At 38.1% G+C, this 72,089-nt stretch overlaps 1 protein-coding gene across 2 annotated transcripts; it reads right to left on the bottom strand.

The window, feature by feature from the left end:
• Nucleotides 1-30,190: 30,190 nt before the first annotated feature.
• On the bottom strand, nucleotides 30,191-71,048 carry mfap3l (microfibril associated protein 3 like). 2 transcript variants are annotated; one of them, XM_039751251.1, is made up of 3 exons: nucleotides 70,944-71,048; nucleotides 69,506-69,890; nucleotides 30,191-31,619 (listed from the first exon to the last, which is right to left on the bottom strand). In XM_039751251.1, the coding sequence occupies exons 2-3, from the start codon at nucleotides 69,780-69,782 to the stop codon at nucleotides 30,769-30,771; spliced, it is 1,128 nt and encodes a 375-aa protein (XP_039607185.1). In that variant the 5' UTR covers nucleotides 69,783-69,890; nucleotides 70,944-71,048; the 3' UTR covers nucleotides 30,191-30,768. The 2 variants fall into 2 exon arrangements, with proteins under 2 accessions (XP_039607185.1, XP_039607187.1); XM_039751253.1 differs by lacking the exon at nucleotides 70,944-71,048 and adding an exon at nucleotides 70,293-70,905.
• Nucleotides 71,049-72,089: the final 1,041 nt, after the last annotated feature.

The raw sequence follows: 72,089 nt of genomic DNA, 5'->3' as shown, positions 1-72,089 counted from the left end.
TGATGCTGCAGGGATTGGCTACTCCTATTTTGTAGGGCTTCCATCTGACCCAGAAGTGCTTCCTCCGTGCAGAGGACTGACATTGGAAGTACTTCCAGGTCCTGTATAAAAAGAGCCAGCTCACATTCATTGAGGGAGTTAAGAGGCTTGCCAAAGGAGGGGGAAGACTATTGGAATTGCTTGTAGAGGAGTGAGAACCTGGAGAAGTTGCTTTCTACAATAAAAAAAAAAAAACATTTTATTTGAACCCTTGGCTGTGTTTGTGCATTTGTGTCTGGTGGGTGCCCCCCTTGTGGTCACTCTATATGCATAACACACACAGACACATATAGCATACGCATATTCATTTTGTCATTTTGGGTTATTGAATGTAGATGGATTGGCAAAAATTGCAAATTTTATCCATTTAAAATTTTATCTACAACACAATAAAGTGTGCAGAACTTGAAGGGGTCTGAATACTTTCAGAATCCTTTGTACATAAATACATACATATCACTTGAAGGGGTTCCTGGGGTTGTCCGAGATGGGAACATTAAGTTCTTCCCCTTTACAAATGGGGAATTTGTGCAAATTTTGATTGGGTATGTTCAATAGTGTGGGTTTTTCTTCCTGCACAAACACACATTAGTTTTAAATATTCGATTATAAATGATCTTTTATAGGGCCCTGTAGTAATGGCAAACAGGCTAAATGCATCAAAATGGTGTGCGCATGATAAATAAAGCACAGAATGAATGAACAATGCAACACAATGTGTGTATGTAATGAAGCAGCAGTAGAATCAAAGTGCTCTTACAAAAACATCCCACTAGTGTCATCACAATTCCCACTCACTTCTTGTAGGGTGAAGGAAGGGCCAATGGCTCACCTGAACCCACAGGTCTGCTAGCACTATGACTACTGCTGTGAAGTCCTGTAGGTAATACCAATCTTGCTCTCATTCTATGCCTACAACATATTTATCCGTAATGTTAGGTAACCGTGCTAAATCACTACTTCCTCCTCAGTTGACCGCTGCCAACACTAAAATGACTTTAAATGAAGAAGTACAAAGCAGGGTCAGATCATTACAGAAGGTAAGCACTTCTTTATTTGTCTCATTCCCCTTGCCACATATTACAGGCCTGTAACTCTCAATCACACAAACAGACTTGGAGTGTATTATCTGTACCTATGTCTGACAGATTGCCTGCTCCTTTTTGCATATTCCTTCATTTTCATCAGGTGCCCTCAGAGAATTCCCTTGCAGGACACTCTGCACATTCAGAAAGATTACCATTCACTGTCAGTTTCCATCTACCCATAATGCCTTACAGAGAGCCATCATTAAAATAGCAGTGTGTTTCCCGTCTTTTCCTATGGCTCTTCACAGTATATGCCATTCACTTATATTGTGCCATTGCCATGCACAACCTACTCTTGGCAAATCCTTGCCAATAGCGTGGTCTCCGATACCGTATACAGTACCCTTCTATGGAACAAGCAAGCTTTAGTTTCTATGTGGTGTTAGAATATGGAGTTTGGCATTCTCAAACCCCAGAAGACAGCACTGTGAAATACCTAAATGTAGAAGTGCCGACTCCCAACAGAATAAAACAAACAGCCAAGCAAAGTTCGCCCCTTACACAATAATGAACAGATTTCTTTTTTTTTCCAATTTACATTATAGTTTAACATTTTAGATGCAGACAAATAGATATAATTATCATGCTTTAAGATACAGTTCAGCTACATGATAAACAGGCAATGAAAAAGAAAATGGATAAATCATGCTGCCCTCTCACCAACAGGTAAATTATTTCAGGGTCATTCCTGCAGGAACGAAAAGTGTCTGTTAATACAATTGCTATGTAAATCATTTAGCTTTTTGTGAGTCCATTATCTCCCCAACAGTAAATGGTTCTGCAATTTACATGCATTATTTCAGTCACGGCTTTACAAATAAAATTGCACTTGGCTGATGGTGAAAGTGATTTTGTATATTCTGAAGACTAGGGGCTTCAAAAACCTTCTGAAACATTTCTTGAAAATATGAATCTTGAGCAGGTTAACAGTGAACAACAGCAAAATGAAAAGGCTGCCACAAAGTTCAAATGAAAAGAGATACGGGCAAAGTGTTCTCATAGGATGCTGATGGATGTTAAAGGCAGCTAATCATTTATAATCAGGTTTATTTTGCAGTCAATTTGGCATAACAGCTGGGAATTAGAAATGAAAGTATTTTTGAGCTGAATTAATTGTGGAAAAAAAGTAATGTAAGGAATAGAGCACTATATAAAGTATTTGTCCATCCATCCATTATCCTACCCACTATATCCTAACTACAGAGTCAAGGGGGGCTGCTGGAGCCAATCCCAGCCAACACAAGAAACAAACCCCGGGCAGGGCACCAGCCCACCACAGGGCACACACACACACACACTAGGGACAATTTTAGAATCACCAATACACCTCACCTGCGTGTCTTTGGACTGTGGGAGGAAACCCACGCAGACACGGGAAGAACATGCAAACTTCATGCAGGGAGGACTCAGGAAGCAAACCCAGGTCTCCTAACTGCTAGGCACCTCCATGCCACCCATTTTAAAGTATATGTCTATATCCAAATTTAAGATAGTTCAATTTGTAAACAACCACTTATTCAGACAGGAAGAATATGTACCCGAATATTTCAGTTGAGGATGTTAACCACAGTTACCCAAATCTTTCATTTTTTTTCAAGCCACATGAATTATTTTGACACTGACAAAGACAGCAGATGCTGTGCATGATGGGAAAGAAACATTTAACCTCAAAGTGGTGTCTTTTTTGCACGCTTTATTTTGTCATATAATGTTTTTCTAAAGAAGGTATATAATATGGTCCAAAAAATTAATACCACACAAATAATATAATTCAGAGTCGTCCATCAACTCCCATTCTTCCTTTTCACTAATGTTGCTTTCCATACGCTCCCCCTCCTCTCACTGCCATTCATCTTCAAGCTAAGGTCACCTTCTAGCAAATGAAATGTTTAACTTAATTCATTCAATTCTTGAATGTTGTTGCTTACATCATGGTACCCTAGGTCAGTGGTCTCAAACTCCAGGCTTGGAGGACCACCGTGACTGCAAGTTTTCATTCTAACCGTTTTTTTTTTTAATTAGAAACCCTTTTTGTGCTGCTAATTAACTTCTTGTGAATTCACTCAAACTGAATTGCTTTTTAAAGATTTCTTCATTGTTCCTCTGAATTGCTTCAATTCTTTCCTTAAATGGCACCCAAACAGAAATGAAATGTAAAGTGAGGTAGCCAACAGGGGGGTATTTTCTGTACGTCGCTTAAATCATCTGAGATCAGATGCCTCATCTTGGATGAGTTAATACCGGTGAAATTCATCCGGGGTAAGTCGGTTTTTCAAACACAGCCGTGTAGTAGATTAGTCTAGCTGGATCTAATAATCCGAGATGATTGTGTGCGCCCGCACTGATTGAAAAGCCCATATATATTGAGTCTAGAAAACATGATCAGCAAGTCTTTGACAGGCTGCAACAAAATGACAAAATAACGGGCGCATTTTTTCACACAAGCGGAGTAGGACCTTTTACTCGAAGGATATGAAGAATTTCAAGATTTAATATGCACAAGGGGTAACACAAAAGCAGCTTAAATCATGAGACGGCTGGCAAAAAGTGGCCGTCAAATTAAACGCTAAGTAGTGTGCATTGTGCTTATTGAATGCAGCGTATCATTTCCTATGTGTCAGATTAGTTATTACTTAATATGTCATAATTCCAGATCAAACGTGAGCACAAGGAGAACATAGGAACAGGTTAAAGTGAAGAACAAGAATATACTTCAAACTGGTATCATATATAATATAAAAAAACATTAATTTTAAAGCTAATAAGAAGAAGGTAGACCAAGCAAAAAACAGGTGGAGGTCCACGCGGTCCAGACCTAACCCCTGCAGAAGAGTTGGCTGTCCAGCAAAATGCCCATCGCCCGGTTTCTGAGGGCATTCCAGGGGGAAGCTCCTCCTCAGAACCAGTGGCAGGATGCAGTGGTCACTTCATTTCAGGTAAAGGATGGTCATTGCATATATTTGTCCTCAATGTGTGCCATAGGTATGTTCCCTATAGCCCTCTTTTTTATTTTGTTTTTTTGTTGGGTCAGTTGCAGGGAATGTCATATCCCTAGAACTTGTGTCTGACCAACGAGATATTGATGAAGGTCAAATATTTGATGAAGACACTGTGCCTGATTATTCATCAGGAGGAGAGGTACATTTTCCAAATAATGTTTGATCAAACTCCACTCTGATCAGTCCCATGTGCCCCAATCACATTTGGAAATCCTGGGTAATGAGAATGTTAGGCTGATTGTGAGATTCTTTATGGAACTGTGGCTGTTTTTGCCTGTGCATTACCTACCTGCAATGGCATGAAACGCCTCTTTGATGGTCTGCACACGCAGGTGTCCAGGAAACACTATGAAAACCAGAAGGAAATGTTTCAGAGCCAAACAGACTTTACGAATTGCCTGACAAACTGCACTTTTAGATAGACTTTCCGCATCGCCCATAGTATATAAAAAAAGTGCCGCTTGCAATAAACCTCAAAGCAATGCATACTGTCTGTGTGGTTGTGAGAGCCGACTTCGCCTAGTTTGACTTTGAATATAAGGTGCTTATAAATCATTGAGGTACAATATTCCCCCTCGGCTAAAGCGGTATCTTTCGAAAAGAATTTCCTCCAAGAGCAATAAAGGATCTTGCTGATTGCGCAAAACCCTCTCTATATGAAATTCTCTTCTTATAATTTGCGCATCGATAACAATTGGTCACTCATTCATGAACGACAAAGCTATGACTGAATGAATTTCATGCACGGACACTGATTAAGTGTGAGAGCTAATCCTTGTTTACACAGAGAGGATTTGGATGTGCTGCTATGACAACACATCCTGCAAGAGTTTCGAAAAACCGACAGATCCAGGATCATGCCAAATCGTCAAAAATTACATCCAGCTAAATGAGTGCACGTATGAAAAATACCCCCCCAGGACCTCAAACTCCAACCAGTTTCACTCCAAGCAACTGCTTAATAAAGTGCCGGTTCTTGTCGTTAATTAAACCAGTTCTTTCATTTCATGGCTTGTTGCTGCTGTCGTGGTGCATTAGCAGACATTTCTGAAATTGTTGAGTTTCTCTTTCTAAGAGCACTGTTCAAATGTTTTGGGGCTATTGTATGATAGACACCAGTTGTGTCTCATGATTGTTTGGCTGCTAATTACAGAAAAAGAAACAATTAAGGGGTCTGAGTCTTCAAGAGCTAGTCAATTAAAATTAGTTCAAAAGAAGTTAATTAGCACGAAAAACAGATCACTCATTAAGAAAAGGTTTAGAATGAAAACCTGCAGCCACGGTGGTCCTCCAGGACCGGAGTTGGCGTCCCCCTGCCCTAGCTGATCATTTAAACCTGTGCAACACTACACAACATTTCAGTTGATTGTTAATCTAATCGCATACTTAATTTACATAATCTTAAAAAGGTCACAGGGAGGTTTAGATAGCCACACTCCTGTTACCTTCAGTTGTGTATTGGGACATCTCAAATGACCAATCATAACGCTGTGTCACTTGTTGTGAGAGTTAGCAGCCAATGAGTGCTCAACCATTCTATGCAATGCCTACAAATAGTAAAGGAATATTTAGATATGCAAGGAAGATGTTTTGGATCAAATGGAGGACAGGCCTGTCACTGCACAGATGCTTGATTAGTGTTTCATGTCTGTCATTCCATAACATACTGAATGTGAATTGGTTGACATCACAGTAATTTGAGGCACAACATGATATTTGGAACTGTAATGAGTCATTGTGAGGGAATCGTAATTGGTCACACCATACGATTCCATTTGAGACCCCTACAGGCACCAAGATTTACCATCTGTAATTGGACATGCTCTCCTACTAGAAGTTGTGCCAGGTCCTTTAGCATAATGCTGGTCTTACATAGCCTGTTTCATAAGCACATAGCTGGTGAAGAGAGACATTGGAATGGTCAAAAGTCAACCACTTACTAAGCAGTAAATCGGACTGAAACGGCAAAAAATGTTGAAAATTCATCAACAATTTAATGTGTGTATATATAGTGTATGTGTTTATATTATATAATGTATATATATACAGTACTTCATGACCACTAGAGGTTGCTTAGAAGACATGACTTATTAGAAAATATCTGAGTTGAGATATTCTGGCCCAATTAGTTAAGTAATAAAGTTGAGTCTTTTGAACTCTTGATATATCCTGTCATACTGAAGTTGGTTTTGCTCTGCCCTGAATACCTGGCCAAATTCTTTATTGAATTGAGAAGATAGGTAAACTACCCATTTCCTACATTCTGCCTGTTTTACTGTATACTCTTGGAAGAAGGTATAACCAGAAAGGATCGCCCTCATTATTCTTTTTTGTCCTTCTTCCATTGTGTTAAGGATCCTCAATTTTTTATTTTATTGCTTCCTACAATGAGAACAAGGTTCTTTCTCCCACCCTTAGTGGTTTCTTCTGCACCCATGGGGTATTCAGTTTTAGGAGACGTAGGGAACTGTGGTGTTATACTGTATATGTTCTACACAGTAACAGGGTGTCTGACCCCAAGGAGTTCCCAGAGGCAGCACCTCTTCTGTAGTAGTTATAATAGTATTAGTAATGTCACAAGAAATGTGAAATTCTTATCTTCACATATAACCAACATGCAACATATCATCACTGTCTAGCACCATGATAAACAAAACTGTATTAAAACATTAACAAGTTAAAACTGTATTAAAACATGCAACTGTATTTTGATTAGTATGAAACACAAATTACCTTACCTGATGTTCTCCTTTCTCCAGTTTCTGTGTTCCCATTATATGGAGAAATCACGAAAAATATTCCAAGATGGTTAGTATATAAACATAAGCATTAGGCACACTAGAAATGGGTTGAAAGGGGATGTAAGGTTAGCATGGGTTAATGCTTCTAGAACATAAACATTTATTTGCTGTCCACTGTCAAGAATGACTCAAAGGCTGGTCACAGACAGTGACAGGATTATTGTCAGGTACCAATACTTTAATGAGAAAATGTTTGCTTAGTAAAAGAAAAACTTTCAAGAATTGTTCTGAAATACTATAAGAAACAGTTACAATATAAAGTCCAACACCAAACACAAACCTTTGCATGCTATCTCAGGAGGGATCTCTTAAAGAACTGGATTCTAATATATCAGATGTGCACAATGGTATAAGGTTATGGTGTAAAACTCCCTGCTTATCTCCTCCTTCTGCCATCTATGTTCTGTGGACTCGCCGTAGATCCTCTGTACATCTGTGCCAGGCCCTTTTCTCTTTTTCACCCCTAGCTGCTCAAACAAATCTATCACTTTCAGTCACAGCCTCTGGATGAATGAATATTACATTAAACTTAACCTTTCCAAGTCCAGTGCCTTGCACATACCTTCAGCTTCTCCACCTCAATATCCTTCTCTAATCATTGCCTTCAATAACATCACCTTCTCGACACTGGCCGCTGTCAGTTTATTGGTTTAACCTTTGATGATCATTGGGGGTAAAAGGAGACAAACACTAACCCTTTTTGTAAGGTGGATTTACAAGATCTGAATCATCCTTACTACAAATGCCTCTCAAAGCTTCATTCAAACTTGTATCTTCTCTCCGTTGGACTGCACCAACTCTTTCATGCTGATGTATTCTGTTCCTTGCTTCATCTACAGTACTACTTTGCCTCACTTTCTTCACATATTCTTATGTGCTTCCAGGATTTAGCTCAAAGCTTTTATCTTGACCTATGGATCTTGGCACAGCCCCACTCCTTACTGTCAAAAACAGGCCTGGAACACAAAATAGTTATAAGAACATAAGGTAGGCCTCAAAACTTAAAAGAAGGCATAGCCCTAAAACTCAAGGCAGATCTGGGCCAGCACCTTCAAAACGACCAAGCTCATAAATTTCTAAATTGGGAGAAAGCAACTGTAAAAACTCATGGCTAAGATGGCTAATCTTCATTATAAAAATTTTTTAATTAAAAAAATAGTCTAAGGTACAGAACAAAAGATGAAAAACAAAATCAATAACCAAAAACCAAGCTAAATTCCAAAAGCCAGAAAGAGCAAAATGAAAAGTTCAAAAGACCACAAGACTTCAAATTCCAAGAACAAAGGGGAGCCATACGGCACAACCAGGATAACTAATGCCTCAGCACCAACCTGAAACCAGCATGTGGTTTACATAGACCTTTGAAGGCCCAATTACATTAATAGTGTGGGAAAAGACTGGGGTAGAATTACAAACATTACAAATAGTGTAGTATGAGGAGAAACATGGGTAAATTAGCAGATCTCCAAAAATGAAAAACAACAAAACTAAGGCAAACACTTATCATTCACTACTTCCAGTCTTGGTTCTGCTTCAAGTCTGCATATTAACTGCACCTTCTCTTGCATGATCATCTAAAAATGATCAATGTTTCTCAGTTCATGCACCCAAGCAACAACTTGAACTTTATTGTAAGCCACATATAGTTGCAAGGAATTTCTCTCGGTGCTACATCCTTACACATAACAAGGTCAATATCATTAAACAACATCATTTACAATACAAGACACCATCACAATATTATATACAGTAGAAATAAAAAACATATTGAAAAAAAAACACAAATATATAAAGCAATATAGTAAAGTATAATATAGTAAGTCAGTTGTTCTATATAAACAGAAAACAAACAGTATTAAAACCATAATTTAGACTGGATGGAGAACTTTAGAAATCAGGAAAAGACAGAGATGTATCAGAGAGTAACTGCAGTAGGAAAGAAACTGTTTTTATGTCTAGCAATTCTTGACTTTAGTAACATTTCCTTGATGGTAATAACTGAAAGAGATAACTGCCTGGGTTGAGTGTAGTTTTGATTATGTTTTAGGCAGATTTCCTACCCCGTGATGTAGACAGGGCCTCAATGGAATCCAGCTTCAGTCCTACAATCTTTTCTGCTGTCCTTAATAATATGCTGCAGTTTATCCTTTGATTGAGCAGATGCATTGCCATTCCAAACTGTTATGGAGGAAGTGAGGATGCTTTTAATGATAGCTCAACAATACTGTACCAGAATTGATTGGGAAAGATTGAACTTTTCAAGCTGATGGGGAAAAAGAACATCTGCTTCTGTGCTTTTCTAAACAGTTATGTTTTTTACCAGTTCGGATTGTGACAGTTGTACCAATAATTGTAAATGATTCCACCATGTTCACAGTAATATGATTTATGAAAAGAGGTCAGGTGAGGGTGAGGGATGTCTCTTAAAATCCACAACCATGTTTTCAGTGAATTCTATTTTAGACTGTTGAGGGTGAACCAACTGGCCAATCAATCCCCCTCTCTCCAATATGGCACCTTGTCCCCATCTGTGATGAGGCCAATCAAGGTGATGTCATCAGGAAACTTAAGCAGTTTAACAGAAGGTTCAGTAGAGGTGCAGTCATTGGTGCAGAGAGAGAAAAGTAGAGGAGACAGAACACAGCCCACTCTGCACTGTGGGTCAAAGGCCCTGACTGATGTTTGCCCATCTTCACTGTCCGAAATCCAGAGACATCTGGCATAATCCACATTCAAACTAAGAATGCTTTCCATGACTATTAAAAACTACTTCCAGTCCAATGATGTTCAGGCTACCAATAAAGACACACCTCTTCATACAGCATTTTGGGAAATCTCATCAGCCGTAGTAACCCCATCAACCTTTAACTAACCATTGTCATATATGGGTGTCTGAAGATCAGTTTCTAGGATCTGATAAGTTATTAAGTAACCTGTTAGGACAAGAGGGTGGCTGGCAACATTAACCATATCACCTCTTTTCTCCTCCTTAGCCCTAAGAAGCCACCCAAGGAGGACACCCCAGCCACGCCCCTATTCAATTAAGCCATGCCCCTTCCAGTCTGGAAGGTATAAATCTAAGGGCTCCCATAAGATGGTGTCTCAGTTGGAAGAACTATGTCCTACATGAATGATCTTCCAGACCCAGACCTGCTCAACAGAGGTGAGTATTTTGAGAAGCTGTTGAGGCTTAAAAGGCAGCTTTAATGCCTGTTTTCTGTTGTACCACCGTGCGCTCATTTTCTAGCTGTAAATGGGGTGACGCAGTTGGCATCCCAACTTCTCCGTTTCCTTATTTGCCTTCCACACCATGTTTTTTTTTTTCTTTTTGACTCTTCTTTTTTATCTAGCCTTGGGACTAACAGAAATAATAAGCTACCTGTGTTCTATTTTATATTTCGTCCTTGGTTGCTTGGTAACTTTACAATTTTTTTTTCTAATGACTCGAATGTATTTTATGTATATTGATTTATTTGTTAGTCCCCTTGGAGAAGATTGCCTGTTGCCTGTTACATTAACAACAACAATAACAGTAATTATTATTAGTAGTAGTTTAGTTACCAGTAGAATTACCTCTGATTGGAAACTTTGCCAAGTCACTTGCTGCTTCCAGTCACAAGTGTGTTTATTTGCTTAGAACCGCATTCATTGTACCAATCATGTGATTCACAAGAAATTGCTAATTTCGTTGTTATTTTTACTTAAGAACTGTCACAAATTTAGATGTTGAAGACCATCTACTTGATTACTATTAGAAATCATGCAGATGTCTTCCTTTATGAACAAATCTCTATAAATGTACATGTGGGTGTGTTTACTAAGCAAACACTGAATTACAGGTTACAGTTTGTGGTAGCACAGAAGAATGCTCTTCAAAAGAAAGCCCAGCTGCACTGTGTCATGCATGCTGCTATACCGTATTCATAATTCCTTCTTAAATTTGGAAGAACATCTGACAATCATTTTGCATTTTCTCACAATCACTGGAAACACAGAACTATATCAATTTGCTGCACTTTGAATTACATGTTTCAATTATATAATTTTTTTTAATAATGCCTAACAATATATTTTAAAATGTTTAAACAGACAGGAAAGTTAATGCACCCCTTATTTTAAAATGCATGGAAATTGTATAAGCCAGTCTTTGCTCTGGGGTATTTCAGATTCAGGAGATGAAATAAGACCTTTGTTAAGTGCTGTACTGGGGGATTTAGGGCTTTACATCTATCTGGTTGTAACTCACTGGCCAGTTGTCTCCTGGAGGCATACAGATGGTAGAGATGAAAGGGAGATCTGGCTGGGGATGGAATGGGGCCAAGTTGTGATGAAACAGGACTGGAAATTAAGTAGGGAGTTGCCTTGTACACTATGATATTCCGTTGGTTTGGGAGGTACATCAAGGAAGCTGAGCTAACATAAAGATAGGAGTAACAGAGAAGCTTAGCCTCTCTGACTTTAGGCTACCATATTTAAACAAGCCATGCTGCCAGTTTGTGCCACACCATCCAAAGGAACATATTAGACCAGAAACCAATCAATAGGGAGCCACCTGGTAGCCTATTACCAGTCTGTAGGTGTCCTTTAAAATGAAACATTTAGGAGCCAAATGACTTTAGTAGCCAAATTACAGAAACAATATTGTCCATGTTAACATAAAAAGACTTGCCGTGTCTTTTGTTCTGTGCCTGTAGGTCTGTTCACCACTTTTATTCCCTTATTCTTGCATTTCTTCATTTTGGCTAACCCCTGACTGCTGATGAATCTTTTGCTCAAACTTTAAAATTATATACAGGAAAACATATGAACATAAGCAATCTGACAAATGAGAGGAAACCATTCAATTCATCAATCCCATTGATTTAGCTAATAGCTAAATTATTCCAATATCTCATCCAGGCACTTCTTTAAGGTTTTCAAGGTTTCTCCTTCAACTACATGTCTCGGTAGTTTGTTCCAGAGTCCCACAACTCTTTGTGTAAAGAAGTTCTTCTTGGCTTCTGTTTTAAATGCATTTTCCCTTAATTTCCACTGATGTCCTCGAGTATGTGATTTGCCCATAAATTAAACGAATGTTGCTGGATCTACTTTATCAATGTCTTGGAGGGCTATAAACACCTGGATTAGGTCCCCACTGATTGAGACTAAATAGGTTTAATTCTTGGAGTCTGTCAGAGTAGGACACATCCTTAAGTCCTGGGATGCACTTGGTTGCTCTCTTCTGCACAGCTTCAAGTACTGCTATGTCTTTCCTGTACCATGGTGACCAGAACTACACACAATACTCTAGATGCGGTCCTACGAGTACATTATATAGTTTGAGCATAACGTCCTTTGACTTAAATTCAATAATTTTTATTCAACATATTTTTATTTGCCTTTTTATTTACTTATATGTATTGCTTAGTCAATGAAAATGTTGCATCAACATATACCCATAAATCCTTTTCAAAGGTTGCTTCCTGTATGACAGTGTTGCCCATTTTGTGTTTATAATTGATGTTCCTTTTGCCCACATGTAGCGTTTTGCACTTTTCTACATTAAACTGCATTTTCCAGGTGTTTGCCCGGTTCTGAAGATTGTCTGGATCATTTAAATTCTTTTTTGTTACCTCCTCAGTGTCTGCCATCCCTCCATCATCTGCGAATTTGACAAGTTTACTAACTATACTAGAATCAATGCCATTAATATAAATTAGAAAAAGTAAGGGTCCAAGGACAGACCCCTGAGAGACTCCACTGATGACTTGCTCCATGTGGACCATTCTCCTCTTATCTGTACCCTTTGTCTCCTGCCGGTTAGCCAACTAGAGATGACAATGCCTATAGCTTCTAGTTTCAGAATTAATCTTTGGTGTGGGACTGTATCAAATGCTTTTTGAACATCTAGGCAAATTATGTCATATGCTTTGTTTTTAATCAACGATGCTGGTTGCTTCCTCAAAAAAATCTGAAAAATTGGTTTGGCAGGACCTTACCTTCATTAACCCATGTTTGTTGCTGTTTAGAATATTATTTTCATTTAGGTAATTTTCTAATTTATTTTTTACTAGCTGAGTGTGGTCTTTGGGACAAAAAACAACCTGAAGACTCCCAAGCAGTCTTACTATATTGGTGAATTTGCAGAAGCGTCAGCTAAGTGGACAAGGACAGGTTGTATGTTGTCCAAGATGGACACGTAGTCGAGTGCAGCTGTGGCACAAATTGAGCAGGACAGGCTGGAACTTGTCTCAAGCAAATGTATGGTAGCTCGTTGTGTGAACATATAACATGTATGTACCATAAAGTTGAGTTTGTCTGCTTGGGTTGAATGACAAGTGAGGTGCATGCAAGCACTGAAAAAATGTAAAAATGCATGCATAAGCCATCTCACCTGGTGCAAGTCACACTTGTATAAGTTTCTACATCTTCCGTAGAAGTCACACCAACTCCCGTGGCTGTGGTTGAGTGTGAGCAGAACCGACTGCTCCATGCACACCCACACACATTCATCTTTCGTAGTGGGAACTGAGTTGCATATAAGCACCGAAAAAATTTAAAAGTGCATGAATGTATCATCTAGTGGCTGTGGTTGAGCATGAGCAGAGCAAACTGTTCCACACACACACAGGTCTTTCGCTTATATGCGCCCATCGCCCTGTTTCTGAGGGCATTCCAGGGGGAAGCTCCTTCTCAGAAGAGGATGGCAGGATGCAGTGGTCACTTCATTTCAGGTAAAGGATGGTCATTGCATATATTTGTCCTCAATGAGTACCATAAGTATGTTCTATATAGCCCTCTTTTTTGTTGGGTCAGTTGCAGGAAATGTCATATCTCTAGAACCTGTTGTCTGACCAGCGAGATATTGATGAAGGTCAAATATTTGATGAAGACACTGATTATACATCAGGAGGAGAGGTACATTTTCCAAATAATGTTTGATCAAACTCCACTCTGATAAGTCCCATGTGCCCCAATCACATTTGGAAATTCTGGGTAATGAGAATGTTGCTGATTGTGAGATTCTTTATGGAACTGTGGGTGTTTTTACCTGTGTATTACCTACCTGCAATGGCATGAAACACCTCTTTTATTGTCTGCACACGCAGGTGTCCAGGAAACACTATGAAAACCCGAAGGAAATATTTCAGAGCCAAACAGACTTTACGAATTGCCTGGCAAACTGCACTTTTACAGTAGATAGATTTTCCGCATCGCCTACAGTATATATAAATTGCCGCTTGCAAAAAATCTCAAAGCAATGCATACTGCCTGTGTGGTTGTGAGAGCCCGACTTTGCCTAGTTTGACTTCGAATATAATGTGCTAATAAATCTTTGAGGTACAATATTCCCCCCAGCTAAAGTGGTATCTTTTGAAAATAATTTCATCCGGGAGCAATATAGGATATTGCCCAAAACCCTCTCTATATGAAATTCTCTTCTTATAATTTGTGCACCGATATTAATTGGTCTCTCAATCATGAGCGGCGAAGCTATGACTGAATGAATTCCATGCACGGACACTGATTAAGTGAGTGAGCTAATCCTTGTTTACATAGAACAAACCTGCTCCAAGCAGGTTTGAGGATTTGGATATGCTACTATGACAAAACATCCAGCAAGAGTTTCGAAAAACCGGCAGATCCAGGATCATGCCAAATCGTCAACAATTACATCTGGTTAAACGAGTAATCCACGTACGAAAAATACCCCCCAGGACTCCTACAGGTAGGAATATTGAATTGTAGCAGTGTTGTGATGTGAGATTTTGCATATAACTTGATAAATATTTAGTATGCCTTTATTTGTAATTTAGGATAAGCAATGTAATTTAGTGTTACATTATGTGAGAAGCATCCATGTTTAAAACACCCTCCCCCCCACCAGGAATGGGTCTCTTTGAATTTTATGACAGAGTTGGGGGAGGAAGTGCCTTAAACCAGTTTGAAATGCGTTTCTCTGCTAAAGTCTTTCAACCCCATAGGAAAGCCAGACTGCCTAACTGCCAAGCTTTTTCTTAACATATGGTCTTGGGGGGTGGCAGGTGTTAAGATATTCTATTCCCCCATTGGTCTGAAGTATGGCTGTTTGGAATTGGCTTGGATCAGAACCTTTTAAGTACCATGACGTCCTATTGGTTCTAGGGGTTGGACAGAACATCTATAAATTTACATGCTCAACCTCACTCTCTCTCTCTTACCAAACTGATGAACTGAAAAGACAACACAATGGAGAGCACAGCATGGCAGCTATATTGAACAGACATGTGGCTGAAAGCTGACCACAAATGAACTAGAAACATTTTTAAGTAACAAACAAGTCTGTCTGCCGCCTGAAACTACGCATCACCATTTAATCAGGTTTTATGGTTGCCAATATTCAAATGTATTTTGCATATTGCTATTATTTATGAATATTATCAATAATACATTATTTTATGTGTAACTTAACTCCTGCATGTCTTTTACTACACCTAATTGCCTGACGTTATAGATATAGAAGGAAAGGTGGGAAGAATAGTTATAATACAAAACGAAATCTGCGACGTGAGGGCAACAATTGAAGCACTTTGGAAATAGAGGATGGCTTATGTATGAAAGAACGGTGTTGGCGATTAAGCTCAATGCTAGAGATTTTTTTTTATAGTTTTGTACATTTAATATATAGAAAATATGAAACATGGTGAGAATCAACCTGATATGATACAGTAGTTTATTACAAGGCACATATGCTATCTACTTTGGGATGTAAAAGGAAATCAGAGCACCCAAACACAGGGAGCTCATGCAAACTGAAAACTCAAGAGGCCAAACTTTATGAAAACTGGTAATGGTGGGCAGTTTTGATTGGATCACTGTTTCATACAAACCAAGGTGAAGTTTTAATGATCACAAGGGGAAAAAAGAGAAAACCCATCAAACTATGTTTAGGGCTGTAGGTGAACAAAGTCGGTCCTGGTATATGGAGGAATATTTCGGACAAAATGAAATAAATAAATAAATGCGTAAATAAATAAAAGTACTGTGAAATGTGAGCATAAATAAATAAATGTGTCATGAAATGAGAGCCTTAATAAATAAATATGTCATGAAATGAGAGCCTAAATAAATAAATGTGTCACGAAATATGTTTTTCGTTGCTTATTTATTTATTTCATTTTGTCCGTAACATACCTGCAAACCGTCATGAAATACGACTTGAAATAAAACTGTCAGTTTCACTCGTCAAAGTTGAGAGGGTGGGCTCTAACACGCCCTCTAGTTAATGATTGGTGAATCGATAGCACAAGAATTAATTAGAAAAATGCTTACTACTGCCGATTAAATGGATTCTGCCGAATATATTACGTATTTCAGAGAGAGAATTGAAGATTTATCGGAAGAAATTACAATGTTGGCGGCCCTTTTAAAACTGAGTATTTGACCCTTGTTTTACGAGTAGAAAGTCAGTTGCATATTCGCAGCTACTTTTTCAAACAACTGTACAGCTCTGATCAGTGGTAAAGTTGTTCAGTTCAAAATATTAGGTGGAGCTGCTTTGGGCATTCCATGTCAAAGTACCTAAACTAATACAGCCGTTGCAGCTTACCGTATATCAAACTGGCTCATTCGTCTTGTGATCGTCTTCTCTGATACATCATACAGATCTGCAATCTGTTGTACTTTTAAACCGCATAACAGAAGGTGTTCTATTGACTCAGCTGGAATGTCAAAGGATGGACATCCAGAGCAGGGTACTGCATCACCTGAACTGCAGTGTAGTAGAGTCTGTTCCACCTGTTCTTCGATAATTTCAAAAACAGTTTCATCTATATCGGAGTCTAAAAGGGCCGCCAACATTGTAATTTCTTCCGATAAATCTTCAGTTCTCTCTCTGAAATACGTAATATCTTCGGCAGAATCCATTTCATCGGCAGTAGTAAGCATTTTTCTAATTAATTCTTGTGCTATCGATTCACCAATCAGTAACTAGAGGGCGTGTTAGAGCCCACCCTCTCAACTTTGACGAGTGAAAGTGACAGTTTTATTTCAAGCCGTATTTCATGACGGTTTGCAGGAATGTTACGGACAAAATGAAATAAATAAATAAGCAACGAAAAACATATTTCGTGACACATTTATTTATTTAGGCTCTCATTTCATGACATATTTATTTATTAAGGCTCTCATTTCATGACACATTTATTTATTTATGCTCACATTTCACAGTACTTTTATTTATTTACGCATTTATTTATTTATTTCATTTTGTCCGAAATATTCCTCCTTACTGGTAGGCTGCAGGATTTTGTTCAAACCCTGTTGCTTAATTAGAAAACAACCCTTGCCAATTAGAGATCTTATTTAATCTGGCTTGTTAGCATTTTAACTCTTTTTAGTCAGGCCATTCTTATATTGCATATTTTCTAATGATTTTAAGCCTAAACCAGATGTGTAATTCTCATTTCTGCACTTTTTTCTGTTCAGTTTCCTTCTAAATATTTTATTAAACCAAGATAGTTCATTATGAATCCATACAAGTGTAAATGGAAACAAGTTAGATGGAGAACTGCTGGCTCCTTTGTCATTTGCATCTTATTGCTGATAAGGAGCCATTAAAAACACTGAATGCAGACGTTTCAGACTGAAATAAGCAATTAAGGATGGAGAACCTTAACAAGCGAGAGAACACTAAAATGAAACAGCAAACTGTCACTTGAGCCATGATTTACTTCTCATTAAGAAACTGGGTTGGATCAAAAACATGCAGTCACTGTGGACCTCCAGGATCGACGTTGCTCACCCCTGATCTAGACTATAACAAAGTGAACAACAGACAATAATAAATGTAAAACAAACTAACTTAAATAATGTAATTATTTTTGTGGTAACAATTGGAAATGTCAAATCTAAACTCAAGGGGGGTATTTTCCGTACATCGCTTAAATCATCCGAGATCAGATGCCTCATCTTGGATGAGTTAATGTTGGTGAAGCTCATCCAGGATAAGTCAGTTTTTCAATCGCAGCCGTGTAGTAGATTAGTCTAGTTGGATCTAATCATTCCAGATGAATGCGTGCGCCCGCGCTGATTGAAAAGCCCATATATATTGAGTCTAGAAAACATGATTAGCAAGTCTTTGATAGGCTGTAACAAAATGATGAAAGAACGGGCGCATTTTTTTCACACAAGTGAAGTAGGACCTTTTAATTCGAAGGATATGAAGAATTTCAAGATTTAATATGCACAAGGGGTAACACTGCAAAAGCAGCCCAAACCAGAAAAGATGGCTGGCAAAAAGTGGCTGACAAATTAAATGCTAAGTAGTGTGTACTGTACTTACTGAATGCAGTGTTTCATTTCCTATGTGTCAGATTAATTATTATTTAATATGTCATAATTCCAGATCAAACGTAAGCACAAGGAGAACATAGGAACAGGTTAAAGTGAAGTATAAGAATATACTTCAAACTGGTAAATATTGGTATATAACTATTTAAAGAATTGTTGACATAAAGAATCCTATATAATATAAAAAAACATTAATTTTAAAGCTAATAAGAAGGCAGACAAGCAAAAAAAAATGTGGAGGTCCACGCGGTCCAGACCTAACCACTGCAGAAGAGTTGGCTCTCCAACAAAATGCCCATCGCCCTGTTTCTGAGGGCATTTTCTTTGTTGGGTCAGTTGCAGGGAATGTCATATCCCTAAAACTTGTGTCTGACCAATGAGATATTGACGAAGGTCAAATATTTGATGAAGACACTGTGCCTGATTATTCATCAGGAGGAGAGGTACATTTTCCAAATAATGTTTGATCAAACTCCACTCTGATCAGTCCCATGTGCCCCAATCACATTTGGAAATCCTGGGTAATGAGAATGTTAGGCTGATCGTGATATTCTTTATGGAACTGTGGGTGTTTTTGCCTGTGTATTACCTACTTGCAATGGCATGAAACGCCTCTTTTATTGTCTACACACACAGGTGTCCAGGAAACACTATGAAAACCCGAAGGAAACAACCAGGCACTGCTCATCACTTGTCCAATACAGTCCCCACAGTGAAGCATGGCAATGGCAGCATCATGCTGTGGGGGTGTTTTTCAGCTGCAGGGACAGGACGACTGGTTGCAATTGAGGGAAAGATAAATGCGGCCAAGTACAGGGATATCCTGGACAAAAACCTTCTCCAGAGTGCTAAGGACCTCAGACTGGGCCGAAGGTTTACCTTCCAACAAGACAATGACCCTAAGCACACAGCTAAAATAACGAAGGAGTGGCTTCACAACAACTCTGTGACTGTTCTTGAATGGCCCAGCCAGAGCCCTGACTGAAACCCAATTGAGCATCTCTGGAGAGACCTAAAAATGGCTGTCCACCAACGTTTACCATCCAACCTGGCAGAACTGGAGAGGATCTGCAAGGAGGAATGGCAGAGGATCCCCAAAGCCAGGTGTGAAAAACTTGTTGCATCCTTCCCAAGAAGACTCATGGCTGTATTAGTTTAAAAGGGTGCTTCTACTAAATACTGAGCAAAGTGTCTGAATACTTAGGACCATGTGATATTTCAGTTTTTCTTTTTTAATAAATCTGCAACAATTTCACAAATTCTTTTTTTTGTCTGTCAATATGGGGTGCTATTTGTACATTAATGAGGAAAAAAATTAATTTAAATGATTTTAGTAAATGGCTGCAATATAACAAAGAGTGAAAAATTGAAGGGGGTCTGAATACTTTCCGTACCCACTGTAAATGAAACTAGCTGATTAAAGGAAGCTTTCTGTTAGAATACTTCTGTCTGCCATGCTGCACTAACAAAAGCACATGAGATACTTTTTTGATTTGCATATTATGACCTATCATCTATGGGGAAGGAGCGAAAAGCTTCAGATTTGTCAAAACTTTCCATATCCGGTTTTTGATGGATCTCAATATTTTAGGGTTCCCAGATACCAAAAACACTGATATCGCGACGCTGGGTGTGTGTCCATGTGTGTATCTGTGCGTCTCAGTTTCTTGAGGACGGTCTAGAGTTAAATTGGCTGGAAGGAAAAATACTAAACTCAAAACATAAGCATGTTATGAGATGACGATGTGCTTAGTTTTTGAGCAAAATCGTGCAAGAGAAAGAGGCACTCTAGAGGGACCTTCAAATGAATTTTTGATAATATTTTGTAGATTTTCCTCATCAGTACACTGGGTCACCAAGGGAAGCACTCTCTAGCTAATCCTGACTCTGTTAGCTGGCAGGGACTTTCATCCTGGATGGGAGTGATGGAGGTTGATTTGGACAGCAACTAAGACAGAAACGGTAGGTAGGTAGGTAGGTAGGTAGGTAGATACTTTATTAATCCCAAGGGGAAATTCACATACTCCAGCAGCAGCATACTGATCAAGAACAATATTAAATTAAAGAGTGATAACAATGAAGGTATAACAGACAGACATTAATTTTGTATAATATTAATGTTTACATCCCCCCCCCACCCCACCCCCCCGGGTGGAACTGAAGAGTCGCATAGTGTGTGGGAGAAACGATCTCCTCAGTCTGTCAGTGGAGCAGGACAGTGACAGCAGTCTGTCGATGAAGCTGCTCCTCTCTCTGGAGATGATACTGTTTAGTGGATGCAGTGGATGCTCCATTATTGACAGAAGCCTGCTCAGCGCCCGTCACTCAGCCACAGATGTCAAACTGTCCAGCTCCGTGCCTACAATAGAGCCTGCCTTCCACACCAGTTTGTCCAGGTGTGAGGTGTCCCTCTTCTTTATGCTGCCTCCCCAGAACACCACTGCGTAGAAGAGGGCGCTCGCCACAACTGTCTTATAGAACATCTGCAGTATCTTATTGCAGATGTTGAAGAATGACAGCCTTCTAAGGAAGTATAGTCAGCTCTGTCCTCTCTTGCACAGAGCATCAGTATTGACAGTCCTTTCCAATTTATCATCCAGCTGCACTCTCAGGTATTTATAGGTCTGCACCCTCTGCACACAGTCACCACTGATGATCACGGGGTCCATGAAGGGCCTGGGCCTCCTAAAATCCAACCCCAGCTCCTTGGTTTTGCTGGTGTTCAGTTGTAGGTGGTTTGAGTCGCACCATTTAACAAAGTCCTTGATTAGTTTCCTGTACTCCTCCTCCTGCCCACTCCTGATGCAGCCCATGATAGCAGTGTCATCTGCAAACTTTTGCACATGGCAGGACTCCAAGTTGTATTAGAAGTCCGATGTATATAGGCTGAACAGGACCGGAGAAAGCACAGTCCCACAATGTCAGACATGAGGTTCCCGAGATGCACATACTGAGGTCTGTCTGTAAGAGAGTCCACGATCCATGCCACCAGGTATGAATCTACTCCCATCTCTGTCAGCTTGTCCTTAAGGAGCAGAGGTTGGATGGTGTTGAAGGCACTAGAGTAGTCCAGAAACATAATTCGTACAGCACCACTGCCTCTGTCCAAGTGGGAGAGGGATCGGTGTAGCATGTAGATGATGGCATCCTCCACTCCCACCTTCTATTGGTATGCGAACTGCAGAGGGTCAAGGGCGTGGCGGATCTGTGGCCTCAGGTGGTGAAGCAGCAGCTGCTCCATTCACAGCTGCAGTTCATTATAACGGATAAGAGTTGAGAGAGGAAGCTACATTGGGGCTGAAGTCACCAACGTCATCCCCCAGGCTAAGGGGAAAAGTCCCTACTTCATTATGGTTAACATACTCAAAATCTATGTGAAACTTCCTGTCTGCCTAAATCAAAGCTTATGTTGCCTCAGGGAGTCACTAAGACAGATCGAATGATTTATGCCATTGAGTATGAATAGTGCCAGGTGACTCTTTGTGGCGTCTGGCTTGTGGAATTGGCGCAGAGTGTTACTGCAATTTACATACCCAAGATTCATGGCCACGGCTGTTCCAGACCTGTATCCAAGCACGGTGTGAGCACAGCACTTTCAGATTAGTAACCATGAATACATCTGGCAGAGGTGGTTTTCAGAGAGACTGCTGTTACTGAAGGCAAGGACTCGCTGGCTAGCAGGCACTGTTGTCTAGGGGTTTGAACTTGCCAGTGGAAATGGTGGCTTGTAAGGAAGTGAGCATTCTAGATCTGTTTTCACGTTTAAAGATAAATGGTCTCAGTACTAGCAAATGGAAGATGTTCAACCTCTGAAAATAACCAGTGTACAATTTGAATACTCATAAAAGACAAAAAAAAAATTAAATGGGGGTGAACTTTCAGTATTCAAATCCATGATTGACTCTCCAACAAAGGAAAAAAAGAAAGTTGGAACTTCCAACTGTGTGGAGCCTAACTGTTTTAGCTTTGAATTTATCCTCTAATATTAATTTGGAATTTTCCAGTCCAGACTGTGGCTTTCTTCCTTGACTTCTGCTTACTTTGCTAAAAGAGAAATATTCTCAGGAGGACACTGGTGATACATTGCCTTGTATGCAATGAGTACTCCTCATTTTCAAAGGGTACAATGAGCACAGAAACAAAAAAAATGTGTACTCTGGATTGAAATTGTATTAATTCCTACAGGAACCCCCATAGAACATGACTTTTAGTAATAACCTCCAGATCATTCTAACTTCTCTTTTCTTTTGACTTTTCCTTCCAACCTTAAATGTATCAGTTATCTCTAGGAGACTTAAAACATTTGACTCCTATCAGTTGTTACATTAGTGGGACCAGTTTCAGGGATTTCCCCAGCTTGGTATGCACTGAAACCCCATTCCCGCCAATAAGATATAGCAAGCTTGACACAGATATGAAAAATGGTTGACATTGTGTTATAGTAAATGAACTTTATGTTACTAAGTTACTTTCATAGCAGTTAAGATTATGTGGCAATAGTTTGAATATTGGGGGACCAGCTAAATGCCACTTGCCTAAATACAGGGTGTCCCAAAAAGAACAATGGAGTTTTAAAGAGCTGTAGCTTGGCGCCCATTCATCGGAGACTGCAGAGCAACCTAGTGGCGTCTTGAGGAATTAATCTAGTTTCATTTTGTACATAAAAAAAGAATATCGGAGTTTCAAAGAGCTATATTTATTGAATTATACAAGCATATACAAAAACTGTTATAGTCACGTGTTTCCAACATGGTCTATAAATGTTCTATGTGCCCCCCACGAGTAACTGTAACAACATCGAGGAGGTATTCAAATTCCTGCCAAGCTCTCTCTAACATATCGGGATTGACGCTCTGAATGGCAGCCGTTATCTTCAACTTTATTTCGTCCAAAGTTGTAGGCATTGGTGGTTGGAATACTAATCCTTTGACGTATCGCGCAAAAAATGTTAGTCTCGTTCATGTTCGATAACTACATGAAGGTTTTCTTCACCCCAAATTCGTACATTATGACAATTTACCTTCCCACTAATGTGAAACGTGGCCTCATCACTGAAGATATTCAAGGAACAAAAATCTTCATTGGCCTTCAAATTTTGTTGGATGAAAGTTGAAAACTCAACTCGACGCGTCTTATCCCCTCGTCTAAGGGCCTTAACCAACTGCAGACAATACGGTTTCATAACCAACCGGCATCAGAGAATTCGCCATACGCTTGACTTTGGTATCTGTAACTCATGACTTGGTCGTGGAAGTGATTTCAATGGGCTCCGAGTGATCGCAGTTTGCACTCGGGCGACATTCTCAGCAGAGGAGGAAGTTCGAGGTCGCCCGGTGCTTTTACCTTTGCAGATACACCCAGTATCCCGAAATTGCCGGTACCATCGACAGATGTTATTGTCATTTGGAGGGTAAGTCCCATATTTTTGCCCGCTGCACAGTAACAACCGATTGAGTTCTGACGAATTCACAAACGCAAAAAGCTTTTTGTTGTGGCACAGCCATAACTGCAAACGTAGCTAATCGAAACAACACACTGTTAGCTTTTTGATAAGCACTAGCACCATCTACTGGCAACGAAATAAAACTAGATTAATTCCTCAAGACGCCACTAGGTTGCTCTGCAGTCGATGATGAATGGGCGCCAAGCTACACATCTTTAAAACTAAGATATTCTTTTTAGGACATCCGGTATTTATTCAGATTGACTTTATTTAATATGCTTGTTTACTTGTGTTGGATAAGCTTTTCAATGAAGTAGAGGACACTACAACAGTCAAAGCAGATACTACTCTAGTATTTAAGTTTTCATTGAAAGATCTATATTGAAGATTATAAATAAAGTAGAAGACAAGATTAAAGGAAAAATGTGCATGTACATTGTGCTTACCACTTGCAGAATACTATTTGACAGTTAAAAGAAAAACAAATTAGCCAAGATACAAGTACAAACTGGATTAAAATTAATAATTGGTTTAGCACTAGCGTTAATGCTAATAAGGGTACCCCCAAAGAAACAGGCCTAACACCTCATGATACATTAATATGAAGACCAGTACAACTCCTTGCATTCTCTTCTCCTTTATGGGTTCCATAAGTAGATTTCAGCATTTACAGATTGTAGCGGCCAGAAACCGCTAAGATTCACACCGTCGTGCGTGACAGTGATTTATTTATTTTACTGGAGGATTACCAGGGACAACCCCAGCCTTGGCACGACACACACACACACTACAGAGACAAAGAAAACATGCAGTAAAGTCCATGTATGAAATGATCAGCGGTGAAGTTATGTCCAGTGATTTGTATGAAGCGAGGGAAATGGAAAAAACAGTCCTACCGGTAATTGCTGAAGTATGATGACAGATGAATGCTTCAGGAGCGCTCCTTCTTCCGTGAAAGCCAATGAATCCAGACAACGTCCTCAGTAACAGTAAACAGGTAGACAAATGATTCCAGACCCCAACAACAATACAATCCAGGACACGAAGATGTATAGCAGAAAAACGGCAGGCAGTTCAACAGATATTACAAGCACCAAACAAACAAGAACAAACTTTTTTTTCTCTTCGACCCCTGCCCTCCTTTTAAACCCCTCTGGCCACCTTTGACCCCAACAGCCCCTGCAAGGACTGCTGGGAGATGCAGATCTAACTAATGGTAGCACTGCTACAAGATGACTGCAATACTGACTAATAAAAAGAAAAATCTTGCCTGCACTGGTGCTTTACATTGGAGGCAATGGGGCATAAATCACCACCAGAAAATAAGTCCCTAAACCTTATCGAATATGTCTCCTTTGAGTCTCAATAAAAAGGAAAAATGTCTTTCGCATTTCCCACATTATGTTTAAGACAATAAAATTGTCATGAAATAATCATTTTATCACATATTCCTGGTATTATTTTTCCTCAAGGTAAGGAAATGTTTTCTATTCTCTTGTGCGAGTTCTCACATAAATATGGAAGCAAATCAAAACAAAACCAACCACATGGCACAAAAAGTTTGCCGTGATTTTATGAGAGAAAAATCACTCCCTGGGTGGGGATGTAACGTTACTACTGAAGACAACAAGTTCTCGGGTATCACACACAGCTGGTCTTCTTTTAAAATGGCTGAATCTAATAATACTGGTGTTTTTTGTTCAAAATTTTTGTCCAAAAATGACACGTAAATAAGCTGTTTTACAATGTGTACATACTTGCAAGACGCAGATCAATACTTTACAACTGCCTTGGCTTGAAAAATGGTCGTTTTCAGTAAAGCTTTAAGGATTTTTGCTGTTATCCATGTTCCAGTAATTCTATTGCAAAATGCCAGTGAAGGCAAAATATTTTTTTTTGAATTTTTGGAAAATTCAGGATTTTGGAACGCAATTTCTCATTATAAATGCATAAACAGTATACCATGTTTGTGAAGAAATAACTTTGATTTGAAAGATACCAAACTTAAAGGATGATTTTGGTACTGGAAGTAAATATTTGTTTACAAGCAGCTTGCAGCTTGAGGGTTAGGGAACACTCTTCGATTGTTAAATTGAATAGGCATATTACATCTAATTCAAATCAAATATCAAAGTAATCTGTTAATTCATTAGATCTGTTGGAAAAAGCTGCTCCTCCTAGCTCATTGGTGATAGCAGCGCATGTTTGAACCCGGAGACTGAGCTATAGTAAAGGTCTGCAAAGAAAGGAATTGCCTAACTTCAAGAAGAAACGAGCCATACCAAGTACTTCAAACACCTCACAAAAACTTAGAGAGAGTCCAAACTGGGTCCAAGTATCTCAGTGCTGAAAAATTTTGCCTCCAGAAAGGGATCAAGCAAAGGATCAGGCCATTGACCAACTAACTAATGAATCTCTATTTGTTGCAATGTACTCAAGATCAAGTTAAAGCAACCACAGGTCCCAAATGAGAACAAGCCAACTAAAAATGTATCTTGTTATGTCGTGGTGACCTCTGACGCCAAAAAGGAAAACGTATCTCCATCTCCATCCAGCCACATCAGGTCAAGAGTTTTAGATATTAATAATCATTTGTTTTGGGGTATTGGACCCCGAAGGCCTGACTATCATATTATTTTTCTGCAAAGTCTTTCAAAGAGGATTTGAACCATGGAGTGAAAGGCGATTTAAGAAGAAACCTTTATTATCTGCAAACATAACAAGGCAATTGAAGTCTTCACATGAGTAACATTTACTTACTGAATATTTGTAATTTTTGTTTTTATTCATGGAAATAGTAAGAGATTAAATTGTTTAACTTGTACACCAATGAGAATAATAATAGCAGTATTATAACAGCAATAACAGTTTAGAAAGTATTAGAAAAACATGGTCAGCAGCTAGTGCAAAACAATATGTAAGAGTAAATATTTTTAGAATTACCTTAGTCTACAGGCTAGCTGTCACTTGGTATGAGAGGATGACAACATTACTTTGAAGGATTAATGGCTGCATGTTATCTGGACTCTGCTCAAGCCCAATACCCACCTCCTGTAGTTCATCAGAATCTACCATATAACAACTATTACATCTAATACTACATTTGTGACTATCACCACTTTAGCAGTGACAACATTACCAGGTAAAGTCAGTCCAATTTAAGCGTTATTGGTTGTTGATTTTTAAAATTCCAATGTATAGTAAAATTAAGTAAACATTGTTAACCAAGAAGAATGATAATAAACTTATGGAATGGTATATAACAACTGTTTTGGTAGAGGGAACAAAATGTCTCATTCTATTAATATAAGATACAGTATATAGTTTAAACTAGTAGTTGTTGATGGCAATACAGAATAAATCATTAATAACGTGGCTTATTGGGCCAAAGTAATATAAGAAATTTCCAAACACAGTAATAATTAGGCACAATAGAGATGGACTGTCTTATGCAAAGAGTGACTGTGTGTGCAGTTTGTGAACTGGAAAGCCCAGATACAGTACTAGATCTCGGCTGGTGGCAGAACACTTTAAACATCGGTAAGAAGCTTGGGTGCGATCCATGCAATTCAAATGCGACCTTGAAAATGGGTCAGTGTCTTGTATTATTGACAGTAGTGATGAAGTAGTTACCTACTAGTAGCACAGATTGTGCCTGACTAGTAGAAAATGGTATTGGGAACCTAGCATAGACCATAGCTAGAAATAAATTCGGATAACTTTGTGAATGCTAGCATGGTTGGTTGCATAAGGCATCTGTCTCTGGTCATTGGTTTACACGTCATAGGCAACATAAACTAGAAACTTTTAAAGTTTTTGAAGTAAAAGCTTGCATTGTCTGTGTCACTAACAACAGTAATACTAAATGGTCTGATTGTAGATGAAATACAGGACAAAAAGGACTGGGTTAACGTAATAATGTTTTTCATGTCAGTCAATATCTATATATCATGATGTAACTCAAATCCCTATGTCTGTCAAGCTTGGTTCCTTTTTTACTCCTAAGTGAGATGTGAAGAGGTTAATTTTGGTTTAAATATTATTTAAGTCAGAAGTTAAACAAGACAAAATGTACTGTAGAATGTTTACACTACTGTATTTCAAATAAATAAAATAGGTATTTATAACAAACTAAAATCTTAATTCTGACCAATCAAAAGCTTCAAGCGTTACAGGAGAACACAAACGAAATTCTTTGGTAAATTCTAAATAAATAAAATAGGTAATGCAAAATAAAAAAGTCTCAATTCTGACCAGTCAAAAACATTTCAGTTTTACAGGAGACCACACTAAATTTGTTGGTCAACTCCAAATCAATAAAATAAAATCTTAATTCTAAAATCTTAAATCTAAAACTGAAATCTTAAGGCTTTCAAGGTTTACAAGAGAACAAAATTCTTTGGTTAGTTCCAAATAAATAAAGTAGCTATTAACACAAAATAAAATCTCAAAAACACTACTTCTATACCGTATCCTTTTCTTTGTATAGATTCAAGCTGTTTTAAATGGTTGGGAAACAAACCCACAAATAAATAGACAAAAACATTCTGTGCATACCCTTATTACAAATTCAAGCAGCTTTCAAATGTAACCAAAGGAGAATATAAACAAAATGAACATATTCACTCATTTGTGGCCAGCGTATGCTCCAAGACAAAAAAGAAAGGTACAAGAAATCTCCATTAGTGCAGTACTTGCTTGGGTCTGGGACTGTAAAGTCATGTATTGTGTGTGCTCTAAAGGATGGCACTGCTTCAGATGGTACAAAAGATTAGTGGTATTACCTGTCTTTGTGGGAACATGCTTTTGAGTCAGTTTGCAGTGCACGCTATTCTGCTTCTTGTCAGACTTTAATTAGTCAATTTTATCTCCACACTACCAAAATTCCTCAGACCCTTTTTTTCAACAATGTCCTCGTCTTTTAATCCTTTGGTTCTGTCCGCTGGGGTGTCATCTTCGGTAAGGCTGATTTTTTTGTAGATTTCATTAACATTTTCTGTCATCATTTTCTAATTTATCTTGCTCCCATTCCAGACGTACTGGTGTGTGCGGCTGCTGCAACCCAAACATCAGCACGTGCTGCTGCCAGCTCCATGCTGTGTGCGTTAACCTAACCTGATGTGGCTGTAACTCTACTCCAGCCAAATGATTGGTTTAACGTGGCACTATTCTCATTATCATTGGCTTTCCGTGTTGTCTGTCAAATCTTGAGTTCTGTCAACTTTCTGTCGACCATGTCTCATACAGTATTTCTATTGAGGAAAAGATATTTTGTGATAATTATGTTTATCTTATCTTTGCCCAGCCCTGAGGACAAGGTACATTTTTGTAAACTAACATACGTAAAGTTTATTGCACAAGAAGAATTCAAAAGGTTACCCTAACGCAGGAAAAAATATTCAGGTAGATGTTGTCAAATGTTTAATCATCATATTTACAACTTAAGTTATGGGATACATTTCCAAGTTTCACAGAAGGGAAAAATATAATTAGCACCATTGTCACACACATGCATATCCAATTAGAACCAGAAAGTAGAAAATTAGGTCAACATAAGTCATGGTTAAGGTGACTAGTGTCAATCAATCTTACTTTAACTGGGACAAAGTACTTAAATAAATACATACACACACATACATACATACATACATACATACATATACATATACATAAACATAAACATAAACAGGCTCTCCCAGAACTGTCCAAGTTCCAAGCATAACCCCAGGTGCTCTTTAATGGTACTTACATTGTCTGTTATTCAGGTTGGCCCAAAGGATGGTACGAGATTTACTATTTCGGCATGTGTTAACTGTTCGCTCCAAACAGCCATAGCCTCCTCATTACAGAAGGGAAAGGGCATCAAGGATCTCAGCTCCAAATATAAAGCCGATTCCAGACTAAGGTATGACCTTTGATATCATACCACAGTTCAATTACTAGTAACCACAAATACACTTGTAGATGGTAGCAGGACTTCCCACATAACAGCAAATGGTATTATTGTTATATTTCTCTTTATATTAAGAAGATTGAACTATATTTCATGAAATCTCTTTTTAAACTAAGACAGGATAAATCTGTATGTATGTTTTATGATGATGCTGAAAACTTAGTTAAGTTTGATAAGTCAGTTGTTCTGAGAGAAGAAGAAGGAGGAACTGTAAGAGAAAATGTACTTGAAACTACATGCCGGTTTAAGAAGAACATGCTGATATTTGTACCCTTATATTTAAACTAGAAATTGAGATCATATGTACTGTATATCATTTATTTATATGCTGACTGGTATGTTTGAAATGCTTCGCAGTCATATGTAAATTAATCTAGCTGATTAATTTATGATTTAGACTCTTTTTTAATTTACCAAGTATTTTTCACAACTAAAGGAAAAAAGGAAAACTCTAAGCAAATTTTCCTGAGCATAGTTGGCCTTCTTGTATCATATGCATGAAAACAAGTACCTAAAACATAAGAAAAGGAAGCTTTACAAACAAATGACACCACACCTCAAGACTACAGATTGGTTTATTTCTGTAAAAATGAGCAATGACCGAGAAAAAGCCTCAGTTATGGTTACAAGAAACTCTCACTACATATACACCAGATATTGTGTCACTTGGCTCTTTTTGTGGCCACCAGGGCATTATTTACCAAAGTAAAGCCAAATACTGTCACGTTACTACAGAAAACATGCCATCCCCAAGTAATTCTATGAAAAAAAAATAAGGTTGGTATGACAATAAAAAGCGAAACAAAGTTAAACCAAATTCCAATATACAGTATGCCTTCATAACTTCTATGAAACTATGGTTAAGAAATACTGAAATAAATAAAGAAACAAAAATGAACAACTTCAAAGATTAAGAAGTATACCAGTCAGAGTTTAAAGAAAAAGTAAACTATCATTTATAGGCAGCCTTCAATAAATAGATATAAATGCACAGATTGGTTATTAATCTAAACTGAATTTTCTGATAAGGCCATGGAGCAAATTACTCATAGCAAAATGTTTAATGTCTTTGTTTGCTGTAATTTTACTTTAGAGAGTGCATAGATATTTACTAATCTTAATTATTGAATGAATATTAAACATGGCTTTCATAGAACACAATGCTATTTTTGCCTTTTTCTGGCTGTGCAGACTCTACTTGATCATTAGGAGGCAATTCAGGTTCTGCTAAAGTCAAGACTTCCTTGGGGTCACTCTGAATGCTGTGTTCAGACTGGGTATCCAAGCTGCTGGTCTTTCCTGACAGAGGATGCACAGAAACCTTAATGGCAATGTGTTGTGGGTGATCTTGTAAAGAAGCATCATCAGAATCTCCAGTAAGGGATTCACTACGTTTCAAGGAGTTTGGGATAGTGTAAACATCTGATCCTCCACTGTCAGTACCTTCATCTCTTCTCTCAGGGGCTTGCCTAACAAAAGTATGTCGTTGCTCTTCAATGCCAACTACCTCCATAATCTCTTCCATGAAAGTTCTACAGTTCATAATCAAAGGTGGCAGAGGCACACTTTTGGCCAGCTCTTCAATATAACGGGCAAACTCCATTGTTTTGAACTGGGTCACTTTTGCTAGTTCCAGCGTTTTAGCAGAGGTTATTATTGGGATACGCTTGGCAATTTCAAAAGCCTTCTGCAGTTTCTCAGCACCTTCAGTCCTAAAAAACTCATTGATGGCTTTCTCTGTCTTCTTTAAGTGGCTGCTCATCATGCATAGCCGAGTAATATTCAATACTAAGACAATGGTAAAGGCCACAAGGCAAACAATCATGTAATATATCCCCATGTCTCCAGTGGTGAACACAACCCTGAGAGTTACTGTGTAATTGGTGCTGCCAAAAACATTACTGGCCACACATGTGTACTTGCCACGATCATCAAAAGTGATGCTGGTGATATTTAGGATTCCATTGTCTAAAATCCACCACTTTCCTGTAAAAAAAAAACAAAACAAAATGTTAAAAGGTGGGCAAAGATATAATTCATTCAAGATGCCCCAATTACTTTGTTTTAAAGCATTGGCAACAGAATGCATAACAAAATAACTAGATTTTTTAAGGACTTGATTATAGTTTTTTACAAAGCAATAAAATAAAGGTTAAAGCTCCACTCATAATTTATTACTGAACAATCATTTGCTTGGTAAATATTAGGCAGCAATCCTACTTCACTGTTCCACAATGGAATCTTTAATATTGTTCTTACAGGAAAAAATGCACCCTGGGTAAAATATTTTGAAATTTGATAAACCATATAAAATAACCCAAATATTAAGAAAACTATGTTTGCTCTAAGCTAATACATATAGTAATTATCTAACTTATATCTCATAATCAAACAAACTGACCTGTATAAGGACAGTGTAATTTGCACATGGAGTAAAATTTGCCCTAAAGTTCAAACTACTGTTGGTTGCCATTTTGCATGATCCTTTGTTTGGAGTAGAAGGGTTTATAAAATTAAATGCTAAATTAATTTAATATTCACATGAATATTGAGTAAAAGTTTGTGCGGCATGTGTTTTATGTTTAAACTAGCAAAAATACCCGCGCTTCGCAGCGGCGAGGTACTGCATTAAAATTTTTATTAAGAAGAAAATTAAACCTTTTTAAATTGAGGGAAAATATGCCAATAATTATTTGTTAAGGATCTCTTTGTATACCATGTTGTCAGTTCGGCCCTCCGGTTGTAACATGACCAAGCTGTGCGCTGAGCTTACTCTTGAGCATGTAACTTACAGTTGGCCATGTGAACAGTAATCTTGTCTCAAATCTCACAGCTTGGATTGCTGCTGTCATAATCGGTTTGAGTTTCATGGTTTGTTTCAATTACGACAGTATTTGCAGGATTTGTTGTGTTGAAGTGACATTTGGCATCTGTCAAGCATTGTAAGCACACAACCGGTTTCATCGATAAAATCACATCCAGCTTTTGAGAGTTTAAACATTCATAAACATCAAAGTGTCCACTATTGAAATCGTCACCTGTAAATCTAAGATGTTTAAGAGGCATTGGCGGTTGTCGAAAGGTGTAAAATATTTGGCCATTTCGGTACACTTGATATCAACAACCGAACAATTCAGCGGCAGCCATCAACTCACATGCAGAACCATAGGTGAAGGGCTTAAGCATTTCACTCTTCTAGTGCTCCTGTGTAGTATAATTATCTCCTGTACCATCATCAGTCCACACCTTGAACCTGTCCCAGTCATTCAATACATAAGACACAATGTTCCTCCGGATATCAAGAGTAAGCCTGATATGGCCGTGCAATATGTAACAAAAACAATGGAAAAGGTAGGTGGTATCTCCGGGCATGGAAACCACTCGGTAAGTGACAGTTCTTTGATCGATAGTGATCATTTCGATAGACATGGTAATGGGGGTTGGAATGATAAAGGAAATGGGTACCTCAGCAATGTAAAGTAAGTGTAAAATACCTATACAATAACTATAATTGTAATAAACAAACAATAAAACAGCGGAGAAGCCGTGGATTAAACAAAAAGGCTGTAGTTATCAGTAGGGAGACGTGAATCCTGTGTCGAAGCAAGGAAGTGAATGTAGAAACCGGAGTCTTATATAGGCAGGCAGCCAACAACGTAGGAGGCGTTGGGATGGGGGACCCAACGCCACCTCACACGGTGACTGAGGTGCAGGCTATGGACGTATATATGTACGTAAGTAGGATTCAGTTAGCGTTGGGAACCCGTGTACCAAATTTCTTGAAGATGGGCCCATAAGTAACAAAGACTGTTGAAAAGTTCAATATGGCGGCCGACAGTGGCATCATACCACGAAATAAGTACGTACATTGGTTTCGGTTAGTGCAGGGAAGCCGCCTACCAAATTTCGAGAAGATGGGTCCATAAATAAGAAAGTTCAACATGGCGGACGTTGTTGACCGTTATGACCATTACGCGTAGAATTTCGAAATGAAACCTGCTTAACTTTTGTAAGTAAGCTGTAAGGAATGAGCCTGTCAAATTTCAGCCTTCTACCTACACGGGAAGTTGGAGAATTAGTGGCGTTGGAAAGTTCAATATGGTGGCCGACAGTGGTGTCATACCAATGAAATAAGTACAGACATCGGTTTCCGTTAAAAGTCCAATATGGCGGCCGACAGTGGCATCATACCACCGAAATAAGTACCAAATTTCAGCCTTCTACCTACATGGGAAGTTGGAGAATTAGTGACGTTGGAAAGTTCAATATTGTGGCTGACAGTGGCGTCATACCACCGAAATAAGTATGTACATTGGTTTCGGTTAGCGGAGGGAAGCCGCCTACCAAATTTCGTGAAGATGGGGCCATGAATAAGAAAGTTCAACATGGCGGATGTTGTTGACCGTTATGACCATTATGCGTAGAATTTCGAAATGAAACCTGCTTAACTTTTGTAAGTAAGCTGTAAGGAATGTGCCTGCCAAATTTCAGCCTTCTACCTTCACGGGAAGTTGGAGAATTAGTGACGTTTGTAAAATTCAATATGGTGGCCGACAGTGGCGTCATATCACCGAAATAAGTAAGTACATCGGTTTTGGTTAGCGCAGGGAAGCCACCTATCAAATTTCGTGAAGATAGGGTCAGCCTTCTACCTACATGGGAAGTTTGAAAATTGGTGGCGTTGGAAAGTTCAATATGGCGGCCGACAGTGGTGTCATACCATCGAAATAAGTACGTACATCGGTTTCGGTTAGCGCAGGGAAGCCGCCTACCAAATTTCGTGAAGATGGGGCCATAAATAAGAAAGTTCTACATGGCGGACGTTGTCAACCGTTATCGACCGTTACGTGTAGAATTTCGAAATGAAACCTGCTTAACTTTTGTAAGTAAGCTGTAAGGAATAAGCCTGCTAAATTTCAGCTTTCTACCTACATGGGAAGTTGGAGAATTAGTGATGAGTGAGTGAGTGAGGGCTTTGCCTTTTATTATTATAGATGTGTTGAATATTAAGCTTTAACAATACTGGTAAAACTTATTTTTGTTCAAAATACATGGGGAATTTCATTGGGGAATGTCATCTAGTAAAATAGATAGATAGATAGATGGATAGATGGATAGATAGTTATTAATCCCTAAGGGAAAATTCACATACTCCAGCAGCAGCATACTGATAAAAAACTATATTACATTGAAGAGCAATAAAAGCACACTGAAAGTTAAAAAATGCAAGGTGGAGAGTGTGAGGCAGATATAACAGTCTATATATAATCTTGTGTAGTGTTAACGTTTACCCCGGCCCGGGTGGAACTGAAGAGTTGCATAGTGTGGGGGAGGAATGATCTCCTCAGTCTGTCAGTGGAGCAGGTCAGTGGCAGCAGTCTGTCACTGAAGCTGCTCCTCTGTCTGGAGATGATCCTGTTCAGTGGATGCATTGGATCCTACATGATTGACAGGAGCCTGCTCAGTGCCCGTCGCTCAGCCACAGATGTCAAACTTTCCGATCTCTGTGCCTACAAAACAGCCTGCCTTCCTCACCAGTTTGTCCAGGTGCGAGGTGTCCCTTTTCTTTATGCTGCCTTCCCAGCACACCACCGCGTAGAAGAAAGCGCTTGCCACAACTGTCTGATAGAACATCTGCAGCATCTTATTGCAGATGTTGAAGGACGCCAGCCTTCTAAGGAAGTAAAGTCGGCTCTGTCCTCTCTTGCACAGAGTATCAGTATTGGCAGTCCAGTCCAATTTATCATCCAACTGCACTCCCAGGTATTTATAGGACTGTACCCTCTTCACACAGTCACCTTTGATAACCATTAATAATAATGGTTTTGCTGGTGTTCATTTGTAGGTGGTTTGAGTCGCACCATTTAACAAAGTCCTTGATTAGGTTCCTATACTCCTCCTCCTGCCCACTCCTGATGCAGTCAATGATAGCAGTGTCGTCAGCAAACTTTTGCATATGGCAGGACTCCGATGTATACTGTATATATGTTGATGTAGTCAGTATTGCAGTCAACAACCTCCTCAATGTTCTCACTATATGATCCCTGCAGGATATCCCAGTCCGTAGTTCCAAAGCAGTCTCTCAGAGCCTGCCTCTGTCTCATGATATACCACCTACTCCTATATCGAATATATCCTTAAGTAAGACTTGAATGCACTAGTGGAAAACATATTTAATAAATAAAAAAATAAAAATAAAAAAACAAGGAACACATGGCTATGCTACGTGATCCTTTCTAAATAACAGCAATGATTGAGACAAAATGTGAAGAAACAGTTAAAGACCTTTGGAAGCCAAGAGCCACAAAAACTGAATTTACCCTTGGAATGTCTGAAACTTGCAGTAAGCCTGGTACCTGACCACTATCATGGTCGTTATAGGTCAATACGCTTTCTCTAAATGAGAAACTAGTAATTATACCTTATTGTGTGTGTTCTCTGTTCATTACTAATATTATTAATCCGATTACTCTTATTTCCATAAATACCCGGGATAGTATTACTATTTCCAATGCATCTTGATTATTATCCATCCATCCCGCTATATCCTAAGTACAGGGTCACGGGGGTCTGATGGAGCCAATCCCAGCCAACGCAGGAAACAAAACCCGGGCATGGCACGAGCCAACCGCAACCTTGATTATTATTTAATACAAAAATGTGTTACTCTATTAGCTTACTCTCTAACATTAAAATCACTGCAAATACCCTAACCCTCTTACGGTTTTAAAATGGGGACAAGATGCACTGTACTATCTAAAATCGTGTTTTTTAAAAAAAAAAAAAAAAAAAAGGAGGGTTCGGGCACTCCCTACACTTTAATATTGTACAGTCCTCTATCAACACAAATAAAATTCCATATTCATAGTTAGGAACATTGATTCTTCATCCATATTACTAACCTTGCTTTTTTAGCATCCTCTTACTTCTCAATTTCCTTTTAAGAAGTGATAGTGAATTAGAGTGGGATCAATGAAACCTAACACAAAATACATTGTGAAAGAACCGGGCCATCAGCGAGTCTCAAACATGAACACCCAAAGACTCCCGTGTTGAAATAAAGGATAGGTTTATTTACCACAATACCTTCACTGTCACACAAGCACAAATACAAACACAGGTTTTCCACTCCACAATATTTTTTTCTCACCACCACACTACCCTCCTCCAGTTAAGTGTTGCTCTACTCCCTCCTAGCTCCGACTTGCCTGGGTAAGGGAGTGCAGTCCCTTTTATTACAGTAAGTGCCTAGGAGTACTTCCGGTGCCATGGATCCTGCCCAAAAGAGTACTTCTGGGTCATACAAAAGTCCCATATTTTGGGGACTCATCTCCCTGCAGTACTCCCGGACCCCAGCAGGGCTGTGCTGCCAGACTACAACTCCCGGCATTCCCAGTTGGTTCCTGAATGGGCAGGGGAATAGGGAGGGCTGCTGCCAATTAGCATCTGGAGGAATGACTGTTCTCCAGGGACTGTCCGTCCTTGTCCTCTTCTTTCATGGCGAGGGAAGGTGTTAAATCCAACCAGGGTGCCTTTATGATTCCTTGGGGCATCCTGTCCAGGTAAAGGATCTGCCCAACTCCTGGCCAGGATGCCCATCAATCCTGTGTGCATCCTATAACATGTATTTAGAATATATGAAAAACTATGTTAATTAACTGCAAATTTTGCATATTTACATAAGTTTTTTTCTGAAATTTATTAATAAAGTGTGATTCAATGTGGACGAAAGTTAATATCTTACCCTAATGGATCATTACCAACAAATAATATCCAAGTTTAAATGCCTACCCAAACATGTCTTTTCTGAATTGATTCAAATTACCTATACAGTAATCCCTCGCTATATCGTGCTTCGACTTTCGCGGCTTCACTCTATCGCGGATTTTAAATGTAAGCACATCTAAATATATATCACGGGATTTTTCGCTGGTTCGCGGCTTTCTGTGGACAATGGGTCTTTTAATTTATGGTACATGCTTCCTCAGTTTGTTTGCCCAGTTGATTTCATACAAGGGACGCTATTGGCGGATGGCTTAGAAGCTACCCAATCAGAGAATGTATTACATATTAACTAAAACTCCTCAATGATATAAGATATGCTTCCGACACGGTGCTTGATTGTTTGCTTCTCTCTATCTCTCTCACTCTTTCTGCCTGACGGAGGGGGTGTGAGCAGAGGGGCTTTTTGCCTAGAAGATACGGACGCTCCTCTACAAAATGCCGCTTTATCGCGGTGCTTCTGCATACTTAAAAGCACGTATTGATTTTTTGATTGTTTGCTTTTCTTAGCGAGCGCTCTCTGACATTCTCTGCTCCTGACGCTCCTTTGAAGAGAAGATATGTTTGCATTCTTTTAATTGTGAGAAAGAACTGTCATCTCGGTCTTGTCATGGAGCACAGTTTAAACTTTTGACTAAAGGGTGTTATTTCATGTCTAGAGGGCTCTAATAATGTTAACAGTGTGGGAGAGTTTGTAAGGGCTTAAAATATATAAAAATAACCACACAAACATATGGTTTCTACTTCGCGGATTTTCACCTATTGAGGAGGGATTACTGTATTTAAATTACTCTGGCCAACGCTGTTATAGTTCTCTCCCTATTTTCAAATAAAACCCCGCACTAACACACACATTGTGAGTAGGTAATGGAAAAAGTATGCTATTTAGTATTCTGCCCTGCAGTTTGCTAACTGTCCATTTGTACAAAACAATGAAATTAGTCATAATGTAATTATCCAATTAAAAAGCACTTGAAATAATAATGAGGCTTTACACTATGGTGCCATTAAGAACTTCACACATTTACATGACTGTCAAGCTAGGGCTGTATCAGGATGTTTTTTGTTTCGTTTTGTATTTTCTGTCCATTGAAAAATTAGACCTTTATCATCACTAATATCTCAGTGATTTTCTGAATATATGATGAGCCGCAAAAAGAGTTTTTTTGCTTAAATCTGGAAAAACTGAGGAATTGTTTTTAATGGAAATGCCCTGTTTGCATTAAAGTACAATAACAATTTGGTATAGTTTGTTGTGCACTTTTTTGAATTATCATGATTCTGAATGAAAGTTTGCTAGTTAAAATAAACTAAATATAAGCTGAAACCAGTTTGCAAATACTAGGAGAAAATATCTTCCTTGTTTAAAAGTAAAACATTTAAAAATGGGAACAGCAGATCACCACTGATGGTTGGTTATTTCCAGAAACTACAAGAATTAAACTGAGATGGATGCTCAACAGCAGTACATAAGGAGGGCTCCACCACAGAACAATTTGATTGTTGTGAACTATCAGAAAACAATAGAACAAATAAGAGGAAATTTAACTTTTTCTTGTTGACAATTGTGTTTTACTTTATGAACAGAATGTTAAGTACTATATCTTTCATTAGTATTATACAAGAAAAGCTTGCATATTTTTGAGAAAAAGATTGTTATTGTCTTGAGTACACTTTGCAATTAAATGCAGGAAAAGCTGCAAGATGATCTTTTGACACTTAGCTCTGTTCAAAAATTATTTTTATATCACTTTTAAAAACGAATAACTTGAGTATATAGTTCATAAAATAAAAAAAATATGCCACCACATTAATTTTCAAGAAGTGCAAGAGGCAGTATCATCATCTTGCAGCAGTTGGACTATAATTTCTTCCCTACTTATAATGCTTTCTCTGTGGTGCAAGATTGTTAAACCTTTACTTTCATGGGTTACCTCCAGGCATTCTAATTTCCTCACAGAGCCCAAAAGCAGACTGTAAAGTTTACTGTCAACTTTAAATCAGCTGTGATGGAGTAAATGTTTTCAAATCAACGTGCTCTCCAAAAACATGCATCCCTGTCTGGATTTAGTTTAACCTTACAATCTTCTAGGAGCAGTTTAGATCTTTTTCCTACATTAGCAAAACCAGAATTACATATGTTAAATTTTCATTAGTTTTCAAATGAAACACCATTCAGAAATGTAAAATAAATCTTTACTTTTGTCAGAAATATACTTCACTGCAAAATAACATATAGTTAATTGGAAGAGATCACAAAGATTTGCAAATAACATATATGATCTGTATTACCAAAGTGCAGATAATAGATATGTCTTACTGTCTATCTCTGTACCAGCTAAGTGTGCCTTTCTCCGAAGGATTGTAGTCCACATTGTACAGAAACAACACAGAAAACTAACAGCAGTAATGTTCACAATGATTAAGAGGAATTTTCTGAATACAGGCCAGTCTATGAACATTTATATTACTTTTTAGTATTAATGTATCTAACCTTGTTAGTTATTCTTGATGACTTAATCCACAATCTCTCTCACGAGTGATACAATTATTTGATTTGTCTATATTCTGAGGTAAAGTCTGTGCATAAACTGAATTGACATGTTTGTCATGTTACCAGGAGTACAGTGAAAATCTTACTTGTATGTGCTGATCAAAAAACAATGTATAATAATTTTATGGTGCCATAAGTAAGGAGTAAAACTACTTGGTCTTCTTGACCTAAAAAAATCTCGGAACATTGTAGTTCCTGGAAATAATTTGCAGTTTTACAAATGCTGTTGAATGTGAAACATTTTCTGCATTTAGAAAAAGTCTATTTTTACCTCATTACATTAGCTTGCTGAGTTTTAAGGGGTTGAAATTAAGAGTTTTGAACAGGTGTGGTGAAGTGTGCCTATATGGATTTGTGGGGCTCTAACCATAATGTGTAGGAAGTAGGGTTGTGTGGTATACTGGTACTGGAAAAATACAGAAAAATGTTAACATTGTATGGTACCAGCATTTTAAGATTTTCGGTTCTGGAAGTAAACATTAGCTTTCCTCCCATCTCCCTCAACCTTCCCTCGAAAGTTAAAAAAATGTCCATTTTGTAGTCTTCACAAAATGAAACTATAGGCTTTGTGGCGATCATGACATCTCTGGGGTGACTTATTGTTTTAATGTTATTGGGGCACCATGGTGAACCACCTCACCCTTACTGCTTCAAGGAGATCAGAATCACAGCTATCAAGTGTATTATTATTATCATCATCATCCAATAAGTGTTGTGTAATGCAGCACAATGGCATGGCTCACCAGGGAGGCTGGAATAAGACATGGGAGAGAAGGTGTGCTTGGAGTTATTTGTTATTTTCATTGTAACTATTTTGGTACTGGTACGGAGGTCTGAAAGCTGGTATTGATACTGAAGTCAAAATTTTAGTAACAACCCGACACTAGTGGAAAGATGCCAGCACTATCAAAATAGAGGGTAAGGAGATGTCCACACTCATCAGGCAATAAGTTTGGAAAATACCTGGTAAAACACATGGGTATAGTGAAAGCTGTTTTGCAGTTGTTAGGCACATTGTTTGCTCACACACTAGTAAGAGCAATACGACACATTCTGCCGGAAACTAAATTCAGGGATTGAGAACACAATGCTGTTCTAACATCTTTGCATTTTTCTGAAGGAAAGACAAATTGATACCATAGCTTGGGATGCTGGAATATGTCATGCTCAAATGTTAGCTACTGTTGTTCTCAACTCATGTTTTGATATAAATAAGAGTGCCATGTACTATATGCACAAGAATAAAAATGTGCTTCAGAAAGTAAATCATGTTGAAGGGCTTAATCTCTGTACCACCACAGAGCTCTCTCTCTCTCTAACACATTTCCCTCCCACAGTGTAAATTTACTGTCACCAATCAAACTAAATAGCATGTCATAGAGATGTAGGAAGAAAACCCCCCCCCCAAAAAAAAGGGGGAATGCAGAAAACCCAAACTGACAATGACTGTTCTTTGAAACATACATTTATAGTTATGTACATTTAAAAATATAATTGCACTTGATTTTTATTACCATATGTGACCAGTTCAGTAGAATTCTTAAGATATTTATAGTATAAAGTAGTGCTGGGAGGTATACCGGAAACCGTTTTTTATTTTTGTTATGATATGGATTTTTCTTATACCGGTTTAAATAGCCTAAACAACGTTTGGAACGTGGCGCAGCAGGAAACTGTTTAAGGGGGGACATTTTTCACTGCAACACCGCTAAATTCTCATGACTGAGGTGAGCTGACAAATCTCACTGAAGCCAGGGCATGGTGGAAAGTGCTCAAGTGCTTTTATTAAAAACAGTCAAAAGTAAAACCAAACGTGTCCATAGTGCAGTGTTAAAAAAAATACAGTACCCAAATAAACAGCAAATCCATAAAACAAGTGAAATGTGGGGGTAAAATCCATAAATCCATCCGTTAAAATAGAGGTTAAAATGCAGTCTTTCTCCTCACCCGATCATAGCCCACCACCTTCTGTCACTGGCATTGCTGGCAGAGCCTCTGCCGCACAAACTCCTTTCTGCCGAATCCTCCCCCACCATCTTGGCTGCTGCCACACTGCGCAGCCAGAACATCCGAGGTTGGCACACCTCCAGTCTTCCCTTGGATCCATTGAGAGGTCTTACATTTCGCTCGCCCCACTCTACATGCTTAGTCAGTGGGGTGAATCAGCCACTAGAATGTCTCACATGTCCCTCACAGGGCCCCAGCTCATGCTGCCTTCTCCTTCCTTGTGTCTGGATCGTCTCCCATGACTGCCTTTTTCCTTCTTTAACCTCGTTCTGTTCTATCTTTGCTTTTTTCCTTCCCCTATCCTGCCGGCCCGTAAATATACGTCTCCCTAGGTGCTGCGCCTTAACCACATGCTGCAGGAAGCCGATGAAGCAATTGAGAACAATCGCACCCGCGTGTGCAGGTACGACTAGCCCCAATTACCTCATCACCTGGATTTAAAAACTGGCCGTATTATTTTTTAATCTGCAGACCCGCTATACCACAAATAGCATTATAAATGCAAGTTGCAGTTTTATTATTTATGTATATAGCTTAGCTTGAATCAAAGTCCATATGAATGCAATTTGTCTTAATGATGGTTCAGTTGGTCTCACCAAGTTGCACTTGTTTTATTTTATTTTTATTTGATGAATACTGTGTAATGTACCTGGGCTTGAAGCCTTGTACATAGTAATAACATGAAGTAATAGTATTAATTACTGGAAGTTGCACTATTATTTATTTTATTGTTATTATTTATTAGTTTAAATATTATGCAGTTCAATGATGGTAAAGTTGTTTAAAAATTCACTTTAACATGTCAGTGGACAGAGATTGTTAACATTAACAGAAAGTGTAGTTAGTTTACAAAAAATATTTACTATTTATTCCTTTTCACATGTTCAGTGCAGTACAACTTTTGACAAGAACCTCTGAATATTTTACTAAGTCTAAATGCCCTGTTTGGATGGTTGAAAATATGTTGTCAAATTTATAGTTTAAGTTGTTTGCAAAATTTGTTCAGTAAAAAGGTTCTATATTTTGACTGCGACTGTCATGCAAATGTGATTCCTTCTCTTCATTAGTGCCACCCCCTTGAAAACTATCACTTTATGGGGCCACGCAAACCTGTATTAATAATTGTGTGCACATTAAAAATTTTTTTTGTACAATTCTCATGACAGTGGAATAGGTTATTCTTAGCCAGTCTACTGCAGTAATTGCAGTGGAAAATGTGGTTAACATCCACTCATGCATGGGAAAAAAATAGAGTTGAATACCGTAAAAACCGGTATAATTTTGAAAAATACCGTGATATAGAATTTTGGTCATACCGCTCAGCACTAGTGTAAACATATTGTTTAATTAATGACTGTCAATGCTCAGAATTTCTTATCTGCACCAAACAGTCAGTCATTTACTAACCCGCTATGTCCTGAACAGGGTCTGCAGGGGTCACAGGGTGAATACATACTGGGGCCAATTTAGGAGAACCAATTCACCTAACCTGCATGTCTTTGGACTGTGGAAGGAAAGAGCAGAATCTAGAGGAAACCCATGTAGACATGGAGAGAACATGCTAACTCCATGGAGGGAGGACCTGGGGATGTAAACACTGGTTTCTTTACTGCCAAGCAGCAGTGTTACCACTGCAACATGATGCCATCCAATCATTTAAATAAGTTGAAATCTTGCTTTTCTCTCAAATCCACCACTCACACAAAACTTGGCACTGCAGAGACTGTGAAACACGATCATCTTCTTCTTTCGGCTGCTCCCGTTAGGGGTTACCACAGCGGATCATCTTTTTCCATATCTTTCTGTCTTCTGTATCATGCTCTGTCACACCCATCATCTGCATGTCCTGTCTTACCACATCCATAAATCTCTACTTAGGCCTTCCTCTTTTCCTCTTACCTGGCAGCTCTATCTTTAACATCCTTCTCCCAATGTACCCAGCATCTCTCCTCTGCACATGTCCTTTCCAGTGCATTCTCTCCTCTCTGACTTTGTCTCCCAACCGTCCAACTTGAGATGACCCTCTAATGTAAACAGTATACTGTATGGGGAAATAACTTTTCAAAACTAGTACTGAAACTGTTATATGGACTACTTTCAGGTTCTGGAGGTTATTTAACAATACTTTCACAAAAACTAAATGCATTTTGCATACTGCTAGAATACAACTGAATGACTTGACATTTTGATTATGTGACATGGAAATTTTTTATATGTTTGTCATTGTCCACCACGTGCTTCTATTCTGTTTGAAATGTTTTGTCTGCTCTCCAAGAAAACAAGGTTATATATATATTTTTGGGTGAAGTATTCCGTTAAGAATGAGATAAGGTAGATGTAGGTTAACTATGTAGTCTGAAAAAAACAAAGTGTAATCCAGTGTTTTATGTTGTAAGCACACATTATAGCAGGCTTCATATTGTTCTTTTAGTGGTCTTTTAGGAGATGCCACGCACTACCATATTTAACATGTCTGTATTTAAATTGGTTCCCGTTATTATCCTGGGTATGTAGTTTTGTTTAAACAATGAGTGGCTGATTTCTCTGCAGATCATAACATACTATTCTAAAAGTATGATAATACATTCAAGTAGCAAAGACATGTCACATAGTTCTGGTACTGTGTGACCAGAAAACAGCAAAAAAAAAAATTATATAAATAAAAACCTATATTTTAGAAATACTCAGAATTGATTTTATTTACTAGTTTAAATTGTTCCTGCACAAATAGTGTGTGGAAGCATAAATCGACATTCATATCTAATCTGAAAACATCAACAACTGACAGCACCAGAGGAAGTCTTGTTATGCATAGCGGGTGTAAACCACTATTCTCAGGAAATTAATGATCCTAACAGCAAAACCACATAGCTGCTAAGAAAAAAATCTTTGGCCAGTATGTACTTCCTTAGCCAAAATATGTCAAACAGCTCTGTAACATTCCCACTTGAATTCAGAGAGATATTTGTTATTCATATGCAAAAAGAAAGAGAACGACCATCAATTAATGCATTTATGAATGACTAAGCAAATTTAAAAGAAATGTTGTTAGCTACTGTGTGTGAAACACGTAAAACATCAGAACTGAAATTCAATATTGAGCAAAAAAATTCCTGAAAAGGACTCTAGGTTTACAAAGTTAACAGTAACTTGAGGAGAACATTACAGTAGACTAAATCAGATTTTATTGAAATCAAAACATTTTGAGTCCAGAACTTGAAAGGCATATCCTATGGTGAAGATTTTGCAAATTGCCAAAGATTAGCTCTTGTGTACAAGAATACAGTATGTGAATTAACAGACTCTTAACATTGATAAAATATAGTGCATGTTTGTTTTTTAGTACTAAGTTAACATGGATTATGAAAACCACAAAATCAAGTATAAGTATTGTGCTATCATATTTGGAGACCCCTGCCTAGTCTAACTATGACCTAGAAAAAGCCTCCTTTATAAGCTACAGTCAACAGACCTGCTGCTGAACTATGCAATTGCTAGTCATTTCTTCATGTTGACTTAAATACTAACCAAAGTCATAATTTAGAAGCAAAGAGTGATGGTTTTTGAATTATAGTAGCAGCCATTATAAAGATTAGCTACAGGTCAGTTGAATCTACTATTTACTAACAATTAAACATGCATTAGTGTCAAATGAGATCATGCTGAAAAATAAAACTAGTTTGATTTTACTGCTGTTTCTCTTAATAGGTCAGGTGCAAAAATTTTTGGCCACCACTTATGTAATTGGATGTGCCAAGGAAAATCTTCATTTAACATCAAAGCCAACAAAAAGATCATAAGATCCAAATCTAAGCAGAGATGTATTTACAACCCTGATAGTATATTTTTCTTTGTGGCACATCACTGCTGCATGGTGACAGCAGGTAGGTCACATTCCATAAACTTTCATGTGCGCACTTGTTTTCCATTCAGTACTTATAAAGTTGGTAACTTAGCAACCAATAGAAAACAAGAAAATCCACATTTTTTCAAGACTGAGATCAGCACAAACCCTCACTAGTAAATATATCCTTTCAAGTGTTTTCTTTATTGAGTTCTTTCGAAAAAGTACGGCTACACTAATTTATAAATTCTACCTTTAGTTTCTTAATGCAATGATCTTACCATAGTAAAATCTGTTATACCACAAAGAAATCAGAAAAAAAAAGAAATTAACATTATCATCTATTCACAGTCCAAAGAATTCAACTGAAAATCTAAACTGACAAAGTGCATGAGTTATGTGATTATGCCCAGCAGCTGAATGGCTTCCATGGTTTCTGGCCTGCAACCGGATAGAGTTTACTCCCACTGACCTACTGTAAATAAGTCAAGAGAAGTATGGGAAAACAACTGGATGAATGCAACTAAAATATAGTTTCTTATAAACCTCTACTTAGAAATCATCTGTAAAACACAAAATATTATCAAAAGAGTTTTAAACTATCCCAACTATACCATATCAAACGTAGTAAAATCACCTATTTACAACCCTAATCCCTGAAATCACTGAATTGCTCATTAGCCTGTACTGTACAAGTAAGAAACAACCCCACTCACTTCCCCATATTTCTTTTAAGTTTTTTAAGTCTAGATACTGTATATATTCTATAAAAAATTTCTCCACCTTTATCCACAGGGAAATAACTTATTACAGATACAAAAAAGGCAGAGAACTTCCATCCCTTTCACCATTATTATACCTTGCATCTAACCAAAAAATATAAACACATATATTACATATAGAAACATATTACTCTCGTCTAGATTGTTCTAATGTTTAAAAGGGCATAAACACATTTCATTATACATGATGCGAGAGAAAATAAGAAAAGCACATTCAGGGAATACACTGAAAGCTTAGCAAATGAAGAAAACAAGCCAACAATTTACCTTATGCAACACAGAAATCTTTTCAGCATTACAAATTTGTCAGACAGCTATGCAACAGAACGAAGAAAATTACAATTTCAACTGCACTGACGGGCTATAACCAAGAAGTCATTCAGCTAAGCAGTACTCTGGATAATAAACTATTCTTGAATACATTTTAAATGCATGTATTTTAATTCCAGGTCAATGAGCAGAATGTAAAGCGCTTTTAAAAATAATGAAATTTTAAGCACAGCAGAAAGTCTAAAAAATAATAAAATATACATAAAACTGTCAGTTGTCTTTATACTCTACATAAACTGAATTTTGTTACCCATCAACTCCTCCCAACTAAGCTAAACTTTCTCCTTTTTAAAATTACTCTCTCTATTATATAAAAAAAATCCTGGCATGAGACGTGACGTTTTCAGAGATACTTTCAAGTCCCGCGAGACAAGACTTTGTGCCAAGAGATTTAACCGCATCCGCTGCTGGTAATAAATGACAAAGAGTAGATGACATAATAGAACGTCATAAAGAGGTTCAAAAATGTTGGCTTGATGCAGTGCAGGTTAGAGATTATGAAAGTACTAAAACTCGAAAGTCTCAAAAAAACGATAGTAAAAATTGCATTACAATGCTGATCAACAAATGGAAATTATTACTCAGTGAAATAACAAAACAGCGAAACGAGATTGAATATATTATTCGAATTTAAACTTTAAGTCGGAGATATGTAGATCGTCTAATTTGTGTTGCCGTCAGGGAAAACTAGCATTTCTTCCCAATGAAGAGGCGTATCCGCAAAAATTAAAAGATTTGTTGTTTGGTGAAAATGAAATCCACATACGCGAAAGGCAGAGATGTGAAGTGGTTGGCGCATAGCGCAGAACAGGGGCTTGGAGAGCAAAGCGAGCAGTAATAGTAGTTACTATTAGTTAATTACTAGTAGTTAATTATTATTAAAGCAATATAGTATCTAATAAGCTCAGATCTTAATAATATGAAGTAATAATCAAAGATTGCTTCAAAATTAACTATACATACAGGAGTACACTTTTTTCTTTTTCTTTTATTTTTAAAAAAAGATAATCTTGCTTTGTTTTTGGACAGTGCATTGACAATTATCAAGTGACTGGCCAATTGTATCCCTTCATGCCAAATTGAATGATCAATGTAAGCAGTCAATTACTACTAGTTGCGAGTCAAGTTTAAGCTTAAGCATCATCTTTCTGCTGTTGAGGCTTGGTCATTATCGAAAACAGACTTGGGGATTCTGGGAAGTAGCTGCCAGTTAGTTTTCATTTCTCAGCACACCTGAATGCCTGAATTTTATTAATTAGAAAGCCTCCAGTCTTATTCATAACCCACCTGTTTTCATTTCATAATATATGGAAGCTGTTATCATTTTTACTAACACAACCATATGTAAAGTTCATTATGATGTGCAAACAGCTGTCATATTTCTTAACACAAGAAAGTAAAAAAAAAAAAAGCAGATGGATTTTGGGGACATCTAACAAAAGAAAACAATGGAAAAATCACAACAGGCTGATGAGTTGCTTTCATGGAAAATAGTGAGTACAGAAGAAACGTGTGTAGTGTTGCAATTATAGATTGGCTCCAATTTACTTACTAACATGTGAATTATAGTCTTGTATATCTCAACTACAGCTGTTTTTGCTGATCACCTCTCATATATTAAGCAGTATGCAAGCATCACACAATTTTCTCTTATACTTTCAAAGGCTGTATTTATCTGTGTCGAAAAACATTACCGGAATGCAGAAATGCAAATGCAATAAAATCTATGTATGTGTAATTACATAATTGGAAGCAGAATTCTGCAAGCAGGACTTTTCAGAAAGGCAATTGTTTATCCGCATAGTTCAAATTCAGCTACCTCAGCTGATTCATTAAAATCGCTCAGAAAATTCATTTCCTGTAACGCTGCAAATCACCATGACAGGGCTGAGGAATATGTAAACAACAACTCAGTGTTCATTTGTCATTTCAAAGAGTTACGCTACATTTCTGAAAAAGAAAAAAAAAAAAAAAAAGAGTGAGCAGTAAATTAAGTCACAATACCCTTTACAAATGATAACAAACAGTTTTTTGCATTAATTCAGCAATTACAGATCTTTGAAAATACTGTAATTAATTTTCATTTTAAATCATTAAATGTTTGAAATGTATACAACCCATAGTGTATAGAAGGGAATTTTGTAAGGGTAAAAGGCAAAACCCTTTAACTGTATATGAAAAGGTTATTTCGATATTATAAAGACTAAGGTAAAAATAAAAACCTCCCCTGAACTTTTTTTAATTCATATACACTTTTAATCTGTCACAGTCTACAAATGCATGTAACTTACTAAAGTGAAAAACAACCCTGAAAACATGTATTAAAAATATAATTAGTGATTATAGTCACATGTCTCATAGGCTAGAAATAAGAGTGCATGTTTAACTCAAAATTGACTGCAGTTCTTAAAGGGTTTGAAAATAAACAAAATGCATTATACAACTAGCAACTCTAGCCAGCTAGAGTTTCTTCTCAATTTAACATGTCTAAGATTATTGATCTAGTTCAATTAATCAATAAATAAATACAGAAAAGAATAAGTATATATGCCACTTCTGCAGTCTCTACACTGACTTCAGAACTTAAAACATGTTAATGAAAAAAACAACTCACAGATACTAACCTTCTCCACAGTTCTTCCCAACCCTGTCATACTAATAGTTCCGGTTTGTTTTATAATTCTACAGACTCCAGCTCTGTAGCAATAGAGACTATCATTACAAAGCACTCCATCTCCTCCTTTGCACAAAAAAATATGAATCAGTGTATTTTAAAATATTTTATAACACATTATACAAGTGAAATTTGTAAGTGGAGGTTGGCATTTCTTCTTTTATGATATCCAAGTGACTTTCCTCTAACAATAGTCCTCCAGTACAGCAATTACTTTGCATAAACCACAGAGTTGGTCATTTTTCTACTTCACCTCTTGGGGTTATTGTATTGAAAATGGCTGCTTTTTCTAAATCTTCAGTCATTACCTGATGGCATTCAGGGTCTTTTTAAAGAAGGGTTTTTTTTTTTACTTCTATGTATTGAACGCCATTCAATTTTTTACAGCTTATCAAAAACATATTAATAGTTTGTTTTTGGCTTTTATTAGCCACTATGCTGACAAAAGAATTCCTGCTTGAAAAACAGAGCATTTCTAAATTTTGTTTATTTAATTTATGGATGTGTTGAGTCATGGGATAAAAGACTAATCCCCTGGTGCAAGTCTTTTGTGATGAAATTGTGTTGTGTGGCACCAGAAAAGTGGAAGTGGAGAGGAAGTTGGAAAATAGACAACTGAAGTTAAATAGGAAGGAGACAGAATATATGAAGTTTAATGATGATTAGGGTTTAGAAATTAGCCTGCAGGGAGAGCTATTAAAAAGAGTGGATATATTTAAATATCTATCATCAACAGTAGCTCATGATAGAAAATGCAGACATAACCCATGGACTGCAGTGTGAATGAACAATTGGAAGAAGGAATCAGGAATATTGTGTAATCAAAGAATTAAGGCAAAGGTTAAAGGTGAGATTTTTAAGTTGGTGGCAAGACTACCAATGATATATGGAGCTAAAACATGGGCAGTAAAGGGAGCACAGAACAAGAACTTAGATGTGGCAGAAATGAGAATGTTGTGATGGATCTATGGAGTTAAAAGAACAGAATAAGAGATGAGACAATCAGAGGTACAACAAAAGTGGGGGATATATCTAAGAAAGTACATGAAAGTAGGTTGAAGTGGTATGTGATAAGGAGAGATAATGAATATGTGGAAAAAAGAGTGATGGGACTAGAAGTTGAGGAAAAGAGAAAGATGGAAGCCAAAGCAGAGGTGAATGGTTAGAGTAAAAGAAGATTTGAAGGAAATGAGTCTGACTGGCGAGGAGGTGCAGGACAGAGCTGTTTCAAGAATGCTGATGACCCCACAAAAAAAGTAGGAAAGGATGAAGAGGAAGTAGATGACTTTATGAAAGACAAATATGTTACATCTTTGTTTCATAAATATTTTGCATCTGACTGCACCTATTTAGGAGTTGTCACAGCAGATCATCCTTCTTCATCTATCCCTGTCTTTTTCCATCATTTTCTGTCACATCTCTCTATTATAAAAAAAAAAATCCCGTGGGAAGGAATGACTAGGAGCCGATATGTGATCTTCACGTTAAGATCACGGAAGACAAATAAAAGACCCGCGAGACGAAAAAGAATGGCCATGGAGTGTCTCGCAGGGATATAGAACATGAGATTCTTGCAAGACATGCCCTACTTACAAGCAATATCAGAGCCCAACCAGCAAAAAAAAAAAAAAAACTCAGTAGTGTAAAGGCACGCAGCACACACAGATACAGGGGTCAAAGTGCATATAGAGCGTATAAAGGACAATACGTTATAAATGAAACGTCGACGAATAAAAGATCACATTAGCACAAACAAAAGGAAATTAATCATCAGGACCAGGTGTAATTGAAAAAATTGCAGGACAAAGCGAGGTCAGAAATACAACGCAAAGAGCAGAAAAAGTCTTTTCGCATTCGCATCATTCAATGCACAAAACGCAGATTTACACAATAATGGACCATACGCTATGAGTATCTGTGGTCCAGCAACAGTTAAAGCAACAACAAGTTTAATTTCAAAGGAAACACAATTCGGTCAGGTGTATATTTATGATCACAAAGAAGCTATCACAATATGAACAGCAGAGACATGAAGTGGCAAAAAGGACAGCGGCTGTACAGGCTTTAAAATGATCGAAGGGCAGCGCGACAGCAGCTGACCCAACCCAACCCCCACCATTCACAACCTGAGCATCAATATACGTCCTGCAAGAAACAGATTTAACCACGCCCAGGGCCGGAAATAAAGGACAATTATAGTTTTTACAACGTCTCACGAGACAAGGCAGTGAGCCATCATTTAAAACAAGTCCACAGACATCTAACCTAGCAGTTGTTGGATTGCTTTTGGCAGACAAGCATCATGTGCTCCAGCTCTTAAAACAACGACATGCGATACAACGCAAGCAGCATTATACGTCTGCCGAGAAAGAGATGTTACCACACATGGGGCCGGAAATAAAGGACAAGTATTGTTTTTACAAAAGTTTTTAAAGTAAATGTGAAAATAATGCATATGTAACAATTCCCATGAAAATAACAATCTCTTTAAATTGTATATCCGGTAAACCAAACACGGGGGTGAGCGAGCGAAGCGAGCAGGGGGCAGACCACCCTGGTCATACAAATATACAAACATACAAATATTTTGCATCAAATAATGATATTCAAAAATATATGATGAATATAATTACATAAATTAGTTTCTATAATCATGTACTTAAAGATGGATTCTAAATAGGCTTGTGGTACTAAAATAGATTTAATAGATGGCAGATTCCAACTCAACTGATGTAAACACATACTATTTTTAGCTGTTGATTATGGAGGGACTATGGCTACTTCATACTTCTTGAACACAAAATCTTTGAAAGTACCACCTCCTGGAGAGTTAAAATCAATTTTGAAGTCTGTGACTCAATAATTTTAATGACTTAAGAGATTTGTTTTGTCAGGAATGACCATCAGATGTGTAAAAAGTAAAATAAACAAAATGAAATAACCTCTCTTAAGGTAAATTTGAAAGGGTGAATTAATCATTAATTAAGGTCACACAGAATGTTTTATTGTTAGACATTCTCAAAAAAGGGCGTTTTCAAAATTTCAAAAACTGACACAGTGTATCCTATTTGATATATCCCAGTGAAAACCAAACCTTCCTTACAAATTACGTGGAAAACCATTAGGGCCAAATTTCATTGAAACTGGTCCAATGGGAGCTGAGCTGTTTCATGTGGACATACATGACTACAATAACAGATGCTTTTGCATTTTGTGTAAATACACCTAAAAAAATAAATGTACTGTACTTCATGTGCATAATGATTACAAGGCATTACATTTCTGTCCTGTTCATATTTTTATATTTATGACTGTAATAAAGTTAGCCTAAAATATGTACTCACTTTATATATTCAAATTCATGTATGTAAAAATGTAATGCATTAACATGAAAAAAAGTCCTCTCTGGTCAAAGAACACCTTTCCTACAGTATGGAAGTCTCTGTAGAGTCTAATAAATCTAGTGAATAAGACTAGGAAATTTTACTTTCTCAAGGACACAGTAATAGTGGTATGAAGTTAAGTAAACATCTTTGAAAAGCTGAAAAGTTTTATATTTATTTTTTTACTTTCCTTAATACATTCAGAACTGTATTGTTACATTACTTGAATAATTGTTCTCAAAACTGATTTTTATTATGTATTTTTTTCATTGTTAAACAACTAAGCTTGTAGACGTTGCCTGATCACTGGTTTACTAGTGTAAAACTGCTTCCAGTACACTTTTTTCAAATATAAAAAAAGAAAACAATTCATGTAGACACCAATGTAAAAAAGATCAATTTTATTCATTGTTTCTATTTCAGTTTAACATTTAGTCCGGCCTCATTATAAAGCACCATTTACAATCTTGCACACACTTGAGCAAACAACCGTCTTTTGTTAAATGAAAGGACAGAGTCTATATTCAAGCTGCCATCTTTTTACAGTTCAGAAGAACTGCATAAGAAAGGCCTACACTATGTGAATACAAAAGTGGATACCACAGATTTATATAGATAGTATAAGTGCCAGGACATGTTGCTCTCTCTCTGTGTTAGTGACCCCAACACCTTCATAGATAGTTTGTGACACAGTAGAGAAGGCACTGGTCCACAATACCGTAGACAACCAGGGTTCTACTGTGTATATATATATATATATATATATATATTTATAAAAAATGTAAAGTTGACTGACTCACTGAGAAAAAGACTATTTCCTGTTTAGTTATAAATTTGAAATTTTGCACGGATAATACATTAATGGCAATAGATATCTGCCAAGAAAGGACATTTCAGTGTATCGATATTTAAGTGTAACGCCACCCCAGCAAAACTAAATAGCCCAAAATCTTGGTTAAAGAGAGATGAAACTTAAGTGACTCTTTTTTGTTGACACTTGTCTGTAATAATGTTGTAGCTAGTGGGATTTTCTTAGGGTCTGTGTCCTTTTTTCTGCTGAGTGTCATGACAGAACTACACAGAAAAAGGGGGCTGTGTGGAATAGTCGGTCCACAGCTATGCAGCAAGAAGTCAGTTTTAAATAAATAATTAAATAGCTGGCTCAGTCTCCGTGGGTGTGTGTGCTTGCAGTTGCACGTCTGCACGTGAGGCTGTGATCTGTTTTAATTGCTCAATTGGCTTTCTGTTGTTTGCAATTGATGCGCTAAAACCTTGATTTTAACCTTGTTTTAATGGGAGTATCTATCTGATGGATTTTAACCTCCAAAGACTTACTGTTTTATGGATTATTTATTTATTGACATATCAGATGAAGCACTGCACTTTAATTTGAACATTTTGGACTGTTATAATAAAAGAACTTGTTCACTTTTGCACCTACCCCTTGGTATGTATGTGTCCTCATTTGCCCTGCTCATCTTATTACGGAATTGGCAGTGGCGGATTCAAGAGGCTCTCAAACAGGTGTAGGAGCATGGAGCTGAACCACACCGTCACAGGCTGCCATTTAGGCAAATGAAGGACCCCCGAAACAAAGTGGAGGAATGAAAGTTTAGTGAAACTCAAAGAAGGCATGCTTATTATCTTGCTTTCTTGGGCACACGCAATACTCCCTATTGTATTGTCTTCTTTTTACTCCTTGCAATGCAGTATAAAACACATATACAAGTGGCAAAGTAGGGCTACAATTTAATAATAACATGATTTACAAATAACTGAAGTCTGCATAAACTTGTTAATTAGAAACAATAAATTTGCCTATACGAGGTTACGATCCAAAAGTTCCAGGGATGCATTTATTCTGCAGCCAGAAGGGTTTGGTTATATCAATCGCCGCTAGATAGCAGTTCAAGTTATCCTTGAGAGCTGTTATCACACATTATAACGTCAGCGCAGTTGTTTTTCAAGTCGCAGTTCTCGTTTAAACTTCGGATGTGTCTGTGAAGGGTTGTGAAAATTAGTGATTTGAAAGACCCAAAAAACCTCGACAAGTTCACAGCAACACCAAGTCAATGCTCATTTGCTTCTTTGATGTGAAGGGTGTCATCCACAAGGGATTTGTGCCACAAGGACAGACGGTGAATGGAGCATTCTACAGGGATGTTCTAAGGCGTTTGCGAAATCGAATTCGCGAACACGTCCTCAGATGTGGACTGACAAGTCATTTCTTTTGCACCACGACAATGCACAAGCTTACACATCTCTGATTGTGTGCAAATTTTTGGCTTCTACAAAGTTTACTATCATTCCCCACCCTCCGTACTCCCCTGATTTAGCGCCGTCTGATTTTTTTTTTTTTTATTTCCTAAGATGAAGATGAGGCTCAAGGGACACAGATTTGAGACGGTGGAGGAGATCCAAGCGATAACAACCAATGTCTTGAACACACTGACAAAAACTGACTTCCAGAGGTGCTTCGAAAGGTTGAAATCTGGCTGGGATTGGTGTATCAACTCAGCGGGTGACTATTTTGAAGGAACTGTTCACCATCTATATATATATAATTAACTAAGGCAAGACAACCATGGAAAGCACGCCGGAAGGGGTGTGGATTCACTGAGCCGCCGACAAGTAAGACACCTATGGCGCACACAGGAAGGAGCCACGCCCACCAACTCCAAGACCATTGGATACAACGACAACTCGCAGAGCCACGCCCACCAACTCGGACGCGACGACACAGAAGAAACGGCGTCATTTATATTCGTCTGTCGTAGAGGCCACATGCACCTGCACGTTAACTGTTCATAGAGGCATGTTTCTCGCGGAGGCAAATCGCCATATGCAGTGTGTAAAACGATTTGCGAGGGGTATCCCATGGGATCTTTAAAACAATCCTTTACAACTGAGGTTAAAACACAATGAAGTAAGCAGTCTTTAAAAACCGAGTTTTCGGTTACGACGCATGACCGCGTGCACCATAGCAAACTGTTTTACACGCTACATACAGCAATTCGCATCTGCGACAAACATACGTCTTCTTAGATGCTCCTGCAGAAATACAGAAGACGTTTCCCTGCCCACCAACACTCCTTTTTCACCGGTCCGCGTCTACCCTCGCTCTCTAGGCATGCATTCACACTGCCTGCCCATGTGCCCGGACGCAAAAACTCACCAACCACCCAGTTAGCCCCTTTCGTCTGTGCTAGGAGTCCACATGCACGTCTAAGCCACGTTGACTTTTCATTATTCTTTTCGGTTTAGACACCTGACCGCGTCCACCATGAAAAGCCATGTGAAAGGAACAACGAAGCCCCGCCCAGAAACTCAACCCCTCCTCCCACGTGCTCAGGAACGCACTTCAGACCACTGCCCGCCAAATCAAACAGCTCATCAAACACATACTCCCTTTGGTCTGTTCTGCGGTCCAAACCCAGCTGTGAGCCACGTTGACTATTCTTTTGCCCTCCATGGCTACCGCTTCAAATGTATTTCATGGAAACAACACTTCTTTCAATGTTATAGAATTTCCTGCTTCAGGTAACTGTTTGTTTCTGTCAGTCGGGTTTTTTTGGAGAAATGTCATTGACGAAACTGTTGCTCTCAAGTTTCGTAACATGGCTGTTAGCTTTGTTTGCCAACATTGGGATAACTTCGGTGACGTGGTGTCCGTTGTTCTTAGTCACATAGGCATTGTTATACAGTCTGCCCAACAATACGCTGATTACATGAATACATCTGGACTCTATGGTGGCGAGGCAGAAATTGTGGCAATGTCCCAAATCCTTCCAGCTACTATCAGCATTTACTTCCAAGACCATCCTCATGCCTCTCCTCGAGTTTACAATCCGGCCCAGCATCTCTTCATATCCCTGCTCTTTAGCGGTCCTTTGGATCATGGGCATTACCAGGTTCTCATGCCTCTCAAATACCCACGTGATAACCTTCTGGTGACATCTTTTGACTCTGTCGGTAAGGGCACACAGGGGGCACACCCACTTGCTCGCCACACTAATGTGACGTCACCTGCCCACTCTCCTCTTCCTGAAAAACATTTAAAGACTCCCTCCCCTGAACACACACATTCCACACAGGGCTTTCAATGCACCTTTTGTTCCAAAAGCTTCAGAGTGCACAGATATCTGAACGCACATTTGAAAAAACACAATATTAACCAAATGATGCAATGTGAACATTGCCAACAATGCTTCGAGACAACTCGCGCTCTCAAAAAACACTTATGAACTCATTCCACTCTCACCTTCAATTGCACATTTTGTAACGAGGACTTCACAGGTGAGATGGATCTCCACAACCATATGCAGATCCATTCAACACAAAGATTTGTATGCAAAATTTGCGACAAACACTTTCACGCATGCAGATACCTTACTAACCATCTCAAAACACATTCCCTGATGAATTCTTTTCAGTGTCAACACTGCTCCAAAACCTTCACACGCCAGAAATATCTCAAAGCACATTTAAACACCCACTTCACTGAGCAAACGCATTCCAAACAGATCTTTGAATGCACGATTTGTTCAAAAACGTTCTGAGTGCAGAGATTTCTCAACATGCATTTAAAAACACACTCCACTGAACGAATTATGCAATGTGAACATTGCCAGCAATGCTTCAACACAACTCATTCCAATTCCCTTCAGTGTCAACACAGCACTAAATCGTTCATGCACAAACAACGCATTCACTTTTCTGCAGCTTTTCAAGAAGATACCGCCATTCACGTCAAAGAACATAACACTGGCCTTCCTACCGCACTGTGTGCTTCTTGCAATGCTCTTCATTGGCTAGCAGAGGTCAACAAATCCGGACATTAAACTAGTTGTTGTCATGCCGGCAAAGTGTCTTTGCCACCGCTATCCAAACCCCCTCTTTTATTAGAAGACCTCTTGACTGGCAAGAACCCGCTGTCCCGAAATTACTGTGATCATATCAGGGAATACAACTCTGCTTTAGCTTTCGCGTCAATGGGCACACACATCGCTCAACCATCTGGACAAGGACCGTATGCTTTCAGAATCCACAGTCAAATTTATCACCAGGTCTCTCCTTTATATAACAATCCTGACACGTCACCACAATATGGTTAGCTATATATCTTCGATTCTGCTGAGGCTAACAGTCACCGTTTGCAAAAGGAATGTAATAGCACTTGCAGTGACATTTTGTTGCTTCAACTAGACAACATGATACGACAGGTTAATCCCTTCGCAGAGTCTTACATGCAAATGCATGACATTATCACTCACGGTAACCCTGTTACTGCTGTACGAATGGTGTTCATGGAAAATCCTGGTCTGGTTATGAGAAGGTATAACGCCCCGTCCTGTCAAACTGATGTTGCCGCTATCTTTGTAGGTGAAGACGGGGAACCTCCTGCACAACGCGACATTTGCATATATTCAAGGGGAGATGCTTGCAAGCGTATCTCTGTTCTCAATATGAACTGCGACCCCATGGTTTATCCACTGCCATTCCCTTACAGAGATCCAGGCTGGCACATACAATTAACGCATGTTGAGGAAAAGCAAAGCACGAAAAGAACGTGAGTCACACAGCTCCAATTTTATGCTTTCAGGCTTGCCATGAGATCTTTATTTAGTGTCTTGCATTCCAGTGGCAAACTCTACAAGCAATACATCGTTGACGCATATGTAAGAACAGAAGGCGCGCGTCTACATTACCTTCGCTCACATCAACAAGATTTGCGTGTAGAGCAATACAGGGGACTTATGGATGCTGTCACTGCGAAAGCACATCACCATGACCTCCGCCCTGGACAATTGATCATTCTTCCGATTGCGGTCTGCCAGTTTTCAGTCACGGACGATTGTGTGTTGGTTCGTTCCGTGCATTGTTACAATGTTGCTTTTCTTGCTGATTTATTACATTACCGATTTTTCAAATGTTAATTTTCTCCCGGTTTCTTAAAATTATTAAAAAACCGGCCTGATTATGCGGCGTATGGTACGCCGCGGGTTGGCTAGTAATTGTTATTTGGTGTGTATGCTTTTAAATAAATGCATTCCAGGAACGTTTGAATCGCACCTCGTAAATTAGCCATACAGTATAAACTCATATTGATAATTCCATTTCACTCATTCTGACAAAACATCTAAGAAATTGTGACATGCACACAATCAGAATCTCTGTTTATGACTTAATCAGCAAACAACCATTGCTGAGAAATTATTTTCAATATACTGCAAATCAAGGGAACAAGGTTGTGAAGATCAGACTTCATGAACCCAAGCAGTTAGTTCCTCATGATGTGATCCAAAAATAAAAAAAGAATTTATAAATAAACATACAATATGTACAGCAACACAATATAAAAACCAGCAAACCAACAGTTGCAAGAAGCAAACAATTGACTCCCACTTTAATAGTTGTTACAGAAATATATATCTGCCAAAAATCCAGATGTAAATCTAACCTGTAAAATATACAATCATATCACAAAAAATAAAGAATGATTTTTCACCCAAAACTATACCTCATAATCACAACTACTACTATTTTTCCCTTTTTGTATTGTGACTATTTTCAGACAAGCTTTAGCAAAAATGCTTTGGATCTTGTGTGAATATCATGTGCCAGAACAACTCAGATGATCTTTTTTCAGATTGTCGGACTATGCCAATACATTTCACTCATATGTGAAAAGGTCTTTAGAGCTAAAGTAGTACATATATAACACAGTTTATTAACTTGGAATAAATTACTCTACAGAATAAAATTTTAAATATATTCTGAAGCGATAGGCAAATCATTCATAGTCAAGCATGGTAATAGAAATGTGATATGCTTTTGCCATAGTAAATGATGCTGATTGTAGAGTTGTGGCCTCAAGTCTCTGTCCAGACACTTCCTGTGTGGAGTTTATCCATTTTGGCTATGCTTGTATCAATATATCTCCATGCAGGGTAGATTTGTCTCTGAATTGTACTAGTGTGCATGAATTACTGTGACCTGCAACATGCTGATGCCCTGTCTAGGACTTTTTCTTGCTTTGCTTGAATTGTATAGTTAAAAAACTGATCGATAGCTGGATAATTCATCAGAATATTTACAGGTAGGATTAATCAAACAACACTGTGTTGTTAAATAAAAAAATAGTATGTGTATAGTTATTGAACTGAATTAGAAATAATGATAGTTTTAAGGTTTTACACAGACTGCTACAATTCTATAATCTGTTAATTCTGTTTGAATGTGTATTTATTCTAAAGTAAGTTTTTTCAGCTTTGTATATAAATTGGGTATACATTTGGGTGTTGCAAATTAGACTGAAGTACAACTTAACAGAGTGGCAGGTTTGTGGCCTTTAAGTCATCTAAAATGTCTACTTTGTTATAACAGCATTGGAACAGAAAATTGCAATTGTCCACTTGAAAATAAACTATTCACACTGCAGCCCAAAACTATCAAATGTAGAAAATCAAAAAAAAAGCTGCAAACCTCCAAACTTAAAAGCAAGTAGCAGTTCAGGAAGCAACTACAAAGTAAAAATGTTCTGATGTTGAAGACTGCAAAACAAAATAAACCATTTGTTGGAGTATTTTTTTTCTAAGGAAGTGATGACTGATAATGTTGGCATGCGATACAAAAAAAAAAAAAAAAAATATTATATATATATAAGGGAAATAGAATTTAAGGTTGGGAATTCAATGAAGGATTTGCTGTATGGCAATGAATAATGAAGATATTACTCCTAAGTTAAACAAAATGGAGCTTTGTATTTCTCATCAAAAACATTCAAAGGACACAACATTTTAATTTTAGGAGAAATTCTCACTAACTATTTGGTTAGGTGCAAAATGTATCCAATTTGTTTGAACACATTCTGCTTTCCAGGAGAAGCTGAAAGTTATTAAGCTAACAAATGCTGGCTTTGTAATGAGTTGGGGTGTGGTGACAAAGTGGACCACTAGTTAGCACTGCTACGTTGTAGCTGCAGAAACCTCGGTTTGCTCACTTGCTGTGTTGTTTGCAATCTCTTTCAGAGATTTTAGTAGATTTTTCGAAGCCCACTCAAGATTTCATTCCACAACCAAAACATTTTCAGCAATGCTAACCAGTAACTGTAAATTGGCATCATATGACTGGGCACCGATATGCTCAGTGATGGTCCCCATCCAAGGATACTTTTTACCTTCCGCCAGGGAATGGTTTTGAGGCAGAATATTATTTATATTCAGCATATCTGAAGATGGATGGATGAATTGGCAAAGGAATTTAATCATCCACAATTAATTTGCCTCATTAAAAGACATTAATACTTAAGGCCAGGTTTTACTTAATCATTTTAAATACCAATTGCTTGCATTGCAAATTCGATAGATCTATAATTTAAGATTCAAATGGAAGACAATGGAGCAGATACCATTTGATGTGGCACTAGTGCAACTCCATTTTGTAGCAAATGTTCAGTTCTGGGAATCTAACCCAGCCACAGGGGATGCACAAACCAGTGTGTTTCTTTGTGCCAGTCCCAAGCCTGGAAAAATGGGGAGGTTACGTCAGGAAGGGCATCCGGTGTAAAATTTTGCCAAATCACTATGCGGACAAAAATACAAATTTCCACACTGGATCGGTTGAGCCCCGGTTTAACAACGACCGCAACCAGTACTGTTAGCCAACAGGGTGCTGGCAGAAATTGGGCTACTGTTGGCCGAAGGAGAAGAAGAGGGGGGGAGACGTGTCCGAAGGAAAGAGGAGAGGAGGAAAGTAAAGAGAGTGGAACTGAGGGTAGGGACTTTGAATGTAGGCAGTATGACTGGTAAGGGGAGAGAGTTAGCAGATATGATGGAGAGAAGGAAGGTTGATATATTGTGCGTGCAAGAGACTAAATGGAAAAGGAGTAAGGCCAGGTGGATTGGAGGTGGATTCAAATGGTTCTATCATGGTGTGGATGGGAGGAGATATAGGGTAGGAGTTATTCTGAAGAAACAGTATGTCAAGAGTGTTTTGTAGATGAAGGCAGGCAGGCAGAGTAATGATTATGAAGCTGGAAACTGGAGGTGTGATGATGAATGTTGTTAGTGCATATGCAAAGCAAATTGGGTGTGCAATGGGTGAGAAAGAAGATATTTGGAGTGAGTTGGATGAAGTGACAAACAGTGTACCCAAGGGACAGAAAGTGGTGATTGGAGTGGATTTCAATGGGCATGTTGGTGAAGGGAACAGAGGAGACAAGGAGGTGATGGGTAGATATGGTGTCAAGGAGAGGAATGAAGAAGGTCAGAGGATAGTGGATTTTACCAAATGGATAGACATGGCTGTAGTGAATATGTATTTAAGAAGAGGGAGGAACATAGGGTTACGTACAAGAGTGGAGGAAGATGCACACAGGTAGATTAAATCCTATGCAGAAGAGTTGATCAGAAGGAGACTGAAGACTGCAAAGTGGTGGCAGGGGAAGGTGGTGGTCTGTAGGATGACATTGGAGATGAAGAAGAGGAAGAGAGTGAGGGTAGAGTCAAGGAGCAAATGGTGGGAAATGAAAAAGGAAGACTGCAAGGTTGAGTTTAGGTAGAAGGTGAGACAGGCACTGGGTGGCAGTGAAAAGGCATCAGACATTTGGGAAACTATAGCAGATGTAGTAAGGGTGACAGCAAGAAGGGTGCTTGGCGTGACATCTGGACAGAGGAAAGAGTAAAAAGGAAAGCTGGTGGTGAAATGAGGAAATACAGGAGAGTATACAGAGGAAGAGGATGGCAAAGAAGAAGTGGGGTAGTCAGAGAGATGCAGAAAGTAGACAAGAGTACAAGGAGATAAGGTGCAAGGTGAAGAGAGAGGTGGCAAAGGCTAAGGAAAAGGCGTATGATGAGTTGTATGAGAGGTTGGAGACTACTAAGGTGGGAGAAAAGTACCTTTATCGATTGGCTAGACAGAGGGACCGAGCTGGGAAAGATGTGCAGCAGGTTAGGGTGATAAAGGATAAAGATAGAAACGTACTCACAAGCGAGGAGAGTGTGTTGAGCAGACGGAAAGAATACTTTGAGAGGCTGATGAATAAAGAGAACAAGAGAGAGAAGAGGTTGGATGATGTGGAGATAGTGAATCAGGAAGTGCAATGGATTAGCAAGGAGGAAGTAAGGACGGCTATGAAGTGGATGAACAATTGAAAGGCCGTTGGTCCAGATGACATAGGAGAGATGGCAGTGGAGTTTTTAACCAGATTGTTTAATGGAATCTTGGAAAGTGAGAGGATGCCTGAGGAGTGGAGAAGAAGTGTACTGGTGCCGATATTTAAGAATAAGGGGGATGTGCAGGACTGCAGAAACTACAGGGGAATAAAACTGATGAGCCACAGCATAAAGTTATGGGAAAGAGTAGTGGAAGCTAGGTAAGGAAGTGAGGTGATGATTAGAGAGCAGCAGTATGGTTTCATGCCAAGAAAGAGCACCACAGATGCAATGTTTGCTCTGAGGATGTTGATGGAGAAGTTTAGAGAAGGCCAGAAGGAGTTGCATTGTGTCTTTGTGGACCTGGAGAAAGCATATGACAGGGTGCCTTGAGAGGAGCTGTGGTATTGTATGAGGAAGTCAGGAGTGGCAGAGAAGTACGTTAAGAGTTGTACAGGATATATACGAGGGAAGTGTGACAGTGGTGAGGTGTGCTGTAGGATCGACGGATGCATTCAAGTTGGAGGTGGGATTACATCAGGGATCGGCTCTAAGCCCTTTCTTATTTGCAATGCTGATGGACAGGTTGACAGACGAGATTAGACAGGAGTGCCTGTGGACTATGATGTTTGCTGATGACATTGTGATCTGTAGCGACAGTAGGGAGCAGGTTGAGGAAACCCTGGAGAGGTGGAGATATGCTCTAGAGAAGAGAGGAATGAAGGTCAGTAGGAGCAAGACAGAATACATGTGTTTAAATGAGAGGGTGGTCAGTGGAATGGTGAAGATGTAGGGCGTAGAGTTGGTGAAGGTGGATGAGTTTAAATACTTAGGATCAACACTACAGATTAATGAGGTTTGTGGAAGAGAGATGAAAAAAAGGGTGCAGGCAGGGTGGAATGGGTGGAGAAGAGTGTCAGGAGTGATTTGTGATAGACAGTTATCAGCAAGAGTGAAAGGAAAGGTCTACAGGACGGTAGTGAAACCAGCTATGTTATATGTGTTGGACAGAGTGGCACTGACCAGAAAGCAGGAGACAGAGCTGGAGGTAGCAGAGTTAAAGATGCTAAGATTTGTACTGGGTATGACGAGGATGGATAGAATTAGAAATGAGTAAATTAGAGGGTCAGCTCAAGTTGGATGGTTGGGAGACAAAGTCAGAGAGGCGAGATTGTGTTGGTAGGGACATGTACAGAGGAGAGATGCTGGGTATATTGGGAGAAGGATGCTAAGGATAGAGCTGCCAGGGAAGACAAAAAGAAGACGGCCTAAGAGAAGGTTTACAGATGTGGTGAGAGAGGACATGCAGGTGATGGGTGCAACAGAACAAGATGCAGAGGACAGAAAGATATGGAAAAAGATGATCCGCTGTGGCAACCCCTAACGGGCGAAGCCGAAAAAAGAAGAAGTTCAGTTCTGAGAATCTGCATGAAATCTGTCTTAATCAAATAATATTTCCTTAATACACACAAGATGCCCAAAGAAAATGAACTATCTGACTAGAATCGTGTCTGCAGGTGGAAATTTACATGTCTGCTATTCAAGGTTCATACTGTAAGTTTCCTTGAAAAAATTGCCACCAGATTTGATGCTACCATGTGAAAGGTTGACCAACTACACTACAATCAAAATATGAGCAAGATTTGAATTTCCTTTTTAATGTTACATCAATATGATGCAATAGTTACAAAATGAGTTTTTATTTAGATCCAAGATTTCCTTTACAGTATTTTAATTTCTATTCAAATATTCACTGAATTATAATTATGAATGACTACAAGAAGACTGACTAAATGAGAATTACTAAGGTTTAATAATTTGCAGTTTTTATAAATTAATGATTAAAAAAAAAGATCATTACAGACATACATAAAATCAGTAATAAATAGAAACTTCTTTTCTGATGTGCGATTAACTGAAAGGTGCATCTGTAATAGAATACAGACATGTGGTAAAAATGTCTATTTGACAAGGCAGTTACTGAACCATTTATCATCTCTTCAAGTTTAATCACTTACATGTGGCTCCCAGGAGGGGCAGCAAGTTGGCACAGTGGTTACAATCCAACTCAGGGACTCAAGTTTGTCAGGTGTTTTGGGTATTCTTCAGATCAAAGTTTCTGTGGTGTCCTCTCACAATTCAAACATGCATATTTATTTAATAATTGAAGGACACTTATCAGTGTCAGTAAATGCCCATGAACATACCATGTGGGTTCTCCTTAACCCTATATTATAGGAGGTGTTAGGAAAATGGATGGATAGAACTCTCAGGTGTGAAGTTTGTGCACCCCAATTTACAACTTGTTGCAAGTCACAGACAAGTAGCTAAATATATGGTTTTAACGTAAAACTATAAATCATGCATCACTTTTTAAAAAATGCTTCCTCTGAAAATGTTTTAATAATCATGAAGATGAGCACTTTGAGTAAATGCTAATATGACCAACCTCTAATTAACAGCTCAAAATCAGTGTAATTACTCTGCATAAATTTTAGAGATGAAGAAATAACTTCAACTTGAAAAATAGCTTTTAAGTCTTAATATCAATTTTGCTGCATAAAATTATGTTTTGAAATAAATCATATTTTATATACATTTTTTAAACTACTATGCTCTTTCTTATGGTTTAAAAACGGCTTAAACAGGAATAAGTTCAAACCTTAAAAGTCTGAAAACTTACAGAATGAGTTCATTTTTCTAAATAGTGTTACTAAGTATTGAAATTGCACACATACTGTAAAACAGTGAAATGAATTAATGTTACTGCAAAGTTGTGTGTTGCTTCCTCTGTTCTTTAGACAACTAGACAACAACCACCAAAAAATGTTTCATTTACAGTATAATGAAACAATGCGATTGATTGTGGCAAGGATGATCATAGACAAGCCTGAAAAACTGATGACACTTCACTTATTTCAGTCACAGATCAGAAAAATCTACAGCAGAGGAATTCATAGAGATTGCTGCAAGGTTTAATAATTCATCAGACAGAACTAGTATAAGTATCAGATAATATTATAAAGGTTGTTAAAAATCATTTACCATTGATATAACATTGTTATAAATCACAACTTACATCTATTTCATCATGTTATGGACTGGACTGAAAAAAAAACCTCTAAAATTACTTTTACTCACTCAAACATTTTTTTATTATCTTATCCTATGGAAGTATGAGTCAGCATGGATTAAAAAATCTGATTATTGTTTTGGGACGCTTCATTCTGTTTAATTGTAATTGAGCTGTGTCACATAATCTAGCCTTTTCTTTTTCTCAGTACAATTTTATAAATGCACAACAAACACAGAAAGTGCATAATGCTGTATATTGACTGGCCTTGGAAACTTGCATTGACATTCAGGTGGCCACGGCTTTTCAAATATCTAACGTTTTAACACAAAATATAATGAAATATCATCAATTCAATTACTTATTGTCATTGTGGTTGTGCTGTACATAACGAAAAAGTACTGAAAAGCCCCATCTTTAAAAATGAATAGTACCAGCATTTCTCTAAAAGCATAGGGTTGGTATTTTTCAAGTCAAAGATGTACCATGTTTATCAACCTACATGTGAATTTGTCTTGTGAACTTGTGTTCCAAAGTCCAGCATTTTTAAAAATTACTTGCCTGCACTGGGGCTTTATAATGGAGGTAATTGGGCCACAAAAGCACAGAAAGATAAAGAACAGAAAATAAAAACCAAAAACTCATTGAATATGCTCTCTTTGAGTTTCAATAAAAGAAAACATTCTTTCTGAGTTTCCAACATACAATTAGGACAATAAAACGTTCTTGAAATAATATTTCTGGTACTATTTATCTTACGAGAGGAAGCCACTTCCTGGGGGTGTTGTAAGATTATTAGAGAAGACAACAAGTGCTGAGGTATTGCTGGCAGCTGGTTTTCTTTGAAACTAGCTAAATCTCATAATATTGATGTTTCACAAGACACAGCTTGGCTTAAAAAAATGGACGTATTCGGTAAGTTTTAAGGCTTTTTTTTTTGTTTTTTGTTTTTTTTTTAAACTGGCATTACCCAAATTGTGATTGCATTCACTACACTGTTGGCACGCAGACTTATTCTGATAAACTATAAGAACCCAAACTCTCCTCTTTTAAGTCAGTGGGAAACTGATGTGTTATACTATTTGAAATTGGAAAAAATCAAATACTCAATTAGAGGATCCATACAGACTTTTTTCAAAACATGGCAGGATCTAATCAGTAATATTTTAAAATAAGTTTATAAAGCACAGAGAATTTATTAATTTAGGTATGTTTACAAGCCTTAACTTTTACGCCATTTGGCTTGCTCTCTCTCTCTCAGGGGTGGGGATCGATCTGTTCTTAACATAATTCTTTTTTTTTTGTAAAAACTTGATTGCTATGTATTGATTGTCATAAAATTAATAAAAAAAAAACAAAAAAACTGGCATTACCCATTTCCCATTAATTCCAATGTTAAATGCAAGTCTGAGCAAGATACTTTTGAAAATGTATAGAAAATGCTTAACTTTGGAGCACAATTTTGCAAAGGAAATAAATATATGCCATGCCTATGAAGAAATAACTTTGAAAAATACTGAACTAGTTTGTTTATATACACTATATGCTCAGTTACAGTACATATTATATCTAGTTCAGATCGCCAAGGGGAACTACACACACTCACTCTTCAAACATATTATATATTTTTTTTATATAGGTGCGTTGCAATGAGCAATCCCCTCCTTTCCTGTTACTGATTTGTGGAGTGTGGCATAACAGAAAGGTGCATGTTATGCGGGCTGGGGTTATGAAGTTATGAGATCTGTGTGTTTTCCTTGTTACTGGTACTGAGTTCTAAAATCTAGTACCAATACCACAGTCAACATTTTAGTACCAATCTAACACTAAATTGTCAAGTGTACAAAACACCATGAAACTCTTATTTGCATGCTTGATCAACAAGCACCATGCTGCCACTTGGTGTAAATCTTGCTCCACGTGCTATGTTAAAACACAGAATAAAATACTTGAAAAGTAGCCTTTGCTACAACTCGCTAACCTATGGTTCAAAATTTCAATTAGGTAAAACCATATATAAAATAACCAGGAATGGCATTTAAAACATTATTCACATACATGAACTAATTAGCACACAACCTCCACTGTTTTCCATGTTAAGAATAGAAAAGACAGCACAGAATGGACTTAGCAAGCTGCAATGGAACAGCACAATGCTGGATGGCAGCTCACAGACTTGGTAAACTTGACAATGTATACAAATGCAAAGATAAATAGTTATTATTCTTTGCTTGAAAAAAATCAAATGGTTCGCATTTGCCATTGCATATAAAAAAATCTGATGTGAATATGCAACATAGGAAAAGAATATGATTTGAGGATCCGCCTGTGCATGTTTTGAATCACATACAGTCACAAAGTTTGACTAACGGTGCATACTCAAATGATTGTATAGCATATTGGTAGCTTTGCTGCTCTATCAGACAATTGGCACATTTCTGTGCACAGCATCATTTGTTACAAGCCATAGCATATAAAACCATTGATAAAACATAATTATAGAGTCCAAAAAAAAAAATATATGTGGCCTGTGGTGAAGCAATTCGTGGTGCACCTGTGGAAAATGTAAAATTTCACCCATGATAGCTATTGTGAGCACACAAGTAAAGCATATCCTTACCTCAGGAAATTAGTGCCAAGAATCTATGATAAAATTTCTTATTTCCAGTTTCCTTTTGTTGTCACAAACATGCCTCAGAAGCTTTTTTCAAATCCTTTACTGCTTTAAAGCGAACACATTCAGTAAGGCTCCCATTTCTGCATTTAGGGTGATGCACATTGAAGGCCATTTTTAACCACAGCTTTGAGCATAGTATTGTGAAAATGTATTAATAAAAAGTTTTATTTTAGTGTATTAATAAAAAGCTTCATTTTAGAACATAACTGAATGCTGAAAATTAATTAATATAATGTGTACTGTGTATTATGTTCGTTGTATTTACCTTGCTATGTGTATGGATGTAACTTAAGGATAAATTCATAGCAAATATTCTGCCTGACAATAAATAAACATCAAGAAACTATACAAAAGCAAAAAATATACATGTTTGAGAAGAAACATCTTTCACTTGAAAAACATAATTTACTCTTTTATACTGGAATTGTCACATTTTATTCTAAAATCATCAAATTTTAAATTGTATGCATTCTCTATTACCAGTTTAACAACTATTAAAATGTAACCAAAACAAATATACCCTCTCCTCAAATTCAAAAAATGACATGCTGTCCCACTGCTTTTAAAAACATCTTAGAAATCCACCTGTAGAAAAATAAACGTATGGCTTACCATTTTCCCCGGAATCCAATAAGTTACCATTCGAGTTGTACCACTGAAAATGAGGGATTGGGTCCCCTGTTACATTACAGTCTATCAAGGCACTATTGCCTTCCCGGGCAATAATCTGATGGATCCTAGAGGTGATCAAAGGTGCCCTTCCAGAATCCAGAACAGCGCCCTCGTGTGTCCCATTCAAGGCTTGGGCACCAACAATTGAGTCCGGTTCCGACAACACGATTAAAATGGAAAGCAGCAACCCAAAAGTCCATCCGTCTTTGGTATCCATGATGCGTTTTTCTCTTCTTTAGCTGGTCACGCTCACTATAATCAGATGGACAATATCGATCATACTACCGCTACTATCAAATTCATCATGAGCAGTTCCGATGGATATCTAAAGAAGAAAACAGAAATGTGTCGTTTAGGAATCGGGAAGTCTCAGAAAATAATGGTTTTCATATTCATGTCGACAATTAAGGAACTGAAAGGTTGGTGTAATTACTGTTTTCAGTTAACTATCCATTTTATTGAACCCACTGAATCTTGTTTTAAAAACGCGGAGCTGCGGCGTTAATGCGGGCAGCAAGGCACGAACCAACCCGGGACGGGTCGCAGTCTGTGCTGCCTGGATTTACGGATCAGAAAAAAACTGCCAATAAATAAGCAATATCATGAATAAACTGTTTATCTTTAAACGTTACTTTAAGTTTTATGACAATTTTCAGATTCTATCAAAACCGTTAACAAAGACAGCAACGTAGAGAATACAACTGAATGGCAAACGACGGTAACTTACTTGGACCTCCGCAGCAGACCAAGTCCGGTCCCCGGCCTTTCTGATCGCTCGCTCGCCGCCGTCAGCTCTGCGGCACGTACAGTGAAGCGCAACAAATGGCAAAACAACGCTGCAAGACACCAACCACGGATTAAGCTGTCAAAGAGTAAGATGTACACACGACGATGACACAACTTCATGCTGCAACAAGTATCTCCGAAAAACGAAACAGCGAAAGATAAACATTTTAAGTACAACGTAAACACGAAGAATCCTGTCAGGATGTAGCGCTAGTCGAATCAGCGAAGAGTCAAAACAAAAAGCTTAAAGGACAAAGCGGACAAGACGAATAGCCGCAGTGTACAGCGCGACACCGGCCGTATTCAAGAAAGCGACAGGGCATCACCTCCTTCCCAAAATGCAAGAAGTTTCGTTAGAACGGTACCATGAATTCCAAGTCACTTTCAGGACTGATTAGTTAGAAACTCCGAATCCCGACGAAGGTTTGTGTTCTGAACCGGCTTTTTAAGTCGAAGAAACGTTTAAATGCGATTTGCGAACTTCTGAGCAAAAATCGCTACCTTAGGGAAGTCAACTTTACTAAAGCATGTTTTAAAAAGACTTTAAGAGTGTTAAAAAGGAAATAAAACATGGATTCATCCGGTACTGTACCTCTCGCGTCCGACCGTAACAACTCTGGTGTTCCAGTCTTACTGCAGCAGGCACAAAAAAAAATGTAGGTCAGGACTGCAGTGCGCATGTGCTCAAAACTGCGGTCGCGTGCACAGGCAGTGGCGCCACGGTGGACTTGCGCAGAGTCCTGTCGGCTACGGAGCGCTCATGTGGGTGATTTTTTATTTTTTTGCAGCAAGTGGCAGGACTAACACTGCGACAGCGTTCACCGGTCATTAGAAAGGTAGATTTTACAGTTTTAACCTCATGCCTGTAGTTGTATAAAGCAAAGTTAACAAAGGACACCCTCACACACGGTAATGCATTCCGCTTATTCCAAGTAATGGTTTCGGGGGTTAAGGAGGCATAGTTACTTAGGACAAAATTGGTAAATTCTCAGGTTGGTTGCTGTCGTATTACCGGATACAGTCGGATCAGTCTCCTATTCTCCGCGATTTTAACTTGGATGTGCCAAATGTATAAATGGATTGATGAATGAATCAGTTTTTCCCTTGATGGATTGTTCGTTCGTCTCTTCATTGACTTACGTTTCTTCACATAGCGTTAGCGTGAGTGCATGAAAAGATTATACGTTTTTAAAAAGTTAATTTGCGCCATTACTCTTGATACTTAATTAACGAAATTGTAAAATGTTACATTCCGTGTGAGAGTTGTCCTGAATAACTCTGCAAGAAGTAACTGAAAAGAAGCGCACAGTCTGCGGGATAACCTGTGCCAAAGGAACATCGTTATCTATAAAGCATTAAATCGCGGTTTCGTCACTTTCGTCCTTCGGCACAGACACTCAAGCAGCGAATTTCAGATGAGATTTACCTGTACCATAGTTAATATAATATAATCCGCTAATCCCTTGCAAAGATTATGTGTTGCATCCTGCAGAAATTGCTGAATGAATTAGTGTCCAGGTAATGGTGTGCATTTAAAACTGCTCTAAGTGTTTCTTGTATAACCAGTTGGCCAGATTATGTGCTTGCAGAAGCACTGCAGCTTTTACACTGTTGTTTTTTAAAATAATAGTCAGTTTATATAATAAATGCATAAATTCACATAACTTAATTGCATTACCAGGAGATAAAAGCTCACTGTCTGCATGACCCTGCTGCCTTTCTGGACTTATTCCTCAGA

This window comes from Polypterus senegalus, chromosome 4, assembly GCF_016835505.1.
Source record: "Polypterus senegalus isolate Bchr_013 chromosome 4, ASM1683550v1, whole genome shotgun sequence".
Taxonomy (NCBI): Eukaryota; Metazoa; Chordata; class Cladistia; order Polypteriformes; family Polypteridae; genus Polypterus; species Polypterus senegalus.
This window is presented reverse-complemented; position numbering and strand designations above follow the sequence as displayed.

Coding starts and splice junctions, on each gene's coding strand:
- mfap3l (XM_039751251.1), bottom strand. CDS start 69,782: ATGGATACCAAAGACGGATGGACTTTTGGGTTGCTGCTTTCCATTTTA. Junction 31,620..69,505: donor ATTGGATTCCGGGGAAAATG/GTAAGCCATACG, acceptor TTTTTTTTACAG/GAAAGTGGTGGATTTTAGAC.